General features: G+C 44.5%; 1 long non-coding RNA gene and 2 pseudogenes across 2 annotated transcripts; all 3 read right to left on the bottom strand.

Moving 5' to 3' along the window:
• Window positions 1-35,732: 35,732 nt before the first annotated feature.
• LOC109739990 (zinc finger protein 4-like) lies at window positions 35,733-36,547 on the bottom strand (annotated as a pseudogene).
• Window positions 36,548-36,622: 75 nt separating this feature from the next.
• LOC109739991 (F-box/kelch-repeat protein At5g42350-like) lies at window positions 36,623-46,486 on the bottom strand (annotated as a pseudogene).
• Window positions 46,487-56,927: 10,441 nt separating this feature from the next.
• On the bottom strand, window positions 56,928-60,422 carry LOC109761328 (uncharacterized). Of its 2 annotated transcripts, XR_005764963.3 has the most exons (4): window positions 60,084-60,422; window positions 58,801-59,301; window positions 57,798-58,012; window positions 56,931-57,403 (listed from the first exon to the last, which is right to left on the bottom strand). It is a non-coding gene; the product is annotated as an uncharacterized lncRNA (long non-coding RNA). The 2 variants fall into 2 exon arrangements; XR_002232493.4 differs by having other exon boundaries at window positions 56,928-57,403; window positions 57,798-59,301.
• Between the last annotated feature and the right edge of the window lie 11,667 nt (window positions 60,423-72,089).

The raw sequence follows: 72,089 nt of genomic DNA, 5'->3' as shown, positions 1-72,089 counted from the left end.
AATTGATTTCGGAATATGTCGATGCCACTTCATTAATAAGTTTTCAGTTTTGAACAAAGTGAAAATCTATAGTGATGGATCAAAAGGGAACAAAATTGGTGATGAAATTAAATGATTGCTAGTTATATATTGTTATACGAGGTCCATATGGTCAAACATACAACTTCCGAAGTTTGAAAAGGAAGAAATGCTGGTAGAATTTATAAATGATGCTATTTAAGTAAGTTTTCTTTTTAGCAAATAAAAAATCTACGGTAATGGCTCAAACGTTTATGTAAAGGTGCTAAACATGAATAATTTATGTGGATAAGCTGTTCGACTTCCATAAGATGGTGGAGACTACCCTCGAAGAATGTAATGATGGAAATATTGTTATAATATGTTGAATGTCCTTTTTAAATGAGTTATGAGTTTCAATGGAGGAGAAAATGTAAATTAATAAATCAAAAGGTTATGAAAAACTACTAAAAGTTATGTGACTCCTATATATATATATATATATATATATATATATATATATATATATATATATATATATATATATATATATATATATATATATATATATATATATATATAAGTTGTTGCAGTATTTTCGAATGGCGGCATAGGCAACTTCGAAACAAAAATCGAAGCAAGGCTTCTATCACTTGTCGGTAATGCTCTTTAAACATGTTTTCAGTTTCGTAAAAATAAAAAATCTACCATGATGGAATAAAACGGTTAAAAATTGTACCAAATTGTCTAATTTCTATAAGTAAGTTGCTATCTGAGGTGCATATAGATGCTCGGACTACCCTCGAAGGATGAAATGGTGGAAATGATTTCGGAATATGTCGATGACGCTTCATTAATAAGTTTTCAGTTTTCAACGAAATGAAAATCTATAGTGATGAATCAAAAGGGAATAAAATTGGTGATCAAATAATATGATTACTAGTTATAAATTGTTACACGAGATCAATATGGTCGAACATACAACTTCCGAAGCTTGAAAAGAAGAAATGTTGGTGGAATTTCTAAATGATGCTATTTAAGTAAGTTTCTTTTTAGCGAAAAATCTACGGTAACGGGTCAAAAGTTTAAGTAAAGGTGCTAAACATGAATAATTTATGTGGATAAGCTGTTTGACTTCCATACGAAGAATGGAATGATGGAAAGGCTGTTATAATGTGTCGAATGTCCTATTTAAATGAGTTCTGAATTTCAAAGGAGGAGAAAATGTAAAGTAATAAATCAAAAGGTTATGAAAAACTATCAAAAATTAAGTAACTCCTACATATATAAGTTGTTGTAGGATTTTCAAATGACGGCATAGACAACTTCGAAACAAGAAACGAAGCGTGGCTTCTATCACTTGTCGTTAATGCTATTTAAACATGTTTTAAGTTTCGCAAAAATAGAAAATCTATCATGATGGATCAAAATCGTTAAAACTATACCAAAGTGTCTAATTTCTATAGGTAAATTTCTATCTGAGGTTCATATAGATACACAGACTACCCTCGAAGCATGAAATGGTAGAAATGATTTCAATATTTGTCGATGACTCTTCATTAATAAGTTTTCAGTTTTCAATGAAATGAAAATCTATAGTGATGGATCAAAAGGGAACAAAATTGGTGATGAATTTATATGATTACTAGTTATAAGTTGATATACGAGATCAATATGGTCGAACATACAACTTCCGAAGGTTGAAATGAAGAAATGCTGGTGGAATTTCTAAATGATGCTATTTAAGTATGTTTTTTTTGCGAAAAAAATCTACGGTAACGGATGAAAAGTTTAAGTAAAGGTGCAAAACATGAATAATTTATGTGGATAAGCTGTTCGACTTCCATACGACGGTCGAGACTATTCTCGGAGAATGGAATGATCGAAAGGCTGTTAGAATGTGTTGAATGTCCTCTTTAAATGAGTTTTGAGTTTCAAAGGAGGAGAAAATATAAAGTAATAAATCAAAAGGTTATGAAAAACTAGTAAAAATTATGTGACTCCTACATATATAAGTTGTTGTAGGATTTTCAAATGGCGGCATAGACAACTTCGTAATAAGAAACGAAGCAAGGCTTCTATCACTTGTCGGTAATTCTATTGAAACAAGTTTTCAATTTCACAAAAATAGAAAATTTACCTTGATGGATCAAAATGGCTAAAAATGTACCAAATTATCAAATTTCTATAGGTAAGTTGCTATCTGAGGTGCATATAGATGCACGGACTATCCTCGAAGCATGAAATAGTGGAAATGATTTCGGAATATGTTGATGACGCTTCATTAATAAGTTTTTAATTTTGAACAAATTAAAAATCTATAGTGATGGATCAAAAGGGAACAAAATTGGTGATGAAATTAAATGATTGCTAGTTACATATTGTTATACAAGGTCTATATTGTCAAACATACAACTTCCGAAGCTTGAAAGGAAGAAATGCTGGTGGAATTTTTAAATTGTATTATTTAAATAAGTTTTCTTTTTAGCGAATAAAAAATCTACGATAATGGATCAAAAGTTTATGTAAAGGTGCTAAACTTGAATAATTTATGTGGATAAGCTGTTCGACTTCCATACGATGGTCGAGACTACTCTCGAAGAATGGAATGATGGAAAGGCTATTATAATGTGTCGAATGTGCTATTTAAATGAGTTCAGAGTTTCAATGGAGGAGAAAATGTCAAGTAATAAATCAAAAGGTTATGAAAAAACTACTAAAAGTTATGTGACTCCTATATATATATATATATATATATATATATATATATATATATATATATATATATATATAAAAGTTGCGGTAGGATTTTCAAATGGCGGCATAGGCAACTTTGAAACAAGAAACTAAGCAAGGCTTCTATCACTTGTCGGTATTGCTATTTAAACATGTTTTCAGTTTCGCAAAAATAGAAAATGTACTATGATGGATCAAAACGGTTAAAAATTGTCCCAAATTGCCTAATATCTATAGGTAAGTTGCTATCTGAGGTGCATATAGATGCACGGACTACCCTCGAAGCATGAAATGGTGGAAATGATTTCGGAATATGTCAATGACGCTTCATTAATAAGTTTTCAGTTTTCAACGAAATCATAATCTATAGTGATGGATCAAAAGGGAACAAAATTGGTGATGAAATAATATGATTACTAGTTATAAGTTGTTATACGAGATCAATATGGTCGAACATACAACTTCCGAAGCTTGAAGGGAAGAAATGCTGGTGGAATTCCTAAATGATGCTATTTACGTAAGTTTCTTTTTCACGAAAAAAGTCTACAGTAATGGATCAAAAGTTTAAGTAAAGGTGCTAAACATGAATAATTTATGTGGATAAGTTGTTCGACTTCCATACGGCGGCCGAGACTACTCTCGAAGAATGGAATGATGGAAAGGCTGTTATAATGTGTCGAATGTCCTGTTTGAATGAGTTCTGAGGTTCAAAGAAGGAGAAAATGTAAAGTAATAAACAAAAGGTTATGAATAACTACAAAAAAATTATGTGACTCCTACATATATAAGTTGTTTTACGATTTTCAAATGGCGGCATAGACAACTTCGAAACAGGAAACGAAGCAAGGCTTCTATCACTTATCAGTAATGCTATTTAAACAAGTTTTTAGCTTCAAAAAAAAGAAAATCTACCATGATGGATCAAAACGGTTAAAATGTACCAAATTGTCTAATTTCTATAGGTAAGTTGTTATCTGAGGTGCATATAGATGCACGGACTACCCTCGAAGCATGAAATGCTGGAAATGATTTCGAAATATGTCGATGACGCTTCATTAATAAGTTTTCAGTTTTCAACGAAATGAAAATCTATAGTGATGGATCAAAATGGAACAAAACTGGTGATGAAATTATATGATTAATAGTTATAAGTTGTAATACAAGATCAATATGGTCGAACATACAATTTCTGAAGCTTGAAAGGAAGAAATGCTGGTGGAATTTCTAAATGATGCTATTTAAGTAAGTTTCTTTTTAGCGAAAAAATCTACGACAACGGATCAAAAGTTTAAGTAAAGGTGCTAAACATGAATAATTTATTTGGATAAGCTGTTCGACTTCCATACGGCGGTCAAGACTACTCTCGAAGAATGGAGTGATGGAAAGGCTGTTATAATGTGTCGAATGTCCTTTTTAAATGAGTTCTGAGTTTCAAAGAAGGAGAAAATGTAAAGTAATAAATCAAAAGTTTATGAAAAACTACAATTTTTTTTGTGACTCCTACATATATAAGTTGTTGTAGGATATTCAAATGGTGGCATAGACAACTTCGAAACAAGAAACGAAGCAAGGCTTCTATCACTTATCGGTAATGATATTTAAACATGTTTTCAGTTTCACAAAAATAGAAAATCTACCATGATGGATCAAAATGGTTAAAAGTGTACCAAATTGTCTAATTTCTATAGGTAAGTTGCTATCTGAGGTGCATATAGATGCACTGACTACCCTCGAAGCATGAAATGGTGGAAATGATTTTGGAATATGTCGATGACTCTTCATTAATAAGTTTTCAGTTTTCAGTGAAATCAAAATCTATAGTGATGGATCAAAAGGGAACAAAATTGGTGACGAAATAATATGATTACTAGTTTTAAGTTGTTATACGAGATCAATATTGTCGAACATACAACTTCGGAAGCTTGAAAGGAAGAAATGCTGGTGGAATTTCTAAATGATGCTATTTAAGTAAGTTTCTTTTTAATAAAAAAATCTACGGTAACCGATCAAAAGTTGAAGTAAAGGTGCTAAATATGAATAATTTATGTGGATAAGCTGTTCGACTTCCATACGGCGGTCGAGACTACTCTCAAAGAATGGAATGATGGTAAGGCTGTTATAATGTGTCGAATGTCCTGTTTAAACGAGTTCTGAGTTTCAAAGGAGGAGAAAATATAAAGTAATAAATCAAAAGGTTATGAAAAACTACCAAAAATTATGTGACTCCTACATATATAAGTTGTTGTAGGATTTTCAAATCGCGGCATAGACAACTTCGAAACAAGAAACAAAGCATGGCTTCTATCACTTGTCAGTAATGTTGTTTAAACAAGTTTTCAATTTCGCAGAAATAGAAAATCTACCATGATGGATCAAAACGGTTAAAATGGACCAAATTATCAGATTTCTATAGGTAAGTTGCTATCTGAGGTGCATATAGATGCACAGACCACACTTGAAGCATGAAATGGTGGAAACAATTTCAGAATATGTCGATGATGCTTCATTAATAAGTTTTATGTTTTGAACAAAGTGAAAATATATTATGACGGATCAAAAGGGAACAAAATTGGTGATTAAATTGAATGATTACTAGTTATAAGTTGTTATACGAGATCAATATGGTCGAACATACAACTTCCGAAGCTTGAATGGAAGAAATGCTGGTGGAATTTGTAAATGATGCTATTTACGTAAGTTTTCTTTTTAGCGAACAAAAAAAATCTACGTTAACGGATCAAAAGTTTATGTAAATGTGCTAAACATGAATAATTTATTTGGATAAGCTGTTCTATGACTTCCATACGATGGTCGAGACTACTCTCGAATTGAATGATTGAAAGGCTGTTATAATGTGTCGAATGTCCTATTTAAATGAATTCTAAGTTTTGAAGTAGGAGAAAATGTAAAGTAATAAATCAAAAGGTTATGAAAAACTACTAAAAATTATGTGACTCCTACATATATAAGTTGTTGTAGGATTTTCAAATGGCGGCATAGACAACTTCGAAACAAGAAACGAAGCAAGGCTTCTATCACTTATCGTTAATGCTATTTAAACATGTTTTTAGTTTCGCAAAAATAGAAAATCTACCATGATGGATCAAAACGGTGAAAACTGTAAGTTGCTATCTGAGGTGCATATAGATGCACAGACTACCTCGAAGGATGAAATGGTGGAAATGATTCGGTATATGTCGATGACGCTTCATTAATAAGTTTTCAGTTTTCAACGAAATGAAAGTCTATAGTGATGGATGATACGTCTCCAACGTATCTATAATTTTTGATTGTTCCATGCTATTATATTATCTGTTTTGGATGTTTAATGGGCTTTAATATACCTTTTTATATTATTTTTGGGACTAACCTATTAACTGGAGGCACAGTCCAAATTGCTGTTTTTTGTGCCTATTTCAGTGTTTCACAGAAAAGCAATATCAAACGGAATCCAAACGGAATGAAACCTTCGCGAGGATCGTTTTTGGAACAAACTCAATCCAGAAGACTTGGAGTGGAAGTCTGGGACTCCGCGAGGCAGTCACGAGGTAGGGAGGCGCACCCAGGGGGGTAGGCGCGCCCCCACCCTCGTGGGCCCCATGGAGCTCCACCGACCTATTTCTTCTGCCTATATATTGATAACGCACAAGTAAAGGGGATCGCAACAGTTTTCGGGGTAGAGTATTCAACCCAAATTTATTGATTCGACACAAGGGGAGCCAAAGAATATTCTCAAGTATTAGCAGCTGAGTTGTCAATTCAACCACACCTGGATAACTTAATATCTGTAGCAAAGTATTTAGTAACAAAGTAGTATGGAAGTAACTATAACGGTGGGAAAAGTAACGGTAGCAGTTTTGTAGTAATTGTAACAGTGGCAACGGCAAAGTAACTAAGCAAAGAGCAATATGTGAAAAGCTCGAAGGCATTGGATCAGTGATGGATAATTATGTCGGATGCGATTATTCATGCAACAGTTATAACATAGGGTGACACAAAACTATCTCCAGTTCATCAATGTAATGTAGGCATGTATTCCGAATATAGTCATACGTGCTTATGGAAAAGAACTTGCATGACATCTTTTGTCCTACCCTCCCGTGGCAGCGGGGTCCTATTGGAAACTAAGGGATATTAAGGTCTCCTTTTAATAGAGTACCAGACCAAAGCATTAACACATAGTGAATACATGAACTCCTCAAACTACGGTCATCGCCGGGAGTGGTCCCGATTATTGTCACTTCGGGGTTGCCGGATCATAACACATAGTAAGTGACTAATGACTTGCAAGATAGGATCAATAACTCACATATATTCATGAAAACATAATAGGTACAGATCTGAATTCATGGCACTCGGGCCCTAGTGACAAGCATTAAGCATAGCAAAGTCATAGCAACGTCAATCTCAGAACATAATGGATACTTGATACGTCTCCAACGTATCTACTTTTCCAAACACTTTTGCCCTTGTTTTGGACTCTAACTTGCATGATTTGAATGGAACAACCCGGACTGACGCTATTTTTAGCAGAATTGCCATGATGTTATCTTTGTGCAGAAAACAAAAGTTCTCGGAATGACCTGGAAATCCACGGAGATTATTTTTGGAAAATAAGAAAAATACTGGCGAAAGAATCAAGGCCAGGGGGCCCACACCCTGTCCAGGAGGGTGGGGGGTGTGCCCCCTGTCTCCTGGGCCCCCTGGAGCTCCACCGACCTCAACTCCAATGCTATATATTCCGTTTCGTGGAGAAAAAAATCAGAGAGAAAGTTTCATCGCGTTTTACGATACGGAGCCGCCGCCAAGCCCTAATCTCTCTCGGGAGGGCTGATCTGGAGTCCGTTCGGGGCTCCGGAGAGGGGGATTCGTCGCCGTCGTCATCATCAACCATCCTCCATCACCAATTTCATGATGCTCACCGCCGTGCGTGAGTAATTCCATCGTAGGCTTGCTGGACGTGATGGGTTGGATTAGATTTATCATGTAATTGAGTTAGTTTTGTTAGGGTTTGATCCCTAGTATCCACTATGTTCTGAGATTGATGTTGCTATGACTTTGCTATGCTTAATGCTTGTCACTAGGGCCCGAGTGCCATGAATTCAGATCTGAACCTATTATGTTTTCATGAATATATGTGAGTTCTTGATCCTATCTTGCAAGTCTATAGTCACCTATTATGTGTTATGATCCGACAACCCCGAAGTGACAATAATCGGGATACTTCTCGGTGATGACCGTAGTTTGAGGAGTTCATGTATTCACTAAGTGCTAATGCTTTGTTCCGGTTCTCTATTAAAAGGAGGCCTTAATATCCCTTAGTTTCCATCAGGATCCCGCTGCCACGGGAGGGTAGGAAAAAATATGTCATGCAAGTTCTTTTCCATAAGCACGTATGACTATATTCGGAATACATGCCTATATTACATTGATGAACTGGAGCTAGTTCTGTGTCACCCTAGGTTATAACTATTGCATGAGGAATCGCATCCGGCATAATTATCCATCACTGATCCAATGCCTACGAGCTTTTCACATATTGTTACTTGCTTATTTACTTTTCCGTTGCTACTGTTACAATCACTACAAAACCCAAAAATATTCCTTTTGCTACCGTTACCATTACTATCATACTACATTGCTACTAAATACTTTGCTGCAGATACTAAGTTATCCAGGTGTGGTTGAATTGACAACTCAACTGCTAGTACTTGAGAATATTCTTTGGCTCCCCTTGTGTCGAATCAATAAATTTGGGTTGAATACTCTACCCTCGAAAGCTGTTGCGATCCCCTACACTTGTGGGTCATCAAGACTAATTTTTGGCGCCGTTGCCGGGGAGCATAGCTCTATTCTTTGAGTCACTTGGGATTTACATCTGCTGGTCACTATGAAGAACTTGAAAGATAACAAAACTAAAATTTATCCCTCAACTACGAGGGGAGGTAAGGAACTGCCATCTAGCTCTGCACTAGATTCTCCTTCTGTTTTGAGTAAGCTTGCGACACCTAAACCTGCTACTGCTATGAATTCTGATATGTCACATGTTATTGATGATGCCAATTCTGCTATGCATGATACTTATGATGAAACTACTTCTATGCCAGAAACTACTGTGCCACTAGGTGAATTTCTTGATGAACAACTTGCTAGGGCTAGAGAGAATGAAATTATTAATGATGATATTATTGAAGATAGTGATGTTGAAGGTTCTCCCCCTAATTATGAATTGCCTGTTGTTCCTGAGGGTTATGTTATGGATGAAGAAACTGCTAGAGATCTTCTTGCTTGCAATGATGGATCTGATCTTAAGAAATTACTAGCTAAACTTAAACAGAAAACTCCGAATGCTAGAATGAAACATGACCCTGCTTTTGCTACTTCACCTCTCTTTGTTACTGATAAGGATTATGAATTCTCTATTGATCCTGAGATAATTACCTTGGTTGAATCTGATCCTTTTTATGGCTACGAATCTGAAACTGCTGTGGCACATCTTACCAAGTTAAATGATATAGCCACCCTATTTACTAATGATGAGAAATCCCGCTACTATTATATCCTTAAGATATTCCCATTCTCATTAAAGGGTGATGCTAAAACTTGGTTTAATTCTCTTGATCCTGGTTGTGTGCGTAGTCCCCAGGATATGATTTATTACTTCTCTGCTAAATATTTCCCTGCTCATAAGAAACAAGCTGCCTTAAGGGAAATATATAATTTTGTGCAAATCGAAGAAGAGAGTCTCCCACAAGCTTGGGGGAGGCTTCTCCGATTACTTAATGCTTTGCCTAATCATCCTCTTAAGAAAAATGAAATACTTGATATCTTTTATAATGGACTAACCGATGCTTCCAAGGACCGCTTGGATAGTTGTGCTGGTTGTGCTTTCAGGGAAAGAACAGTCGACCAAGCTGAATTGTTATTGAATAATATGTTGACTAATGAAAATAATTGGACTCTTCCTGAGCTAATTCCTGAGACAACTCCTGAGCCAATTCCTAAACCTACTCCGAAGAAGAGAGGTGTTCTATTTCTCAGTCCTGAAGAAATGCAAGAGGCAAAGAAATCTATGAAAGAAAAAGGTATTAAAGCTGAAGATGTTAAGAATTTACCTCCTATTGAAGAAATACATGGTCTTAATATACCGCCTGTTGAAGAAACACATTGTCTTGATAACCCGACACAGGTAGTAAAGGTAAATTCTCTCTATAGATATGATAAAGTTGAAATCCCGTCTGTTAGATTTCCTAGCCAATGTTTAGATGAATTTGATGATTTTATGGCTAGGCAAGAAAGTTTTAATGCTTATGTTGGTAGAGAATTAAAGAGTAATGCTTACATGATTGGACACTTGAGTGATTATATGTCTAGAGTTAAAGGTGAACTTAAACTCATTAGTAAACATGCTTCTATGGTTGCCACTCAAGCTGAACAAATACTTAAAGCTCAAAATGATTTGCTTGATTAATTAAATAATAAACATGATTATGCTGTTAGAGTGGCTACTAGAACTGGTAGAATGACTCAGGAACCTTTGTATCCTGAAGGCCACCCTAAGAGAATCGAGCAAGATTCTCAGAGAAACAATTTGGATGCACCTAGTCCTTCTAAAAAGAAGAAAAAGAAAAATGATAGGACTTTGCATGCTTCTAGTGAACCCATTGTAGACACACCTGAGAATCCTAATAATATTTCTATTTCTGATGCTGAAACACAATCAGGTGATGAACGTGAACCTAGTGATAATGTTAATGATGATGTTCATGTTGATGCTCAACCTAGCAATAGTAATGATGTAGAGATTGAACCTGCTATTGATCTTGATAACCCACAATCAAAGAATCAACGTTATGATAAGAGAGACTTTGTTGCTAGGAAGCATGGTAAAGAAAGAGAACCATGGGTTCAGAAACCCATGCCTTTTCCTCCTAAACCATCCAAAACAAAGGATGATGAGGATTTTGAGCGCTTTGCTGAAATGATTAGACCTATCTTCTTACGTATGCGCTTAACTGATATGCCTAAAGTAAATCCTTATGCTAAGTATATGAAGGATATCATTACAAATAAAAGAAAGATACCGGAAGCTGAAATTTCCACCATGCTTGCTAATTACACTTTTAAGGGTGGAATACCAAAGAAACTTGGAGATCCAGGAGTACCAACTATACCATGCTCCATTAAAAGAAATTATGTTAAAACTGCTTTATGTGATCTTGGAGCCGGTGTTAGTGTTATGCCTCTCTCTTTATATCGTAGACTCGAATTGAATAAGTTGACACCTACTGAAATATCTTTGCAAATGGCCGATAAATCAACTGCTATACTGTCGGTATTTGTGAGGATGTGCCTGTTGTGGTTGCAAATGTCACTATCTTAACTGACTTTGTTATTCTTGATATTCCCGAGGATGATAGTATGTCGATTATCCTTGGTAGACCTTTTTTGAATACTGCAGGGGCTGTTATTGATTGCAACAAAGGCAATGTCACTTTTCATGTTAATAATGAGCATACGGTACACTTTCCGAGGAAACAACCTCAAGTTCATAGCATCAATTCTATTGGAAAAAGTCCAACTATTATTATTGGAAGTTTTGAATTTCTTCTTCCTACTGTCAAGAAAAAGTATGATATTCTTATTATTGGGGATGTTCATATCCCCGTTGAGGTAACCTAGTGTTATTCGAAATTTCTCCGGTTCCGTGCTATTCGGAATGAGTTTGTTAACAAGACTTGATCAACCTTGTTAGTGGATTCATTTTGATGATCACGAGATGGATGAAACTAGAAGGCACAACCTTCTGTACCCTCTTTCTACTTTTTGTTATTTAGAATAAATAAAGCAAAAATAGTATTATCTGTCTGTTTTCTGAATTATCCATGCAATACAAAATATCCCGAAAATAAAAGTGCTCCAAATGCCCTGCCAATTTAGTATGATTTTTTCTGGAATATTTGGGGATTTTAGGCACTGAGAACACAGCAGGGGGGCAAGCACCTGGCCACGAGGGTCCAGGGCGCGCCCACCCTTACAGGGCGCGCCCCCCTGTCTCGTGGGCCCATGGTGGCCCCCTCCACTTATTCCTGCACCCACACACTCCATCATCCTCCCAAAAAAATCCCCATCCAGCTCAAGCACGAGTTCTAGCTCATTTTACTGCGATTTTCGATCTCCTTGCTCAAAGCTCCATTCAAAAAACTGCTTTGGGAGATTGTTGCTTGGTATGTGACTCCTCCATTGGTCCAATTAGTTTTTGTTCTAGTGCTTTATTCATTGCAAATTCTTGCTGCATAGGTGACCCTGTTCTTGAGCTTGCATGTCAAATTTATGAGGTCCCAAGTAATTCCAATGCATGATATAGGCTCTAGGCACTTGTAGGAGTAGTTGCTATCAGTTTTATTGAGTTTAATTCACTTTTATTTTGAAGTTACTAAAAATTTCAGAAATTTTTAGAAAATGATGAGGAGGTTATTGAGGGGTTCTTCTAGTCAAAACTCTAAGGATAAACAAGCTAAGGAGAAAGAAAAGGCCAAGTATAATCTTCCTCACGTAGCGGAAGTAAGGCCTTGTGAGTGGCCATGTGATAATTTCTTGAGAGCAGCCGAAATTTATGAAGATTTTTATTTATTAGTTGAAACTGCGAGACTCACCGACTTCCTCCACGACCGGATTGAACAGTATCTCTTACTCACCAATACTTTCGTGCAAAAAATTTACTATCATCCTAACACTACAAAAAAAAGACACATCCGTGACATTTTGGGCCGAACGATTTTTTTTTCTGTCATACATATGACACTTCTATGACGATAATTGTGACAAAACCCGGTATCATCATAGATGTGGTGGGCTCCTACTTCTATGACAAAAAATCATGACAGAAAATGGGCTTTTCGTCCTGGGCGGGCCGAAGCCGCAGCTGCATGACATTCTTTGGGCCGTCCATGACGGAAAAAACCGTGGTAGAAGCGAGGGCGAGGAAAATTTCGGGGAGTTCCCGGTTACGGTGGGAGGTCGGGGGCCGAGCGATGCGCGTTTCTCTCGTACACATACGCGCGTGTGTACGAGGCGTTGGCTCTAACTGAACCCGAGCGAGGCGTTGGGCTCTAACTGAACCCGAGCGATTGCACTACAGGCTACGCGTTACTGAACTCGAGCGATCGATTGATGGCTGTTAACTGAACCCGATCGAGCGATTCCTTCGCTACTGCTGCTAACTGAAGCCGATCGATGCTGCCTCTGGGATGAACAGTGAGCGTTGCGCGTGCGGGGGGGGGGGGGGGTTGGATGAACAGTGAGCGGTGGCGTTGCCTCTGGATGAACAGGACCCCGTGGTGTGGAGGGCTGGATGAACAGTAGACGGTGGAGGGGTGCCCGTGGAGGGGTGGTTGAACAGGACCCCGTGGTGTGGAGGGCTGGATGAATAGTAGACGGTGGAGGGGTGCCCGTGGAGGGGTGGTTGAACAGGACCCCGTGGTGTGGAGGGCTGGATGAACAGTAGACGGTGGAGGGGTGCCCGTGGAGGGGTGGTTGAACAGTAGCCGGTGGAATAGCGCGCGGTGGAGGCTGGAGGAGGTCGACGGTAGCCCATGGAGGCTGGAGGAGGTCGACGGTGGAGATGAACAGTATCCCATGGAGTCCCGTTTTGCGGTACGCCACACCCCTCCCGATGAACAGGACCCCCGTTTCGACCGTAGGAGGTCCGTTTCGTCCACGCCACACCCCTCCCGATCATCAGGACCCCCGTTTCGACCGTAGGAGGTCCGTTTCGTCCGTTTTGCGGTATGCCACACCCCTCCCGATCAACAGGACCCCCGTTTCGACCTTAGGAGGTCCGTTTCGTCCGTTTTGCGGTACGCCAGACCCCTCCCGATGAACAGGATCCCGTTTCGAACGTGGCCGGTCGAACACAAGGCCGTTTCCTCCGTTCTGCGGTACGCCGGGCCTCGTTTCCATCGCCTGTTCCGTCCAAGCCCTCCTGATGAACACGACCACGCATTCCGTTCCGACCCAGCCGGTTGGCTCCCACGCGTTCCGTTGCCTCCCGATGAACACGACGCATTCCGTTGCCTCCCCATGAACACGACGCATTCCGTTGCCTCCCCATGAACATGACGACGACGCTGTTTCTCCGTTCCGACCCAGCCATGTCAACGAGCCCTCGCCGTACGTATGCGCAAGTAGGCGTTCGAGACCCCGCCCGTATGTACACATACGTGGCCGTATTTTCTTTCTTGCACCCTAGCCGCTGTACGTACGTGTACATGCTACGTGCGCGCCTCTACTACGACACGTGCGCGCCTCTACATCCACCAGTATATATGTACGTACACGTTCGCGACCAGAATGACAACGCTACGTACGCTTCGACCAGGTGGGTCCCGACTGTCAGGAACTTCCTTGCGTGCGAAGATGTAGCTGGTGGGTCCCAGCAGTCAGGGGGCGAATCGTTTTGTTTTTTTTGCCCGGACGCACTTCCTTGCATGCGAAGGTGTAGCTGGTGGGTCCCAGCAGTCAGGGGGAAACGTTTTTTTTGCGAAATACGGTGGCCCGTCTGGTGGGTCCCCGCTGTCAGGTGGAGGAATAATTATTTTGCGCGTAATAAGGAGGCACTTCCTTGCTGCGGCCGTGGACCCAGCTGTCAGCATCTCCACGCACAGTACTCTTCCGATGGAAGTCGGTCATTGACCACATTGACCACGCCGCGCCGAGAGCACCACGGCGGTGGACGACGGCGAGGCCTAGGAAGGGGACGACACGGAGGAAGGGAAGACTCGGCAGTTGTTTCCCACGCGGAGGGGAGGACGACTCTACGAGGGTTTACTGGTTCGTCTGCCGTCGCCGGAGAATAACAGCAGGTGTGGGTGAGTAGAGGGATGGCTAGGCCAGCGATGGGAGTACGGTGGGGCGGTGAGGCCTGCGCGGCAGCACAGCCGGCCGCGGGGAGGAGGGAGCAGGCAGTCCCGCCGGCGCTTGTTTGAGCGGTTGGAGCAGGAAGAGCAGAGATTGAAGAAGCACGACGGCCGTTGGATGGACATCCAACAGTCAGTGCTTGTGCGTCAACCTTTTTTTAGGAAAGCCTCAAATCTGTGGAAACAGCATACAGCCCATCTGCCATTATTTCTAATAATTTACAGCCCATTTGCTAATTCTTAAGGTTTTTTTGGAGCCCATATTCTTTTTGTTAGCATTACAGCCCATATTGTGGCCACGGTTAAAAAATTATACGAAATTTTGCATATTTCGGTGCGGTCCGAACTGTTTTTATTCCCGAAATTTCGACTCACATTCAAACTGATTTTAAAAATAAATGTATATCAATATAAAATTCAACAAATTCTCCACATATAAAAATTAATGTAATTTAAAATCTTGAAATGAAAAAAAGATATTTGAAACTAATTGTCGGTTTGATGTGTTTAAAAAATGTACAGCCCATTTCTCATTACTAATGGGCCATTTTCTCGGCCAGCCGAATGAATGCTCTCCTCGTCTTGAAAGATTTGCAGCCCAACAGGCCTGACAAAGCGACTTACTTGGCAAATCACAGAAAAACTGGGCTGTGGCCGTGGACCCAGCTGTCAGCCTCTCCACGTACAGTACTCTTCCGATGGAAGTCGTTCCTTGACCACGTTGACCATGCCGCGCGGAGAGCACCACGGCGGTGGACGACGGCGAGGCCTAGGAAGGGGATGACGCGGAGCCGGGGAAGACGCGGCAGTGGAAGCCCGCGCGGAGAGGAGTACGAGGGTTCACTGGTTCGGCTGCGGTGTGAGGCTGCCGTCGCCGCAGTGCCTGGCCAGCGATGGGAATAGTAGGGGGTGGTGAGGCCTCTGTGGCAGCACAGCCGGCCACGGGAGGCAGGAGCATGCGGCACGACCGGCACTGCTTTGGGCAGCTGGAGCAAGAAGACCAGAGGTTGAAGAAGCACTACGGCCGTTGGATGGACATCGTACAGTCACTGGAGCTAAAATCGTTCATATTGACTAAGTTGACAAAGCCCTTCGCCCCCGTCAAATTAGTAGGCCCACAAGTCAGCCTCCCACCAAGGTGGGTCCCAGCTAGCCGGGGGAGTATTCATTTTTTTGTGCGTAATAAGGAGGCACTTCCGATGGGTCCGAGCTGACAACGGGGGGAACGTTTTTTTTGCAAAATACGGTGGCCCGTCCGGTGGGTCCTAGCAGTCAGGGGAAACGATTTTTTTCGCAAAATACTGGTGGCCCGTCCGGTGGTCCCCGCTGTCAGGTGGAGGAATAATTATTTTCCGCGTAATAAGGAGGCACTTCCTTGCGGCTGCGGTGGACCCAGCTGTCAGCCTCTCCACGTACAGTACTCTTCCGATGGAAGTCGGTCATTGACCACATTGACCACGCCGCGCCGAGAGCACCATGGCGGTGGACGACGGCGAGGCCTAGGAAGGGGACGACGCGGAGCCAGGGAAGACGCGGCAGTGGAAGCCCGCGCGGAGAGGAGTATGAGGGTTCACCGGTTCGGCTGCAGTGTGAGGCTGCCGTCGCCGCAGAATAACAGGGGGTGTGGGTGAGTAGAGGGATGCCCTGGCCAGCGGTGGGAGTAGTAGGGGGCGCTGAGGCCTGCGCGGCAGCACAGCCGGCCACGGGAGGCGGGAGTAGGCGGTCCCGCCGGCGCTGCTTTGGGGGCTGGAGCAAGAAGATCAGAGATTGAAGAAACACGATGGCCGTTGGATTGACATCCAACGGTTATGTCTGCTAGAATCATTTGTTGACGTATATAATAACTAAAAAAATCTTGCATACACGTCAACTAAACAGGCCCACAAGTCAGACCACTCCCTTTTTTTAATAATTTATATATAGCTCATGGCAACTTCTTATGCAATTTATTGCAGTCGTTTTTTTGGTTGGCCAGGGCCAATTTCGCATATTTTTGTGGGTTCCAAACTATTTTTAATACCGAAATGTCGAGCCAGATTTAAAGTACTTTGAAGATATATTTAAATTAGGTTAATGCCCAGTGAAATAGGAATCTGAAAATGTGAAAAAATCAGAAATTATAAAGTAATTGCCAATTTGTCATCTGTTTTATATTTACAACCCATTTCATATTACTTTCAAGATTTGTAGGCGTCTTGAAAGAGTTGCAGCCCATCAGGGCGTAGAAAAATAAGTAGGCCTGGATTGGGTATTCTTCAGAAAAAATAAACTGGGCTCATTTTCACAAAGAAAAAATAGCTGGGCTGGTCACATAGTGAACATAAAATATAAGCCTGGGCTAGACGGGCCACAGCTCAGTTCAAACCCTGCTCCGTCTCAAGAATACCAAATAAAAAAAAATACTGCTCGAGTAGCTACGTCCCAGGTGTGAGCCGATCTTGTGCTGTTCTCTTGTCTATTGACTATATACGCTTACAATGTCGTGGGTCCCAGATGTCAGGAAAACACTAGGAGGAAGCATTTTATTTTTCCATACGCTGACGTGGTGGGCCCCTACTGTCATCCTCTCCACGTACTTCTGCCGATTCCTGTTGTTTGTTGACCATGTTGACAACGCGAGAGGGCGGCGCCGTAGCGAGCGCACCAAAGCGCGCGGAGGACGTCGGCGTAAACGATTTAGGAGACGGTGGGGCGGCGATGCGTGCACTGAGGCGCAGCCAGCCGTGGGAGGCGGAAGCAGGCGGCCCCGCCGGCGCTGGTTTGGTTTTGGCGGCTGGAGGAAGACAGGACTGAAGAAACACGATAGACTGTAAAAGCAGCAGGAGTACTTAACAACCTTAACTGAAACCAGCAGGGGCACTTAACAACGAAAGCTGAAAGCAGTATGAGTACTTATACATGTTCAACCGTACAAAGCACGCCTCGAACAATGCTACTTTGCCTACAGTTAACCAAGGGTGAGGCCGCCAAGCCCCAGGACAAGGCCCAGGCGCCAGCCCGCGCATCCACAACCTTCTGAAAGCGGCTTCATCTCGCAACGTGGTCAATAAACAGGATATTCGCTTTAGAGCCATGGAAAAGTATGAACATAATCTTCTGTCCTATTCTCCAAGATGGACGGGCCTTCATTATTTGAGACCACCCATGAATAAGTATCTTTTCACCTCCAAGGGGAATTGAGTAGGTCGACATAAACATCATGTTGTGACCAAGCGCAAGTCTGACCCGACCATGCTCAGGCATCTGTATAGGAACAATAGAACTCGGCAGTTCCTGTTTCAAGAAGATCACAGCTGTAAAACTGTGTATAAGCAATAGTTTATGAACAACATATATAACAGAAAACAGCTCGTACCATAAGTTTCTCGACACAGTTGGACCTATTCAACGAGTGCAGCAGTGGCACACATATCCCACGTGGCCTTCCACCATTGAAACGCCCCACAAGGACCTCAAGACGATCAATAAAGTGTAGGAACTTGTGGATGTCGATCCAGTCAACTTCATTGCCATTAGTAATAGCCGAGTTATTACAGAGTAACAAACGAGCAGACTGCTTAACTCTGAAAAAACCTACACGTGCCACCAATTATAATAAAATATTAGTTAGAAGTAGCATCTTCGTGAGAGATTCATTGCTACTTCTAAAGTTAAATTGTGATTAGTTAGACAGAATAGGTGGATTAAGAAGTAATCGAGGCAACAAGCAAGAACCAGATACAAAACTAACATGGATGAACAATTGGAACGACGTCGGGGTGGAAGATCGCAGTGAAGATGAGACCAGGTTCTGCTATTTCCATCAACATTCGTGCGCCAACTTTCAGTCCATACCACTTGAGAAAGTTTATCCAAGTTCGGCCATAAAAAAAAGCAGCGATCTTCTTGGTTCATGAACCCAACTCGGAACTTATATCCATGGCTTGTCTTCACTGTGACCATTAAACTAGTGTATTCAGTTATGGCAAGGCCGAGCATCTTGAGTACATGTGTTCTGGAAAAGCAAATAATACACTGCAGGAAAAATAATATGAGAACACAGCATGTTCAAAAAACCCCCACCCTCCCGGATAGAAAAGAGGATTCTAGGAACATACTGTGCGCGTTTCAAAATGCTGTGTTAGGATGAGAAGGAACAAGTGTGGCGTCTCGCCGAGGGCGCAGAAACCTGTAGGGTACTCGCACTTTGGGCACTGCAAATGAAACACACTAGATTCAGTAGGAAGAAAAATGCATCAACGGCGGCGGCTGCCATCCTAGGATTACCTGCGACCAAGGGACTTGGATTTATCGGGGATGGATGAAGAATTCGTACCTGGTTCTCCATGAGAAAACCCTATGCAATCGCCGAGAGGGGGTTTTCTTTGAACAAGCAGACGAGGGAGAAGGGGATTCAGGCCCAGTGAAATATTGCCGCTTCGTCCGTCCAGCTTACTGCTAAAGCTGGAAAGGGGGGTTGTGATTTGACGGCTCATTGGGCATTACTGCGGTGCTACGACCGGGGTGTGTCTACCGTGAAGTTGTGCACTCTAATTTGTGCATATGGCATGTGGACCCCGTTGCCGGTTACCCCACATATCAGCGAAAGGAAGTAGAAAGACAGGAGTAACTAGTTACACATAAATATATTTTTTGACAGAGAGATACTCCCTCTGTAAAGAAATATACAAATCTTTTATATCACAGGCTCACCTTGCCGAGAAATATACTCCCTCTGCAACGCATGGGCATTATGGGGGTTCAGCTTTTTTTATGGGGGTTCAGCTGAGAATATAATACTCAGATAGGCTCACGGTTCTGGACTTTGGGCCGCATGCCGACCCTGCATGTTTGGGGGCCCATGTGTTCTACCTCAGCGCTTTTTCATATTGCAAGCGATCGGTACGGCGCTGGTTTTAGATGCTGTCACAAGGCGAATACACAAAATTGAATAAAGCACGACAGCTGTTGGAATGAAATCGAACGACAGTTCCTAACCAGCAATCAAAGTTGCAATTCTATCAACGATATACCATGTGATAAATAATACTGTCGTACTACTTATACACACAGGACACTTGTTTCACCATGCCAGATTATTAGATCAAAATCTCTCGGAGGATAGATCAGTTCGGCAGTTGCGTGCTGCTACTGAAGAATTTCAAAGTTGATTTGGACCAGCTCTCCTTGCCGAGAAAGTTCGATTTTGACATCATCCCCTACCGCAAGATATGATTTAGATTTGAACCTTGACCATCCTTTAGCATCAATCATCATGTGACCATCATTTGTACTTACGGTATATTGAGCAGGTTCATTCACACCAAGGCTGCGCATGGTAAGAGAAACTTGGCCGCGGTCGCCCGGATTGTTGAACGACTCCCTCGTTGCTCTAGGAATTCTCTGTTTGCAAACAGGAAGACATACCCAAACAGTTAGATCAACGCAGTGAATCATGTGAAACAACATGGAAAGAAAAAAGAACGAAGCACTTGGGCGACCAATGCTTACCAAGAAGGTGGACATGTCGGTTTTTGTAAGGACTTTGGTATATGAAGTGTGAACTGCAGCCCAGTCTGTTGCCGGTGCAACTGCACGGGCTGGAGCAGATGCAAGTGCAAGTGTTGGTGCAGGTGCCGAAGCCGCTGCTGCTACTGCCGGAGATGGTGCTCCTTGTAGAGCTGGTGCCGGTGTCGGAGCAGGTGCCGGTGTCCATGCCTGATCCTCCGGTAGATCAGACCGATCCGCTGACGCGGTCGGTGCCCAATCCTCAGCTAGATCAGACTAAGCTGCTGCCGCTGTCAGTGCTAGAGCAACTGCCGGTGCTTGATCTGTGCGAGACAGCGGCGATCGTGTCTGGTCTGCTATGATCAGCTTTCTAACTTGACTAGGATCCATGACCGTGATCCAGTTTTTTTCTTCATTTCTTTTAAACACGAGAAGGACTAATTGTGGCATTTTTGTTAAACCAAACTGCAGTTCATCATAGGGATTCAGCTTGTACTCAGACAACAGACTGATCCAATTTTTTCCAGTAATATAAGTGATGGACAGTGCCTTCGTTACTGACACGACATAAGAAGTGAAACCTGCAAAAATAGCCATCATAGAGCAAACCAAACGGTTTATTCTGTGATGAATGCCACATGGCAAAACCTGCATCGTAAAATTGCAAGAAAAGAAAGAAAACATGACATTAAATCAATAAGATTTACTTGATGTGACACGAGTGAATACTTACCAGGAAATCACTATGTTGAAGTACTAAACAGAAGATTGATCGTCCAACTACGCGTGGCATGCAGGGGCCCGCCTACTCCCACAAGCAGGACAGTCCAAAGGTCGTGACAAATCGTATGGACCGAACATCCATGGGACTGGAAATCCTGGTGGGTGCGATAAACCCTGCAATGCATACGGATATTGGAGTGTAACCATAATTGATAAACGGTCCTCACAAAAATATGATCTGGATACTTCAAAATATATAGACTGAATTGAGTGGACAGACATTAACATAGACCGTTCACACACCAAAAGCGGCAGTACTAATAAACAATACAGGGTTCACAAACACAAATCAAGTACTGAACAATAGTACTTACTACAGACAAGCAAAGTTGCACTAACTAAACTCTGCAGACTATTTTTTGCCACCGACCTACGGGATGAACCCCGCATAACTGACTAGGCCATGGACTTCGTGTGAGATGTCTACATGCACCATCACCATCTTGTCAACCTTGGAGAACCTAACAGAGTGGTCTTTCCACTCATAAAAATGATGATGAAGACAGGCCGCATCAGATTTGTTGGGAAGCTTTACAAGAACCACACCCTTCGTAATTGAAGGCACAACCAGGAAATTGTTGTGGTCAAGTACAACCTCGAGAACACGCCTGACAACAATGCTACAGGAAAACACTAGTTCAGGACACGTGGCGACAAGGACACAACAGCTGGATAGTTCAGCAATAGAACTCATCATCAGGTCTTCCATTTCTCATGGCATGACTTTGAGAACTTCATCTCCACTGCGGACCTGGTTCTAATTCAAACAGAAACCATATTTTATTACTACCTCCGTTCAGAAATATAAGACGATTTTCGATACTATACTCCATATATGACTACATATACGCACAGAAATGAGTGAACAAAGACACTAGAACATGTCTTCAAAGGCATGAGAACAGAGGGATTACATGCAATATCCATAACACAAGTTACTGAGGCAAATATACCCTCTTAAAAGGTAGCATTGATGTTCATAAAGTACTCCCTCCGTCCCAAAATTCTTGTCTTAGATTTGTCTAGATACGGATGTATCAAGTCACATTTTAGTATTAGATACATCCGTATCTAGACAAATCTAAGACAAAAAATTTGGGACAGAGGGAGTAGTTGAAAGTAATCTATAAGAAATCAGTGTCAACCTCTCGCATGTTTTGGTCAAAAGAGGAATTTAGAACCGTCATTTGGCACACTAAAATCACATGCAAGATCACCCAGAAAGTTGTACTACCAGTACTAGTATTGCGTGTTAGATAAAAAACACGATCAAGATCGAGAAAAGATCGTCAACAAGAGACACTACCTGGACTTGCTTAATGAGGGATCCCGGAGAGGGGGGCTTGGACAGGGCGATGGCTTTGAGCTTGTCTGCGGTAGTCTCGGCGGGGTGCTTGCGCTTCTCGTACCATGAGCCTCGACGGTTTTGGCCAGAGCCATAAACATCACGTCGGCCGGTGCTCCGGCGTCCATCCAAGAGAGGAAGCTGAGAGAGAAGAGTGAAAGGAGGAATGAGATGAGGGAGAAGCGAAGTGAGTGGGGGTTTTCTTCAAGAGAGGAAGCTGAGAGAGAAGAGTGAAATGATGGTTGCTTCGTCCGTCCAACTTACTGCTGGAAAGGAGGGGGTTTTGTGATTTGACGGCTCATTGGGCATTACTGCGGCGGTTCGATCGGGGTAGTCTACCGTCACTCTACTACGGAGTAATTTAGTGCAGGGCTGGTGGACCCAGGTGCTGGCTATCCCACACCTCGGCGAAAGTGAGTAATTTAGTGCATGGCTGGAGGAGGATCCGCACGGTAGAGTGTGTCCACTATTTTTTTGAAGAAAAAAATGATTACAACAAGCGTTTCCACTCTTACGACGGAGGAGTGCGAAACACGGCAGCCACTTGAACATACACAGTGCTCCTACTACTAGGCATGTGCAGTGGTTCATACGTCAGTACTACACAATCTTGTTGCTAGTGTAGTAAGATATGACGATAACAAATGATGTTGTGCGCATGTCAACTACTCCTATATGTAACATAGTACCGCTTTTTCGACTGTCCGGTCGAGAATGAAAGGTGAGATCAATGGTAACAGAACTAGGTCCACTGCGCACGGAGAGTACGGTGCTACAGTACTCCACGAAACATGAACCATATGAAGCACGAATAGTGTTAGGCAGGGTGTATGAAGGGTGCACGGGATGGGAGCAAAAGTTCCCTTCTCGACCCACTTTTGGGTGTTTGGCAGAGTGCATGAAGGGTGCATGAGTCCACACTAGTAGGTTGACAAAAATACACGAAGAGGAAACAACTATATTGAGATGAGAATGCAACCAAACACACCCACACGCTTTGTGCTACAGTGACTGATCTGCACCGTCTGAGTTTGATCCAACGGTCATGTTGCGCCGAGACATGGACATGCCCATGCAGAGCGCGCCTAAACACCACCGAATTCCCTCTGCTTCTCAAGGCGCACGACGTTGGTGATGCAGGGTGCAACTGCCCACAGAGCTCGCTCCCGGTCGACGCGAGCCAGCTCGTCAAAGACGGCGTCCAATGGCACGAATGGATTCCGGTGATGGAGCCCTGAAAGGATTCGCCCGGCAACGACGACGACAGCCCGCAACCCCTCCTTGTCCAGCTCAGCCCCCACCATCGCGCGGAGACGGCTCAGCTCCTTGGAGATATAGGTGAAGAAGGAGACCAGGTCAGGAAGCCGCAACTCGTTGAAGTCGACCGGGTGGTCGAACGGGTTTAGCCCGACGGCCGGCATCGTCGCGCTGGCACGACGGTAGGCATCGCGCAGCCGCAACACGTGCGTGGCAACTTAGTTCACCAAGTGGCTGAGGCGATCCTGGACCTCGTCACGATCGGCCTGCTCGCGCTCCAGCCGGCTCCCCTGATGGCCTATCGTATCTCCTGCTTTCTGCAGCAACGCCGCCGATGCCTCGAGCATCTTTGTGGTGGACGCCTGCCGCTTTTGAAGCTCCGTGAACTCCCGCACATAACGGAGGAGCATGGCACTCCTCTCCTCCTTGAGCTCACGGAGCTCCACGTCCTTGGCCCTGAGCTCCGCATCCTTGGCATAGAGCTCCTGTGTCAGGCACCTCACCTCGGACTCCGTGATCTGCTACGCCGCCATGGCACCAGGTAGAAGCAATGGGGAGAGGAAGCAAAGGGGGAGAAACGGCTGAAAGGCAATGCAATCTAAGGGAAGGCGGAGGGAGCGGGGAATCTTTTGGTTTTCACCACGATAAAACACCTGTCGACGACTTCTCACATCAGGGAGCAGTGGGTTTTTACAGGCGGAGTCATCGTGACTAATTGCTGCCGCGCCTGCTCCCGTCAATCAAAAAATTAAAAATCCTGCTGCACCCAAACATCAGAGCAACGCCGCGGTGGATATTTAAAAATTTACCTGCCGGCAAGTAGATAAAAAAAGGGGTGAAAAAACAAATGTGGCGGCGGCCTAGCTAATCGGTCGAACTAGCCCAAGTAGCTAGCCACCGTGCTTCACTGATGTACTCGGCGGGAAAGGTGGTCTTTCGTGATTTGACGACTCATTTACTTGCTTCGGCGCTACGGCCGAGGAGGACCCAGAAAACGCGCGGTAGGGCGTCCCACGTCAGGAAGAATATATGCGTGCACCACCCGGGAGGACCCCGAAACCGCGCGGTAGGGTGTGCCACGTCTCGGCACGGAGGAAAAATGTGCGTGTAAAAATATACTGTATCAGACGTAGTACCTATGGTTCGACCTCGGGACCCAGCCAGTCGGTCGAAAACACCCCACTAGCCACACAACTTCATCATGCAAACGTGGCACGGAGGATAGATGTGGTTAGCTCCGTCTCGACCAGCCACAACGTCTCTTGTTCTAGGCGATTCTTCTATTTTCCAAGCTTTTTTTAGTTGTAATAACACCACGGCAAGCTAGCGCCGCTCTTCGTGTGTGCCGTGCAAAGGTTAGACGATGGAGAGAAGAGAGATTGAGATCGCAGACCTGGGACCCACCAGTAAGTGAGACAACGGTCATGCACGTGTTGACGAGGCACTCCCTCTACTCTACTCAACGCAAGTACTGTATAAAATCAAGTTATGGGACAAAGCCAACAACCGTTCGTTTTTTCAGGCTATCAACTTACGCTTTGTAGTCCAGGTTGCCAGTTCGAATCTCGTCTTTCAGATTTGTTAGTTTTAGGTCCAAATTTGATTAATGACAAGTGGGACCCCCGTGTGTTGTTCTGATATTTCAGTGTAGGATGGTTTTTTTGAACAAACACTTTGCGCGGTTAGACAAGTAACGGCACGAGTTACACGTATTTTGCAAGTTTACGAACAAAAATGATAGCGACATAGAATATCACATCCACCTCGCAGCTTAGATACTATGGTGATACGAGTTTTTACACCGTTGGAAGTGAGATCCAATGGCTTGGGAGTAGTCTTTGTAATTATGCGCAATTTCCAAACTCCCCAAAGGTTTTTTTTGCAAATAAAACATGCAGGCCTCGTGTGTGCCGCTGCATCTTCGATCCAACGGCTCCCCGGTGCTCATATTAGGTGCTCCCCGTAGCTTAATTACCCGCTATGGTGATATGAGCATCTAGGTCGTATGATCAGTGATCCGATGGCACATGCATAGCACTTGTACTTTCTGCGCATTTCCCAAACTCTATTAGCCGTATATTGCAAAAACATTCAAACCTCCTACTGTGGGCCGTTAGATCTCAGTGAACTCGTATCACTATAGAATCTACGGTGCGGGAGCACCTCATACTCTTCCGTGCGAGAAAACATAAGGTGCTATCGCAGCTTGGATGCTACGGTGATACGAGCTTGGAGGTCGTTTGATCTGAGATCCAATGGCATCTGAGCAGTCTTTGTGCTTGTAAGCAGTGGCCGAACTCTTTTGGGGCTTTTTTGCAAAAAACCATTCGAACCACCGAGGAGGTGTTGGGTCACAAATCCAACACCTCTGAAGAGCTTGTATCACCAAAGCATCTAAGGTGTGGTAGCACATGATATTCTTACATACAGGAGAATATGATGTCCTCCTTCATCTTAGATGCTACGGTGATACGAGCTTCGAGGTCGTTGGATATGGGATCAAAGGGCATCTAAGTAGTTTTTGTACAAATTGTGTGCAATTCTCAAACTCATCAAGGTTTCCTGCAAAAGTATTAAGACACATCATGTGAGCTGCTATATCTCAGATCTACAAGCTCCAAGCAACTCGTATCGGCATATAGCATCTAAGGTATGGGGGCACATGATATTCTCCCGGGGAGGAGGGGTGGGGGGTGTACAACCAATCGGTGGTTGGGAGGGTGGGGACAAATATAATCTAAACAACCCTAAACAGAGCTCCACAATTTTATCTAAGGTTGAGGGGTTGACCTCCGACGATCATAGCTCCGCCTAAACACAACATTTGCATGTACTGTAGTACTAGACTTAATATTCATGTTTCAGTTTCATGTTCATTTTAAATATTGAACTGAGGACCATGGATGTCTTACATTTTACTCCCTTCGTTCCTAAATATTAGTCTTTTTAGAGGCTTCAAATGGACTGGCACATACGGATGTATATAGACATATTTTAGAGTCTAGATTCACTCATTTTGCTCCGTATGTAGTCACTTGTTGAACTCTCTAAAAGACTAATATTTAGGAATAGAAGGAGTATTTTAGAATTCGTGTCATACATGCATGGTTTGGAAAAATAGATGCACTATACTTATTGGATTGTTGTTGTGTTCGTGCGTGTGTGTCTCTGTGTGTGTGTGTGTGTGGCCATATGCTTGATAGATACAAATTTTTCTCACCTCCATATTGTTCATCTTTTAAATTTGAATTTGCATTGGAAAACTTACTAGGGATACCATGAAATGTGAAATCCACGTTGAGATCACTATATCACAAACTCACTCTAATTCAACAACTCGTCATAAATCAATTACCACGTTGAGATTAGTATTTGCAAGGAAAATACGGGTATTGTAATACACATAGATTTGTTCGGCAATTTAAAAGGTTCCTTTCGTATTCTCGAATGGTAGGACCCAACGGCGTACCAGCCAGACCTTGGCTCGTGTTGATCCTAAAAACAACCGGGCTCGTGTCCTTCGGTGGCGTGCGTGGTACGCACATTAGGCAACCCCAACCAGTCGAGCCTCAGCGTTTCAAGTCGAAATATCTGGCGGCCAGAATTCCAGCCCTAGGAAATTCCCCTCATGTCCCCGGTCCATAATGACTACCGATGAACAACGGAGGGATGCTTTAGTAACTAGACAACGTTACCTACCGTGCCGAGCACGGTTCAATTCCCTCGGTCGCCGCTCGTCAAGGTCACCCGTCAACTGCATTGCCTAGTACTACTACTACTACACCAGGATGAGCACAAAATTGAGCCCGTTTGTTCGTGCCTAGTACTTGAGTTAATATATCAGGCAATGCACTGGTACGGAGGGATTATCCTTTTACTCTGCATATATAACTTGTCTGAAGTCTAACTAAGCAAAATGTTTGACCAAATCCTTTCTTAAGAAATACAACAGGACAGATGTACGGCTTGAAAATTTATTGCATGATGCAGGTTATGATATTGTTTCAAATCCTGGATCTTAAATTTCAGAAAATCCAAAAGTGAGCATAAATTCTTGAAACTAAGCATGGTCACGTGATATGGCACAAATATTACTTCGTAAGTTTTTTCTTCAATTTAAGACAAGCTGCTTATGACAAGTTGCACAAATGAAGAGCCAAGGTATTTTGGAACAAAGACCTATCACGTTAAGGCGAACGCTTTCACTATTGAAACCGTGGGCGTTTACGTGCCGCCACGAGTCCCCGCTTCTCATCGGCAGGTGCCGTCCGAGCAAGCATGTGAGTCGACGGGAGGCGTGCGAGCAGACCGCTGCGCCGGCTGTCAGGGAGGCGTGCGAGCAGACCGCTGTGCAGGCTCACCGGGAGGCGAGCCCTTTGACCAGGCTCCGCCGCCCACCGTCGTCCCAACTGCTCCCACTTTTAATGTCGCCGGCGCCGCAGTTTAAAATCAACCCCGCACTACCCGGTATCGCTACAATCCTCTCTCTTCCTCTCCGATTCTCCTGTCGTCTACCTCCAACTAGCCTGACCTAAACGTACGCCATGCCGCATCACGATGGTCTGCCCTTAGTGTTCCAGTTTCCTGAGGAAGACACCCAGCCGGAGTCTCAAGAACATAAGGCGCTTTGGGACGAGCTTGAACTGGCCTTGCGGGAAGACGCTGCACCTGTCCCCGCTCCTGTTTCGGCTCCCGTCGCCCCGACTGCGCCAGTGCCCATCCCCGTGGCATTGATGGGCTGGGAGCCACACATTGTCACCGAGCTTGATCCCACGGGGTTCCACGAGGTCCCTGCCGACTTTCACGCGCCCGTGCACCTGCCAGCGCATGCGCCTGCGCGTGCACTGACGCGCACGCCCGTGCCGGTGCCCGTGCACCTGCCAGCGCATGCGCCTGCGTGTGCACTAACGTGCGCGCCCGTGCTGGTGCCCGTGCACACGAATGTCTCCGCCGCGCCGTTGACAGCGCCTGTCCCCGCGCGGGTGCTAGTGCCCCCCTCAGCGGCATGGATGGCCGCCATCGACCGCTTCCTTGCATCAACGCCCGTCGCCTCCTCCCGCCAGTTGACTCGCTCCAAAGTCCAGAACATTTTGGCCTTCCTTGAAGCTAGGCCAACGTCCAGGAGTACGCCAACAACGGCGCAAGACGCCGCCGTCGCCGTCGGTCAGTGGCCCGACGACACACAGAGCACGGCAGAGGAGCCGCTTCCCACCGCGAGACGCCGCCGCCGCCGCCGCCGCCGCGTAATCTAAATTTGCCATAAAAAACGTTCAGATTGCTATGCTTAAAATCCGAACGTTGATCATTTCCGTTTATTTTATATCGATCGTCGTATAATTTAAAGTCGGAGTTAGACTGAACGAAATGTATGGTTTGATCGATTGAATGTTCTACTAGAGCCGTATCAAATTAAATATAAAACTTCATCAAGCCACATGTATTCCTTATCATCCAACGACCTAGACTGCTTCAATGTCGAGTGCTCAACACGTTTAGCGTGCAGTTAATTTCATGCCAAAAATAGTGCTAATCACATGACAACACGCAAATAATATCCTAGTAGTTAATATCCGCATGCACTTAATATACTTCCAAATTAACGTGCATTGCACGTACACACTGACTAGTGCTGCTAGTACGTGAAACTGGTGCCGTGACTTGTGAACGCGTCCAGATATGGTCAACGGCAACATCGCCCCGCGAGTTCTTCCTGTTTGCTCGTGCGTCTAAACGCAGAAGGGGAGGAGAGAGAGAGCACACATGGAACCCACCAGTAAGTGAAGGCGAATAGTACTAAAAATAATATTACATGTTATCCATTAATTAGGCTGTGGTAATATAAAAACATTATGTGAACAAAGGGGGTACAACAAACATTGCTATTCTACGTATGTTGCCTATTGACGTGTGGCTTGAAGGCCCGGTCGCATGTTCGATCCTCGTCCTTTATTTTTTAATTTGTATATGGGTCCAAATTTGTTTCATAACATGTGGGCCCCTCGGTGTGTAGTTTGTAGCACTTCAATTTGTGGGTCAAAATTTGTTCCATTCCAAGTGGACTATTGGTGTGTAGTTTTGTAGCTTATTTATAATAATTAAAGAGAACAACATAGTTTTTTCAATAATACCATGGTGCGACGTTGAAGGCAAGAAAGGACGTGCGAGAGAGCGATGACCGAGCCAGAGGGAAATCAACTAGGGGAGTTGCTTGGGTTGCAACAATGTTTGGAGTAGTTGTGGGCCTAATGCTATGAAAATATAATCTAAACCGACTGGAATAAATGCCTACACAAATTAATCCAAGGTTGGAGGGCCCCTCGCAATGTAAATAGCTCCGGCTTTGCGAGGGATGGAGAGGTAGTAGCTTCAACGCGTGGAAGATACGGTGTGAGAAAGCGAGGTCAATCGACAGACATATAGATAGAGAGACAAAGTGAGTGTGGTCCGACATTCATTGAACAAATATATATGCTTTGGAGAGATATTGTCCGAGATTGAGCTTTTTGGCAAGGGTGAGGGCTGTAAGATAGAGCTTGAGAGATGATCCAGTCACAGACGTGTAGATATATTTTGTGCGTGGGAGGAAGCAAGGTCAACCGATCACATAGGGTCGCCGTGCGATCGAAAGAGTGAGACGGGTTGGAGAGAGTGACCTAGATAGACGACGTGCGTGAGAGAGTATACAATGTGAATAGGTCGAATTGGGCTCAAACATGGTGATATATCGTTTTTGTCCGAGAAAGAGCAAGGTCAATCGAGACATACGGAGAGGGAGAGAGAGATTGAGTGAGCGTGGCCCACCATGAGGTCGAAAGAGTGGCGGCGGCTTGGATGGACTGACCTAGATAGACAATCTGTGTGAGAGAGTATAGAGTGTGTCGATCGAGTCTCGGACAGGGAGATATATCATTTGTGTGTGAAAGAAAACGAGGTTAAACGAGACTCAGATAAAGAGAGCGAGATTGAGCGAGTGTGGCCCGCCGTGCGGAAGAAAGAGTGAGACAGTCTCGAGGGAGTGACCTAGATATACAACGTGCGTGCGTGCGCACGAGAGGTTGGGGGGGGGGCTAGATAGGCAATGCATTGATTTAGCGCGAGAGGGTGAGAGGGAGAGGGGGGGGGGGGAGAGAGAGCTCGGCATGGGGTGCAATGGCGGGTGTGTGAGGTAAATACATTTGGTAACAGAGTGGAAAAAGGGGTTGTGTAGTTGAGAGACTTAGATATCGAAACATGGAGAGAAAGAATGAACGTGTGTTGGAAACCGATAGCTTCCTAAGGTGGTTAGGAGAGGAAGATTGACCGATACAGGAAGTATGTAGCGTTTGTGCGGGGGGGGGGGGGGGCTAAAAACAACATTTGAATGTACATAGTACGAGACTTAATATCGATGTTTCAATTCGGTGTACACTGTAAGATTTTAACCGAGGACCAGGCATACGGGTAATTATTTCGAATTCGTGCCATACTAAGTTTCGAAAAGTTGACATTGACTCAGTTTGTTGTGCTGTTTTGTAGGTCATATGTTTGAATCCATCCAAAAGTTTTCTCACTACCATGGTGTTCATCATATACATATGAATTTGTATTAAAAATGTAGCGTGGATACAATGAAATGCGAAATCCACGTTAGAATTGGAGATCGCTACGTGACACACACTCTAATTCAAATAACTAACTACGTGACACACACTCTAATTCAAATAACTAATTATGTGACACACACTCTAATCCACGTTAGCGTGGGTACCGTTTCGATTTTTTTTCAAATAACTCCTCATTAATTAATTTATAGTACTCCCTCTGTTCACTTTTATAAGACCTTGAAGACATTTCAGACAATGTGCAAAACAGTTCATTTTAAGTTCTCTGAAACGACTTACAAAAGTGAACGGATGGACTATCTCGTTTCGAATGACTAATTATTGCAAGGAAAACACGGGCATGGTAATACATACAGATTCGTTTGCAAATGAAAGAAGATTCGTTTGCATTCTCAAATGTAGGCGCACCAGGTAGACCAGGGTCGTGTCGGGGTGGACGCTGCTTCGGTGCCTTAAAGGCAACTGCCTTTGGGTCACTGACATGTGGGCCAGCCACCTGTTGGGCCCACATGTCATGGACACAAAGGCAGGTGCCTTAAGGCACCGAAGCATAGTCCTGTCAGGGTGGTCGCGTGTGTCGGACGGACGCGTAGCACCCAGCCACCCACCCCCCTCCCCCCCAAAAAAGGACGACGGCAATATAAGTTCACGCTTCCACGTTTCGGATTGAAATATCTGGCGGCCCCAATTCCAGCCCTGGAAAATCTCTCTTCTCCACCGTCCCCTTCCGCGCCCAGATTGCTCAAATCCCTAATTCGCCGCCAACCCTCGAATCGCCCCTCATCTCGTCTCTTTCCCCACCGTTCCCCACCTCTGTGTCGGACGACAACGACGAAGACGACGGTCGCGCTTCACCACCGCACCGGAGCTACCTCATCTACGGCCTCGTCCACCGCACCGGGTGGTCCACCGACAACGTCGGCCGCCGCAACCGACGTGCCTCACAGACACCGAGTTCCACCCCATCAGGTGCGCTTCACCGACGTCGTCTCCCAGCTCACCGAGGCTACTTCACCGAGCACATCGTCGCACCTCCGCCCCCGAGGCCGTTGGGGCTTCACCAACGGTCTTGTCCACCGCATCATAGCGCTCCGCTACTACTCAAGATCTGCATCCGTGCGCGGCCAGCCGACGCCAGCGCATCACCCTCAACGGCTCTGAAGTGACCCGCACTCTAGCTAGGCGAGCATGCCCAAATGCTGGCCCGAACTAGGTATCCACACATCACTCCCTTGTGCACTGTTCCGACGATGTTTGGATATCCTTTCACTGCTCTCTTAGCTTACACGCCTATGCAACTCCGACTTTAACTCTTATTTCTTCTGGAGATATCATCTGAAACAAGCAAATCCATTTTTTGGCGAAGCATGACGGTGCTACGGGATCTGGTACACATCCTGCACACCCATATAACCTTGTAATTATCTGTCCTCTGGTACAACATCAAGGTCGATTCCTCTTATTTGATCAACCATTCGCCGTGTCAAAAATGCAGAGGGGGATGCAAGGAGCACAAGGCCTGCACATCCAAGCAAGTGGTAACATGGACTTGTACATGGAACATCCCAAGCGCAAGCAGAGCAGCAGTGAGCCTGTACAACGAGCTAGCGTAAGTCCCTGCATTTCATTTAATTCGTACTGGCATTCGTGTATGATTTGTGTGCAGTGTCTGATCCACGAATTCAAGTTACCAGGGGCGAACATTTAACTTAAAAAATACGAAGGCACTTGCACTCCGGAAATCAACATAACTTGAGAAATGTGAAGCTACATGCACTTTGAAAACCAGCTAATGATCCAAAGTAGTTCAGATTATAAACACTAAATGATGCAAGCACCAAAAAACACAAAATGCAACATGGTGTACAAGGACTACAAACATGGTCTGTACCTGCTTGAATTATTCGTTCTCTGGCTGAGAATATTGAAGTGTAATTGCACGTATAACTATTGCGCAAACTGCATATCAATATATCTATCCTGCACAAGTATGCAATAGTTTCAAACAACAGATTAGAAAAGTATTTATGCTATATATGTTTTCATGATACGGGGACTTTCTGGTAGATGGCCTCGACGTTTCCTCAAGCTATGAAAATGCACTATAATTTACTTGTCATCAATGCCTGCAAATCTCTGTCTCTCTCAACATAGTAGATCATCATTAGACACTAAATCCTTCAATGAGCTTGCAAAATGCTTGCATTAGATCATCCCTCATTAGACACTATATGTTCATCACCAGGAGCATGTAAAAATGTTTGCATCAAATCCTTCATTAGCAGTCTGTTCATTAGACACTTCAGGCTCAAGAACAACATGAGCTTGTATGTTTGCACCGGAAACTTGATTAGATACATCAGATTCAGTCAGTTCAGTATTGATTGGGGGAGTTATAAAATAAGTAGAAATTGGTTTCATTTTCTCATAGATCCCCTACATACAAGCAGTTTTACAACACCATCAGGTTTAACTATTGGCCAGAAATTGAAGAGTTGAATTAGATATAATCAGGGATGTGATGTACCTGCTCGTTGCGCATGCTACTCTTGCAAGCTGCGACTGTCCGTTTGCGCAAGCTCGATGCCATGCCCGTGCTGCCGTCGCTGCCTCCCACGCAGGCTACACCCAGGGTTGGATCTTCATCTTCTTGTCCTTCCGTTCGCTTGAAGCCCGGCGACCGCCCTCCAACGAGGGCGCGAGGAAGTGCTGTGTCGGTCTGTCCAGCGGCGGCTAGGTTAAGAGCAAACCAGACTGGAGGCTGGAGCGAATGAATTGGGATTTTTCCTGCTGTCGATCGATATGGGAGGCGCTCGTTTGGGCCGCGATCCTGCTATAGGGCCTGCCTTGCACTTATGTTATTGGCCCATCCAAATTGAAACATTTTTCTTCATTTTTTACATTGCCTGCTCGTGCGTTGGGACGAACAAAACTAGCATGGGCCAACCTGGACGACTCAAACTAGGTGCACACTTTCCAGCCACCTGAGGCGGCCGCCCATACCAGCCCCTATGGTGGCGTCGCCCCTTTTTGCGTGTATGATTGGATAGTGAAAAATATTCCAGTGGCGCTTTTGATTTACCCACAGAATGGTTGAATTGCTTGTTTCTATGAAGTGAGTTCGCCAATAATGTGAAGGATGCCAGTCTTTTCATCCTATTGTAGATTGCTTAGATCTCGATATGCCAAAAGTAATCGCATGAAATATACAGTAAAAGTCAGTGTGATGTGTTTGGCTACAACTAGTCTGACTACACGTCCTCATATAACATATCAAGGACGCACCATCTTACCAGATTAACCATTCGACTTACCCATGCAGTGTGGGAAGAAGGAAGTATTGGGACTGCGTATCCAAGCAATTGATGCCATGGACTCCTTCGTACAACCTTGTAAGCAAAAAAGAAGTTGCAGTGTGCCTGTACAAAGAACTAGCATAAGTTCAGTTACCTGCTTCTCGGAATTTTAGTTAGCCACTTATTGCAAAATTGTTCAATTACGTTGCTTGGCTTAATTTAGTTTGCTACTGATTACATAATGGCACAGCCTGTTAATCATATTGTAGACTGCGCCTATCTATGTGTTTGATACTTACTGTTAAGAATTACCTGTTTGCCTTAACTTAAATATCTACTTGTTTGTTTAACTGCTTTGCTGCTGCAACAGCAGGTTACAATGATGTTAATAACTACTTTTCAGCATCCAATTGAAACTCTTTAATTCCTTGTTTGTTTAACTGGTTTGCTGTTATAACTCCCAGTTGAGATGTTTTGCTAACTTCAACTTTTCTGAATCCAATCGGAACTTTAATGGCAAAATAGGTTAGCCCAAGATCAAAGAGCGAGGTCCCCATGGACGTTGCATCATCCCACAGCAGTGGCACCGGCCCAATCGTGCATTATGAATTGCCAACTGCTGATGCTCTAGAGGCTAAACTAGTGGTAGAAAGATATTCTACTTCTGCACTTAGATATGAAGTTGACATGTTGAGGAAGCAAACAGCACAATCACAAGCAGTACTCAAGACAACCATTAAATATTTGGTGGATTTCAAAACGAAGCAAGCTGAGACTGGCCAGATTGTTAAGGTCCTGAAGGAAAAAAGGAAATTAAATTCCTACTTGGTAAATCATAGGTGAAATGTTCTTTCCATAGTTGAATAACCTTTGTGTTGTCTGTTCATGTAATCAATCAAACCATTTGTTTTAGAGATAACGTAATAATTGTTTTTTTGTTTTTTGGTTTGTAATTTTATTTGAGCACAAGTCTGTATTAATTGATAAGACTCGGAGACATTTCATTTGGATTGCTGTGCCAGACCTACAAATATGCCAATCGGGCTGAATGTGCATTCAACAATAGTAGTAGTATAGATGGACCATAAGTGGCACGCATCGGAAAGGGCCAAGATGCTGGCTAAAAAAGGAGGTAATAGCACCGCAGGTCCTTGAACTTGTCTTGCATGTGATACTTTGGTCCTAAAACTAGCAAAAGCTAACTATTTAGTCCTCGAACTTATCCTAAAGGTGCAAATTTGGTCCTGGATGAATCAGATGCAGCCATGTGGAGCCAGCTCGGCCGAGCCGGTCAGCGCCGTGCATTTTGCATTTAGCCCCTGCCTTCTGTTGATTTCAACCCGCAGTATACCTCGTGGCTGTCAAAGGATATCACCTGAAGTGTCAGGTCAGGCTCCTCGTCGGCTTGCCGCTGTTGCCCAAGCCCCAGGTTGTGGCCGGAGTGGAGGAGAGGGAGCACGCTGGTGGTGGCCTGAAGCTGTCGGGGCACCCGAAGCTGACCTCCTCGTCGCCACCCATGAGGAACGGCATCGGGCCCAGCAACGCCCGCGCGCGCGCCGGCGCAGCAAGGGAGGCGTCTTCCTTGCTGCCGCTCCGTCTGTGCCGCCGCAGGGTGCACCGGCGCGTGCGCCTTGATGCCGATGGGGTACAGCACGAGCGAGCCATAGAGCTGGAGGGAGGCCACATCGGCGTAGCCGTAGGGGTAGGCCTCGAGTTGGTGCACCGCACGCCGGCCAGCGTGCGCTCCTGCCGGTGCGTGTTCTGGTGCCCGCCCAGCGCCTGCGAGCTGAAGAACTTCCCCTGGAAGTAGTTGCACGTGAACACCCGCCGCCGGTCCTGTCGGTGGTGCTCGATTTTGCAGTTGTGGTGTCGGCGGCGGTGACGGTGAGCGACAGGTGGAGGGCAAGCTTGGGGCGGGAGGAGGTGTTGGATGCCTCGTTGTTAGACGCTGCCTGGCTGCTGATGTCGGACAGTTGATCCTCACGCACCTCTTGGACGCTGCTGCTCTTCGTCTCTGAAGTCTGAACAATCTCTCTCTCTTCAAATCATATTGAACAAACTCAGCATGAACAATCACAGCAGGCAATGCAATGCAATGGAATGGAATGGCTTTACCGAGCTGCACATCAATCAGCAGCTCATGGCAACAAACAAATCATCAGTGTAAGTGGAAAAGAAAAACAGAGTACACATCGGCGATCTTCAAAGAAGCAGCACGGCCAAGGATTTCAGCCGGCAGGACATGGCGTCGGCCATGGCGGCCGCGTTCTCCCGGCGATGCAGCTCCAGCTCTGCTCGCTGCCCGAGACCCGGCAAGCCGTCGCAAAGTCAAGGATCTTGCCGAAGATTCTGAACATCTCTACAAGTTGATCCTGTCCTGGCCGGTGGCAAACACTGTTGGAATCCATGGGTGCGTCCGGGTGCGCGGACGCCTCGGTCCACTGGAGTAGTGGTGTCGAGCCGAGGTTCATCTCGAACACCTTCCGCACCACCTTGTCCCTTCTATTCGCCGGGTCACACCACGAGACGCAGAGCATGAACATGGACGCGCAGCAGACCAGCACCGGCGTGTAGTCTCGGAGCCATGGCGGCGGCCGGGACGTCTGGACGACGGACCATGAGCCGGCGTCGAGATGGTAGGCGACGAGCGTGTCGGACTCGCAGTAGACGTAGAACGTGTCACTGCAGACGTCGCCGGAGCATGCCAGGCCGACGTCGGTGGGGAACCAGGCGATCTCGACCCATTTGTCGGTCATCGGATTGTATATCTCGCCGGCCACGAGGGGCTCGTCCCATGGCCCTCGGCCACCCACAGCGATAAGAGCTTGCCTTGCCTGAGCTGGATGTTTCTCTTGCTTGGCAACCTTGCCGTGACCGTGAGCTGGGCCAGTGGAATCGGTGTCCTCATTCAGTACATCCCTGAGACGGAGCCACCAGAGTGAGAGCCCATGCGGGTCCTCGTACACGGCGGAGGTGCCACCCAGCCGGAACTTGCCGCCGGTGTTGGCGCGCCGGATATGCTTCTCGACGCGGGCGTGCACAAAGCTGCGACTGGTGGACATCTCAAACACCCCCAGCACCGGTCGTGACCGGGCCGGTCGCGCCGATGAGGGGGCTGGACACAATGACTACCTTCTACGTCTTGGTCTTGACAGAGCCGGCGCTCGACCCCTCGGAGCGGCCGTCGACAACGTAGAGCTCGTCCCCGACGCCCACGACGGAGAACAAGAACCTACCTTTGAGCGGGGCCGCCCCGACCCGGCGCCACCGGTGCGCGTCGAGCGCGTGCACGGCCGTGGCGGCGGACGCACCCCAGCCATCGTTCGCCTCGATCCCCGAACAGGAACAGCCAGGGCGTCGTGGCCGCGCGCGGCCCCTCTGGGTGCAGGCAAGGAGCCAGGCCAGCGGTTTATTTGACAAAACATTAGGGGGGTATCTGCAAAATGGCTAGCGATGACTGGAACGGTCCGGCTGGCTCCACTTGGCTGCTCCTGATTGGCCCAGGACTAAACATGCACATCTGAGACAAGTTCGAGGACTACATAGTTAGCTTTTACAAGTTTAAGGACCAAAGTATCACATGCAAGACAAGTTCATGGACCTGCCGTGCTATTACCTCCTAAAAAAGGATGCTGTTGTAGCCAAAATAAAGTACAGCGGCCTGGCTTATGTATGTTAGTTGATATTATTGATCCATATACTCTATAAGTGTTTATATGTCTATTAGTTCTATACATTCTTGGTTGATTGACTCGGTATTTGAATCTTGATACATCGCTTGTGTACATATCTAAATGGGAGTACACATTATGCTGCGTGTGACATTTGAGTTGGACATGAAGTGTTCCAAATATTCGAATTCACCTTAAACTGGATTCTAGTTTCTGAATTTGAGTATCGGCATTTGTAAACCATATTCATATATGACAGTGGAATACATCTTTGTCGTCCTTTTGAAGATATATAAAAACACATAGAATGATTTATAAAGATTCATATAGGAATACAAAATGGATTCGAATTTAGTTGCCAGGGTAAACGTGGATGCTTATTGTCCCAAAATTCCAAAGAAGCAGCAAAATGTCCACTCCCACGTCGGCTGCCCGAAGCCAAGTGTTTGGGAGATGGAAATTACTGTCTACCCATTACACGGACAATCCATCGGCCCGATTTCCACTGCTCTAAATAGGGGTAGGTTAGTAACTTCAATTAGACGTGACACGACCGCCTCTGAGCCCATTCCGACACGGTGGGAGTCAAACATGGGCGGCAAAACTCATTTGATTCAAGCTCGTCCGAAAGACCTCTGTTTCTCCCTCCATTCCCCATTCATACACGGTGGGTGGCAAAACAAACTCGACTCGGCCGAAATCGATGTAGGCAAATATTTTCAATAGGGGCAGGTTTGTAACTTCACTCAGACGTGACACAACCGCCCTACCTGTCAGCCCTGTTCATACACCATCAATAGGGGCAGGTTTGTAACTTCACTCAGACGTGACACAACCGCCCTACCTGCCAGCCCCGTTCATACACCGTGGGCGCCAACCATGGGCGCCAACACCCTCTCCTCGCCCGAAATCGCTCTGGGCAAATATTGGCGAGATGCGAGATTACCGTCCTATCCCCAACCGACGAGACGTCCAAATTTTAAACGGGGGCTAAGTTCGTAACTTTCCCATATTTCAGACAGGAGCGTCCCAAAAACATGGTTCCCCGTACCTCCCCTCCATTTTCCCATTCATACACCGTCCACGCTAGAACACCCCATCCCCACACCAGCCTCCATCCGCCACCCCATCCATCGCCGCCGTCCTCCACCACATCCATCGCCACCGTCCTCCACCATGCCGGAGCGCCTACCAAGACCGCGTCGTCCACTGCTAGAGATGGACGTTTCTCATCCACGGCGACAGAACAATAGCCTTGCATCGCGTCCTCTCGCTTCATTGGCGCCGTCGTCCTCTTTGCCGGGGCCGCTCACACGACCTTCTCTTCCACCGCAACGGGACTTATCCCCCGATGCACCCGTCTACCGTCGCAGATCTGCTTCAACGCCACCGACAGCCATCGCACCCCCGATGCCTACACGGCGCCGCAAGAGAGGTGGTACTTCATATCTCCTCAATTTTTTGATCTCAACCAAAAAATAGATCTTAACTTGGTTACTCTACTTTCTTTTCAGCTCTTAGAATTTAGTTCTTAGTTCGAAGCAAACAATGGATGCTAAATATCATTTCTCCGGTTTGCAGCTTCAAATCTGCCATGGCACAGCCATAATACGGCTTAATTGATCATGCTTAGGGTTTAATTGATCATGTTGGTTCTGTGGTGGTTTCTTTAATAGAAATCGGAGGGGAAACCCTCTTTTGCTAAAAAAATATGCTTAGAGTTTCCCCCTTTTATGATCACTATACGATCAGAATACGTGCTTCGTGTCATAATAACACTGCTCCACCCATCAAGCTAAACAAGCTTAGTTGTTCAAATACGAATATGATATTATTAAAACAGAGTTGTTTAATTGGTCAGCTAAATGTTCCTAAATTAGTTTTGAAAATGCATGTTCGCCGCTCGGGTGTGTATCTCTACAGGGTGCCCACGGTGGGCCGGCCCACCCTAGGATTTTGGGTCGTCCCAGGCCCCGATTCCCCTCTGTTCTGCTGCGCGCTTCCGATCTCTACTCGCCCCCAGCCTCCTGCCTCGCCGGCGACTTGCCGTCCCCGGATGACATGACTCTAGGAGGAGACGCTGGACTAACAGGAGGCCAGGAGCCGCTCGCCCAACAGCGTCACCGCTGCCCGGGCGCGGCGCCGTGCCTACCTTCCCAGTCCGTTCAGGGCTCAGGCGTGCAGCACCCACCAAGCCAACCCGATTTATCCTGAGATACGTCCTCAACACTCAGCAGCCACTCCTCATCACCCATTTTCTAATTGATTCATTACTCATTAGGCAGGACTATCATTAGGGTTTGTTGTGTGCTCAGTGCTACCTACACTTAATGGTTCAGATGTATTTCGGTAATCTTTAGTACCTCTAAAGTTCACAGGGTTTTCAAAATCCCGGCCCTCGGAACAAAAACTAGTCATTTTGGATTGTTGGTCGTAGTGACATTGACCCAGATTACTACTGCAAGCCAGGTTTGTTGACAATTTTACTTGTCTTTCTTACTCATTCGATATAATATCCAATTATTCACGTCGATTAGTTGCAAACAATAAGTGCTAGACAAACTTCTTCATTCAGATTTTGGACGGTCTCTTACTGCAGTTACAATTCTGCATACTTGTCCTAGTAAGCTCACAAGTAAATGATTGATTCACTACATCTATGCTTGCCTTGTCATATTTGTTGTCAATATTCTTTTAGGGTGGACCACCCTGTTTCTAAATACTGGAACCGTAGACATGAGTGAATAGTATTTCTCTATGTGATCTCTGTGGGTAAAGAACACTGCATTGTATAGAAAGAAAGTGTCATTTCCAGCTTTTACATAGGTTTCGATCTTTTACATGGAATACAATCTGCCTGCTTGCTTTGTGTCGCACTACCAACACTCCACCCTTGAAGCTAAACATTACGCCACTCATAATTGCTTAGTTTATTTGTTCAAATACGAATTTCATATGATTCTAATGTTCCTACTTCAGTTTTGAAATGTGTGCCTGCCTGTTATAGAGACATAAGGGGTTTGTATTTCTGTGTGTGGTCTGGTCAGCACGGTTGGGGAGGTGAACTTTGCATATGCAGGGGTTTATAGGGAGACACTCTTCGAGTTGAATCCGCAATGCATTCCATAGATAATCTGACTACTTTTTATGTTTTCATGAATCTCAGATTCTGAACAACATCATAATGATTATGAGCTTGCGCGCATGAAAAGAATAAAGCAGAACAATGCCATGGCTGTCAAACTTGGCATTAAGGGACTGAAATCAAGTCGGGATGCAATGCAATGCAAACGCTCTCCACCTACAGATTCATGCTCAGAATATGATCCTAACAGTGATTCTGAGCTAGAGGGAGACCTAAGTCAATGTAGCTCCCTAGTGGAGGAGTCAGAGGAAGATGCCCTATCTTAGTCACCCATCAAGGTACTTGCTCTAACCTTCCAAGGTTACATTGCTCGCACATATCTTGCAACTAATGCTTTGCATTGCTTCTACTTTGTTGAACTGCCATTAGCTTAGTTTACACATCGTGTATGTGAATACGCCCTGCCTATCCATTTTCAGTACATATTCCATCTGTCATCATACCATATTTATCCATTCAAATGCTGTTCTTGTGTATCAGACGTTCAAAAGGAAGAGGGCGATTGCTGATCGTGGAGGAGCACAAGAAAAGTATTTGGAAAAGGTAGTGGCACCTGATAAATCAAATAGCCCATTAGGTGTAGTTGCAATATCACCTGACCCACAAAATACCCCAACTCTAGCAGACTCTAGCCCTACTACACTGGTCATTTCTGATGCCCCAACTCAGCAGACCCCAACTGCAGCAAACAGTATGATTATGCCAGTTGACATAGCACCAGCTGTACGGCGCAAAACCCCCATTCCAGCAAAGAGTACACCAAATCCAGTTGCCAAATCCCTTTTTGAACCAGAGAGAGCCCCAATTGCAGCAAATAGGACCCCTGTTCCATTTCTTCCCAGTTTAGAAGGCGAAGCTTATGTTGTTGTCAGGAACTTTGTGCGCATCTTTCCTTCATGGAAAGATTATACCACAGACACAGAACAATTTCCAGTCTTCCTTCGCAACTTACGCGTAAGTAATGTACTAATGTTATTCATGGTCATTACTGCATATGTTTCTGCTGACAGAAGACACAAGATTTCATTCTTTTAAATAGGCGAGGAGCAAACTGGATTGTGATGACGAGCAAGGGTTGGTTGCGCTCTTCAAGCACTCGTTGATGAAGTATCGTTCCTACCTGAGGCAAGCGCACTTCGATGGCAAGCCTCTGAACGAAATTTCTGTAAAGTCTCTGGTGGTACATTTATCCGACAGTGACTGAAATAATCTTGTTACACATTGGTCTCGGCTGCAGCGTAAGGTACTGTCTATGATATCACATCACAATTTGAACTACATTTCTGCATTTGCCTTAATGTCTCACTTGTACGAAAACTGTTAGCAGAAGAACATTCGTTCTCAAGGGACCACAGAATCTCGCAACTATACTGCACACTGCATTGCTCTTGTGAGTACCTCTTGCCCTGTATGACCATACTTACTTTCATAGCTGCTTGATTATGTAGCATCACTGCACATGTTAGCCTCGTAATCGTCCATTTGGTGGACATTATAAGATCCGTATGGACTCTTACATAAATTTAGAATCAACCCAATGCTTTTGAAGAGGTTTAGCTCTGCAGTCCTCTTGTAAGGACTGAACGTGGTCTATCACTGTACTTACATTAACAGCTACTCCCTCCGTCCCATAATATAAGAACGTTTTGTACAGTACACCAGTGTTCAAAACACTCTTGTATTATGGGAAGAGGGATTGGTTCATTTTGTAGCATTCTGCATCTTATCTCCCTCGCCCACCATTTACTAAAAAAGATCAGATCTATATTTAATCTTACCAACAAGTAGAATACACAGACAATGCCAGTGCAGAAATGTAGCCCATTGCTCTTGTCAGTACATTTTGTCCTGTAACGCTTGTACTTCCAGGGATTGGTAGTTGATTATGTAGCATCAATCTGCATCTTATCTTCATTATCCTCTATCCCTTCCAGTATTATCATATCTATAATTACTCTCTACAAAATGTAGAGTACATGCAATGCTTATGAAGAAGATTCTGTGCTGAAATTCTTGAGTTATCCTTCCCTTGACATGGAGAAGGGCATTATAAAGCTGGTGTTAACTGTTAATGTAAGTCAGTCCTTCTAAAGCCTTTATCCTCAACTGCTGTTTAATTTGCTCATACTCCCTATCGTTTACTGCTGTTTAGTTTGCTGTTTCTACCAAAATGTATGTTCGTAAGAACCGTAAGTTCTAAGTTTTACTTGTAAAACCAAATTCCTTATTCATACAATGCACATTACTTAATACTCCCTATATGTATGCTTGTTTTTGTGGATCTATAATCCAGTGTGTGGTGAAGCAGCCCACGTTTGCACCTTGTCATCTCCTGTTTTATCTTACTGATGTGGCTGATGATATGAACAACATGCCATGCACATTATCCAAAATAGATACAATGATTTTCTTTGCCCTTCATCTATGCTTGTTATGTTGACATGGTAATCCAGTAGTGTGGTGAAGCTCCCCGCATTATGAACAATGCCAAATTATGCTATTGATATTTTGAACTTACTCTTTATTTTCTAATTTGAAATTGGATAGAATTGACAGAACAGTTATCATCTTTGTTTATACACGTGCAAAACCTGTCATCTCTCTGCTTTGTTTCATGGTGATATGCCTGATGGCATGCACAAGTCTGCTGAAGGCTGTGAGACAAACCCAACATATATTGCAGCAAAGAAGGCAAAACTTCTTGAAGATAGCGAGACAACCCCAAAGTCTTGTCTTGATGCAGTGTTCAAGTTACTTGAGACTAACAGCCAGACAAGCTCACAGAATTCGTTGTCTGAATCAGTTCGACTTCTTCAGTCCCAAGCTCTAGCAGAAAGGCATTCTGCAACTCAACTTCGACTTGAAGTCCTATCTCTAAGAAAGATTGCGGAGAACACCAATGAGAACCTCATCGCTAAACAGCTACACCTGGAAGCTATGACCGACATGCTAGGCCGGTCTCACAGCCTTGCTCAGCAGCTTGCGCAGCAGTTCCCCCGCAAGGCTAACCTTTCTTGAACTGTCTTGGAAGTGGTCTCGGTTCAGTATTATTTTGTTACGCTGCAATGGTGCCCAGTTTTTGTAATCTGCTTCTTCGTTGCGCTTTATGATCACTGGTGGCGAACTTCGATGCCCAGTGGATGTAATATACCTTAGATCCTTTATTGTATAGTGTAGGTTTATTCTTAGTTACTATGCCGTAATTTCTTTATTGTATAGAGTAGGTTTGTTCTTAATTCCTACTAGTTACTGCCATCATTCGCTATCTGAAAAAAAAATAGATGTAGTCGACCGGACCGAAACATTCGACTCTAACGGGCCAGGTTTTTAGCGGGCCACAATTGGGCCGGCCTGCGTCTTTCTTGGGCCCGAATGATTGTGGACTTCACACATTGCGCCAGGCCCAAACTTACACCGGCCTATATTTTAGTTGGGCCTTTTGTTGACCCAGCGCTTAGTTTGGCCCAGGTAGTGTTGGGCCATTAACAGGCTGAATATTGTACTGGCTTGTTACGGCCGAGATGAAACCACGGGCCTTTAGTAGGCCAAAATGCATGTTGGGCCTCAATTTTCACTAGTCGTCGACGGGCCTTCAGCAGGCCGAAATGTAGACCGGGCCGTTTTCGGCCCAGTTAGCTGACGGGTCGTTACCAGGCCGAAACATATCTCGGGCCTTAGTTGGCCACTGATATCATGGGCCTTTAAGAGGTCGAAAGCTTAGCACAGGCATCAAGGGGCCGAATTACGCGACATGCCTTTAACAGGCCCAAAGTCACATTGGGCTTAACTGTTGCCACCTTTAGCATGGGCCATTAGTGGGCCCGATGTCCCGTCGGACCATATATGGCCCATGGGCAGCACGGGCCATTCCCAGGCCGAAAGTCACACCGGGCTGAAATGGGCCCATGTCTACATCAGGCCTCTAACAGGCCGAAAGTCACTGGGCTGTAGTTGGGCCCAAATATTCGGCGAACAATTAACGGGCCAGATCTGGCTCCGGGCCAGAAATGGGCCCAAATATTGGGCGAACAATTAATGGGCCAGATCTGGCTTCGGGCCGTAAATGGGCCTTTATTAAGCAGGCCGTTATTGGGCTGGCCCACTAGTACCTGATTAAGTTCTACGGACCTTTGACTGGGCCGGCCTTTTTAACCTATATGGGCCTCTATTGGGCCCAGCCACGTGTCGACGTATCATAGGCATGTCTCCTCCAATGGACGGGCGACATCTGGCCCACTAACGAGCTGACAGGTATTCCCTTCGGCCAATCAGAATTTTACACGTGGAAATTTCCCATTGGTCAGGGCTGTTAACGGGTTATCGGATCCAAAATCTGACCCGGTAGCTTAACGGCGTTCCGTTACGGTGGATGCCACGTGTCGGTCACCCTTAACGAAAGCACTTCTGTGACGCGTGATTTATCGTCATGGAAGTGGACACTTCTGTGATGATAATTTTGGCAATGTCATGGAACACTTCTACGACAGCACATGTATGACTATCTTGATTCTGTCATAAATTTGTCATGGATGTACATGCATGACAGAAAACGCGACCTACTGTGACAAACACGTATCATCACGGAAGTGTATTTTTTTTGTAGTGTAAGAATTGACCTCCTTCAGTATCTTTTCATTTATATGATGAGGCTAAGGAAATGTCATTACGTGATTTTTGCGCGGTTTGTAGAATACCATTTGAGGGTAGCTTAGATGAACCACATCGTACAGAAGTGGATGGCTTTGTTAATACCATTACTGTAGGGGATCCGAAGAAGGGTTCCGATGCGAGAATCACTAGCATACATTTTCTAGTTTTACACTACTTTGCCATATTTGCTAGTCGATGCTTAATTGGTCATGGAAATAGTGGAAACTTCAGTGTTCCTGATATCATTATTCTTTTCCATGACTTGTTTGGTGATAACAGTTTTAGTATGGGTGCCGTTATTGCTAAAAGGCTGAGCCTGGACCGTACAAAGGGCCCCATTTTTGGAGGTATCTATGTTGCACGCCTTGCTAGACATTTTGAGATACCTATTAGCCATTATGAGAAAGATGAAACATTGCTGCCCTCTACCTTTTTAGATTACAGAAGCATGGTAGCACATGAGTTTATTGTTAACAACGAGGACAAGATGCTTCTGTATAACCTGAGATTTAGTAAGAAACACAATGAGATTATTATCCTGCCTACGCCTTCTTTGTTTGATTTAACTACAGGTCATTACCTCATCTTACCGTCGGCCATGTATGCACATCGAGGCCAGACATCCGCTCCAGAGCCTGAGCCGGAACCTCCACTGGACCCTTATTGTCCATCCTGTTATCAGTGGGATCCGGAGGAGATCGCTAGTCAGTGGCAATACGATGACACTCCTCATTACACCGGGGAGAGTAGCCGCGATCCATGGGCAAAGACCAACTTAGGCCAAAAGCCTAAGCTTGGGGGAGTATGTATTTCTCACTGACTTTACATTCATGTTCACACACTATTCTAGTTGTCGGTGCTCATACTCTTTCATTGTATTATCCATGCTAGTTTAATTTCTTGTTCTAGTTTTCTTCTTGTGTGTTTGATAAACTATGGAAAAACCAAAAAAATTAGTTAGTTTAATTTCAATGCTTGTAGAATTAAAATGAAAAACCAAAAAGATTTCTTGTTCTTCTTTTACTTGTTGGGAGCTTTCCCGTGTAAATAGTTTTATTTCTTTTTCGTTTCTTTTGGGGGTCGAGAGTAGAAGACCATACTGAAAATGTTTAGTGGCTCTTATATGCATGATTGTTGATTTAACTTAGAGCCCATATTACTTTGTCTTCTCTCTTGAATTGAATGCTTGCAGATTCCAGCTTAGTCCAATGCACGCGCACTATTATTATTATACACACCGTTCGGTCGTGCAAGTGAAAGGCAATAATGACGATATATGATGGACTGATTGAGATGAGAAAAGCTGGTATGAACTCGACCTCTTTTGTTTTTGTAAATATGATGAGTTAATCGTTCCTGATTCAGCTCATTATGAATAAACATGTTTGCAATAACATTTAGAGATTATAGTTGCTTATGCCATGCTTAATTAGCTATGAGTTATAATGGTTTACCTTGCATGCCAACATGCTATTAAAATAGTTGTGATGTGGTATGATGGGATGGTATCCTCCTTTGAATAAATTGAGTGACTCGACTTGGCACATGTTCACGCATGTAGTTGAAAACAAATCAACATAGCCTTCATGATATTTATGTTCATGGTAGATTATATCCTACTCATGCTTGCACTCGGTGTAAATTAATTTTAATGCATGTTCATGACTGTTGTCGCTCTCTCAGTTGGTCGCTTCCCAGTCTTCTGCTAGCCTTCACCTTTACTAAGCGGGAATACTGCTTGTGCATCCAAATTCCATAAACCCCAAAGTTGTTCCATATGAGTCCACCATACCTTCCTATATGCGGTATTTACCTGCCGTTCCAAGTAAATTTGTATGTGCCAAACTCCAAACCTTCAAATGAAATTCTTTTTTGTATGCTCGAGCAGCTCATGTATCAACTAGGGCTGTCTGTATCTTCCATGCTAGGTAGGTTATTCTCAAGAGGAGTGGACTCCGCTCCTCATTCACGAGAAAATAGCTGGTAACTGGGATGCCCAGTCCCATGCTTTAAGCAAATCAAATCAAAATAATTGCAACCAAACTCCCCTAGGACTCTTGTTAGTTGGAGGCACTCATTGTTTCTAGCAAGCCATGGATTGATGCTTGTTGGTGGAGGGGGAGTATAAACTTTACCATTCTGTTTGGGAACCGCCTATAATGTATGTAGCATGGAAGATATCGCCATCTCTTGGTTGTTGCGTTGACAGTGAAAGTATACCGCTCAAAATATTATTCATCTCTATTTTAAAACTGAGCTCTGGCACCTCTACAAATCCCTGCTTCCCTCAGCGAAGGGCCTACCTATATACTTTTATGTTGAGTCATCACCTTCTTATTAAAAGGCACCCGCTGGAGAGCACCGCTGTCATTTGCATGCATTACTATTAGTGTATATTGGGTATGACTTGACTGGATCTCTTTTACCATGAATTACAATGTTTAGTCAGTCCTCGATCTTTAAAGGTGCTCTGCATTTATGTTTTGCGGTCTCACAAAGGGCTAGCGAGATACCATCTGGTTATATCATATTATGATTGTTTTGAGAAAGTGTTGTCATCCGAGTTTTATTATTATTGCTCGCTAGTTGATTATGCCATTGATATGAGTAAACATGAGACCTAAGTGTTATTGTGAATATGGTTAGTTCATAATCTTTGTTGAAAACTTGAATGCTGGCTTGATATATTTACAACAACAAGAGCAAACAGAGTTTGTAAAAGTTTTTCTTTATCACTTTCAGTTTGTCAACTGAATTGCTTGAGGACAAGCAAAGGTTTAAGCTTGGGGGAGTTGATACGTCTCCAACGTATCTACTTTTCCAAACACTTTTGCCCTTGTTTTGGACTCTAACTTGCATGATTTGAATGGAACTAACCCGGACTGACGCTGTTTTCAGCAGAATTGCCATGATGTTATCTTTGTGCAGAAAACAAAAGTTCTCGGAATGACCTGGAAATCCACGGAGATTATTTTTGGAAAATAAGAAAAATACTGGCGAAAGAATCAAGGCCAGGGGGCCCACACCCTGTCCAGGAGGGTGGGGGGCGCGCTCTTCCCCCCTGGGCGCGCCCCTGTCTCCTGGGCCCCCTTGAGCTCTACCGACCTCAACTCCAATGCTATATATTCTGTTTCGCAGAGAAAAAAATCAGAGAGAAAGTTTCATCACGTTTTACGATACGGAGCCGCCGCCAAGCCCTAATCTCTCTCGGGAGGGCTGATCTGGAGTTCGTTTGGGGCTCTGGAGAGGGGGATTCGTCGCCGTCGTCATCATCAACCATCCTCCATCACCAATTTCATGATGCTCACCGCTGTGCGTGAGTAATTCCATCGTAGGCTTGCTGGACGGTGATGGGTTGGATGAGATTTATCATGTATTGAGTTAGTTTTGTTAGGGTTTGATCCCTAGTATCCACTATGTTCTGTGATTGATGTTGCTATGACTTTGCTATGCTTAATGCTTGTCACTAGGGCCCGAGTGCCATGATTTCAGATCTGAACCTATTATGTTTTCATGAATATATGTGAGTTCTTGATCCTATCTTGCAAGTCTATAGTCACCTATTATGTGTTATGATCCGACAACCCCGAAGTGACAATAGTCGGGATACTTCTCGGTGATGACCGTAGTTTGAGGAGTTCATGTATTCACTAAGTGCTAATGCTTTGTTCCGGTTCTCTATTAAAAGGAGGCCTTAATATCCCTTAGTTTCCATTAGGACCCCGCTGCCACGGGAGGGTAGGACAAAAGATGTCATGCAAGTTCTTTTCCATAAGCACGTATGACTATATTCGGAATACATGCCTACATTACATTGATGAACTGGAGCTAGTTCTGTGTCACCCTAGGTTATAACTATTGCATGAGGAATCGCATCCGGCATAATTATCCATCACTGATCCAATGCCTACGAGCTTTTCACATATTGTTACTTGCTTATTTACTTTTCCGTTACTACTGTTACAATCACTACAAAACCCAAAAATATTACTTTTGCTACCGTTACCATTACTATCATACTACTTTGCTACTAAATACTTTGCTGCAGATACTAAGTTATCCAGGTGTGGTTGAATTGACAACTCAACTGCTAATACTTGAGAATATTCTTTGGCTCCCCTTGTGTCGAATCAATAAATTTGGGTTGAATACTCTACCCTCGAAAGCTGTTGCGATCCCCTACACTAGTGGGTTATCAATACTAGGGATCAAACCCTAACAAAACTAACTCGATTACATGATAAATCTCATCCAACCCATCACCGTCCAGCAAGCCTATGATGGAATTACTCACGCACAACGGTGAGCATCATGAAATTGGTGATGGAGGAAGGTTGATGATGACGATGGCGACGGATTCCCCTCTCTGGAGCCCCGAACTGACTCCAGATCAGCCCTCCCAAGAGAGTTTAATTAGGGCTTGGCGGCGGCTCTGTATCGTAAAACGCGATGAATCCTTCTCTCTGATTTTTTTCTCCCCGAACGTGAATATATGGAGTTGGAGTTGAGGTCGGTGGAGCTCCAGGGGGCCCACGAGGCAGGAGGGCGCGCCTAGGGGGGGTAGGCGCGCCCCCACCCTCGTGGACAGGGTGTGGGCCCCCTGGCCTTGATTCTTTCGCCAGTATTTTTTATTAATTCCAAAAATATTCTCCGTGAAGTTTTAGGTCATTCCGAGAACTTTTATTTCTACACAAAAATAACACCATGGCACTTCTGCTGAAAACAACGTGAGTCCGGGTTAGTTCCATTCAAATCATGCCAATTAGAGTCCAAAACAAGGGCAAAAGTGTTTGGATAAGTAGATACGATGGAGACGTATCAACTCCCCCAAGCTTAAACCTTTGCTTGTCCTCAAGCAATTCAGTTGACAAACTGAAAGTGACAAAGAAAAACTTTTACAAACTCTGTTTGCTCTTGTTGTTGTAAATATGTAGCCAACATTCAAGTTTTCAGCAAAGATTATGAACTAACCATATTCACAATAACATTTAGGTCTCATGTTTACTCATATCAATGCCATAATCAACTAGCGAGCAATAATAATAAATCTCGGATGACAACACTTTCTCAAAACAGTCATAATATGATATAATAGGATGGTATCTCGCTAGCCCTTTCTGAGACCGCAAAACATAAATGCAAAGCACCTTTGAAGATCAAGGACTGACTAGACATTGTAATTCATGGTAAAAGAAATCCAGTCAAGTCATACCCAATATAAACTAATAGTAATGCATGCAAATGACAGCGGTGCTCTCCAGCGGGTGCTTTTTAATAAGAGGGTGATGACTCAGCGTAAAAGTAAATAGATAGGCCCTTCGTAGAGGGAAGCAGGGATTTGTAGAGGTGCCAGAGCTCGATTTTTGAAATAGAGATAAATAATATTTTGAGCGGCATACTTTCATTGTGAACATAACAACCGAGAGATCTCGATATCTTCCATGCTACGCACATTATAGGCGGTTCCCAAGCAGAATGGCAAAGTTTATACTCCCCCACCACCAACAAGCATCAATCCATGGCTTGCTAGAAACAATGAGTGCCTCCAACTAGCAACAGCCCCGGGGGAGTTTTGTTTGCAATTATTTTGATTTGGTTTGAGCATGGGACTGGGCATCCCGATGACCAGCCATTTTCTCGTGAGTGAGGAGCGGAGTCTGATACGTCTCCGTCGTATCTATAATTTTTGATTGTTCCATGCCAATATTATACAAACTTTCATATACTTCTGGCAAATTTTTATATTATTTTTGGGACTAACATATTGATCCTGTGCCCAGTGCCAGTTCCTGTTTGTTGCATGTTTTATGTTTCGCAGAAACCCCATATCAAACGGAATCCAAACAGGATAAAAACGGATGGCGAATATTTTTGGAATATTTGGAAAATTCTGGAAGAAGAATCAACGTGAGACGGTGCCCGAGGTGGCCACGAGGCAGGGGGCGCGCCTGCCCCCTCGTGGGCCACCCATAAGGCGGTTGCTGCTCTACTTTGGCCGCAAGAAAGCTAATTTTCGGAGAAAAATCTGGGCGAAGGTTTCAATCCAATCGGAGTTACGGATCTCCATATATATACGAAACTGTGAAAGGGAAGAATACGGGAACGCAGAAACAGAGAGAGACAGAGAGACAGATCCAATCTCGGAGGTGCTCTCGCCCCTCCCACGTGATAACCCGCAAGTATATGGGATAGTTGTAGCCTCTTTCGATAAGTAAGAGTGTCGAACCCAACGAGGAGCTAAAGGTAGAAAAAATATCCTCTCAAGTCCTATCTACCACCGATACGACTCTACGCACGCTTGACGTTCGCTTTACCTAGAACAAGTATGAAACTAGAAGTACTTTGTAGGTGTTGTTGGATAGGTTTGCAAGAAAGTAAAGAACGCGTAAATAGAAAATAGGGGCTGTTTAGATAAAAATACAATAAAGTAAAATATAGCGAGTGTGGAAAAGTGGTGCTAGGAGTTGTGGAATTGTCCCTAAGCAATTGACTACGTTACTAGACCGATAATCACTATTGCAATTCTATTTGAGGGAGAGGCATAAGCTAACATACTTTCTCTTGGATCATATGCACTTATGATTGGAACTCTAGCAAGCATCCGCAACTACTAAAGATTCATTAAGGTAAAACCCAACCATAGCATTAAAGTATCAAGTCCCCTTTATCCCATACGCAAACAACCTACTTACTCGGGTCTGTGCTTCTGTCACTCACGCCACCCACCATAAGCAAATCATGAACATATTGCAAATCCTACAACGGGGATCCCTCACGCTTGCACGACACGGAGAGCACCATAGGACAGCACCAATAATAAAACATGCAACTCAAATCAATCATAGCAATTCATCAATCACCGATAGGACAACGAAAATCTACTCAGACATCATAGGATGGCAACACATCATTGGATAATAATATGAAGCATAAAGCACCATGTTCAAGTAGAGGGTACAGCGGGTTGCGGGAGAGTGGACCGCTGTAGATAGAGGGGGGAAGGTGATGGAGATGTTGGTGAAGATGACGGAGGTGTTGGTGTAGATCGCGGTGATGATGATGGCCCCCGGCGGCGTTCCGGCGCCACCGGAAGCAAGGGGGAGAGAGCCCCCCTTCTTCTTCTTCTTCTTCCTTGACCTTCTCCCTAGATGGGAGAAGGGTTTCTCCTCTCGTCCTTGGCTCCCATGGCATAATTCACCATGAACATAAATATTGTGGAGGCTATGTTGATTTTGTTTCAACTACATGCGTGAACATGTGCCAAGTCAAGCCACTTGAATCGTTCAAAGGAGGATACCACCCTACTATACCACATGACAACCATTTTAATAGCATGTTGGCACGCAATGTAAACCATTATAAACTCCAAGCTAATTAAGCATGGCATATGCAACTATAATCTCTAATTGTCATTGCAAACATGTTCATTCATAATAGGCTGAATCAGGAACGATGAACTAATCATATTTACAAAAACAAGAGAGGTCGAGTTCATATCAGCTTATCTCATCTCAATCAGTCCATCATATATCGTCATTATTGCCTTTCACTTGCACGACCGAACGGTGTGGATAATAATAATAGTGCACGTGCATTGGACTAAGCTGGAATCTACAAGCATTTAATACAAAGGTGAAGACAAGGTAATATGGGCTCTTGGTTAAATCAACAATAATGCATATGAGAGCCACTCAACATTTTCATCATGGTCTTCTCCTATCGACCCCCAAAGAAAAGAAATAAAACTATTTACACGGGAAAGCTCCCAACAAGCAAAAGAAGAACACGAAATCTTTTTGGGTTTTCTTTTAATTATTACTACAGGCGTGAAATGTAAACTAGCTAAAAGCTACAACTAATTTTTTGATTTTTCTTAAGGTTTTTCAAACGCACAAGAATAAAGCAGGAAAAACAAATAAACTAGCATGTATAGTACAATGAAAAAGTATGAGCACCGACAACTAGAATGAGTGTGTGAACATGAATGTAATGTCGGTGGGAACTACGTACTCCCCCATGCTTAGGCTTTTGGCCTAAGTTGGTCTAAGCCCACAGATTGCTTGGCGGATATCCGAAGTTGTAACTGGGGTCATACTGAGATGCAGCCGCTACTGCATCACGAGATGCAGCTTGGAGGCGAGCTGCCTCCGTCGTCCTCTCGTACTCGGTCGCCTCTTCCCTGGTTATAATATATCTCCTTTTTGCCTGCAAGTCAAAGAAACCAGGAGCAGGGAGAGCAACATGGACAGTGGGACGCATGTCAAAGATTAGTTGGTACTGGAGGAACTGTTCTTTCCTCTCAACAAACTAATGGCGAACCATAGCATTATAATCTAAATAAGCAGGAGGCAATTCCATATCATTTTCATGTATGGGTATCTCAAGATAATTAGCCACATGGGTTGCATAAATCCCCCAAACAAATCTCCACTTATACTGTTATTGTGCAACCTACGCGGAACAATAGCTCCCAAGTTATAATGTTTATCTCCCAATACAACACTCTTGAGAACACTGAGATCAGGAACGCACATGTGACATGCCTCATCCTTACCGTTAATACATCTACCTATAAAGAGAGCAAAATAATGTATAGCAGGAAAATGAATGCTCCCTATGGTAGCTTGCGTGATTTCCCTAGACTCCCCCACAGTTATACTAGCAAGAAAGTCTTTATATTCAGATTTGTGAGGTTCACTAGCATTACCCCACTGCGGGAGTTTACAAGCAGTATTAAAATCCTCTAAATCCATGGTATAAGATTTATCATAAAGATCCAACAGGACCATGTGAGAATTGCGTCATGATGTAAATTTAAATCTTCTCACAAAGGAATCAGTAAGGTGATAGTACTGGGGGCACTTATCTGACACGAAGCCCTCCAAATCAGCATTACGTACATATGCGTCAAATTCCTCCTTAATTCCTGCTTGGACCATAAAATTTTCTGACGGCCATTCACAAGGCCGCACTTGAGCTTCTCTTGGTGGTTCATAGTCCGGCTCACGTATCGCGGGCCTGGGTCCTTGCTTCCTTGATGAACCACCTTGGTATATTTTCCTAAACATATTTCTTTCTCTAAATAATTTCTGAAATTTTTAGTAACTCAAAATAAAAGTGAACCAAACTCAACAAAATTGATAGCAACTACTCCCACAAGTGCCTAGAGACTATATCATGCATTAGAACTACTTGGGACCAAATAAATTTGACATGCAAGCTCAAGAACAGGGTCACCTAAGCAGCAAAAATTTGCAATGAATAAAGCACTAGAACAAAAACTAATTGGACCATTGGAGGAGTCACATACCGAAGAACAATCCCCCAAAACAGTTTTGTGAGTGGAGCTTTGAGCAAGGAGATCGAAAATGGCAGCAAGATGAGCTAGAACTCGTGCTTGAGCTGGTTGGTGATTTTTTCTGGAGGAAGGAGTGTGTGGGTGCTGGAATAAGTCAAGGGGGGCCACCAGGGGCCCACGAGGCAGGGGGCGCGCCCGGGGGGGGTGGGCGCGCCTTGGACCCTCGTGGCCAGGTGCTGGCTCCCCCTGATGTGTTCTCAGTGCCAAATATTCTTAAATATTCTAGAAAAAAAATCATATTTCAATTTCAAGGCATTTGGAGAACTTTTATTTTCGGGGTTTTTTTTGCACGGATAATTCAGAAAACAGACAGAAAATACTATTTTTACTTTATTTAATCTAAATAACAGAAAGTAAAAGGAGGGTACAGAGAGTTGTGCTTTCTAACTTCATCCATCTCATGCTCATCAAAAGGAATCCACTAACAAGGTTGATCAAGTCTTGTTAACAAACTCATTCCGAATTGCATGAAACCGGAGAATTTTCGAATAGCACTAGGTTACCTCAACGGGGATATGCACATCCCCAACAATAAGAATATCATATTTCTTTTTGACAGTAGGAAATCGATGGATTTTTCCAGTAGAATTGATACTGTGGACTTGAGGTTGTTTCCTCGGAAAGCGTACTATATGCTCATTACCATTAACATGAAAAGTGACATTGCCTTTGTTGCAATCAATAACAGCCCCTGCAGTATTCAAAAAGGGTCTACCAAGGATAATCGACATACTGTCGTCCTCGGGAATATCAAGAATAACAAAGTCCGTTAAAATAGTAACGTTTGCAACCACAACAGGCACATCCTCACAAATACCGACATGTACAACGGTTGATTTATCGGCCATTTGCAAAGATATTTCAGTAGGTGTCAACTTATTCAAATCAAGTCTACGATATAAAGAGAGAGGCATAACACTAACACCAGCTACATATAAATATGGAAGCTTATATGGATGACATAGTGGTCAAAACCAAGGACAAGGCAACCCTTGTGCAAGACTTGGAAGAGACGTTTGCCAACCTACGCAAGATCAACCTCAAGCAGAACCCTGAGAAGTGTGTCTTTGGCGTTCCGTCTGGAAAACTTATCGGGTTCTTTGTGTCGCAGCGTGGGATCGAGGCAAACCCGGACAAGATCAAGGCTATTGAGTAGATTGAGGCACCCAAGCGGATCAAGGATGTGCGCCGGCTCACTGGCTGCGTTGCCGCCATGAGCAGATTCATCTCTAAATCCGTTGAGCATGCCCTTCCCTTTTTCAAAATCTTGAAGAAGGTAGGCCCAATGGAGTGGACCCCAGAGGCCGAGACAGCGTTGTAGGATCTGAAGAAATCACTACAAGGATCCGGGTCTATTGCAACAAAATTGGTCGTCACAATACATGTCGATTTGTGGCGATAAGTACCTATTGCCACGAAACAACATTTGTTGGCAGTTGTTGCGACTGGACGCATGGTAATAGGTTATTGCCACAAAAGAACAATCGTGGCAATAAAGTCTGCTATTGCAACAACCATGTGGGAAATTGCCACATATTTTCCCGTGGCAACACTCACCTGATGCCACAATTTGCTTTGTGGAGATAGCTTTAATGCAACGTGTAACAAATCATGGCGACTGGTAGCTCGTGGCGATAGACATTTGTGGCAACAACCTATGCCAACGACGCTCGTTTTGTGGTGCATGCTCTTCCGTGGCAATAGTCAATTGTGGCAATAAACTATGACAACAATACTTGATTTCGTGGTATTAGGCATTTTGCCACAAACCACTACACTTGTGGCATTAACTTATCGCAACAAATATTCCAATCGTCGTAACAGGAAATTACAACATACTAGTTTTAGTGGTGATAAATAGGTAACACAACAGGTGAGATGTTTGTTGCGAGAAACTATTGCGACAATTTAAACTTTTCGTGGTGCTAACATGTGGCAACCGAAAGTGGGTTGTGGTAATAGCCTATTGCAACCATAAAAAAATACAGGCATTCAATTACAATATTCCAAACCATACGTATAATATATAGATTCATAAAATTCATAATTCTCATAGCAAATATCCATCAAATGATACCCAAATGTAATTTAGCCATCCTAATTAAGGCCAAGACTAATTGTCCGTGATCTAGAGTCCAGTCGAGCTAGATCTTTGGATCCTGCAATCAAGAAATCAAAAAAATAGTTCTAGTTAATGAGTCCAACATAACATACACCATACAATTATTCCAGCCCTTGTTAAAAATAACTATCACCAGACTATTTGTGTCAACAAGCATGTAACTGAGGGATCAGAACAGTTTTACAAGTGTAAATGTCTAAAGCATAAGCACAAGTACATGTACTAAAAGCATCCGCTGTTGATTTAAGTTGTGACTCAATCTGTAGTTTCAGTTAAGTGCATGTCCCTAGCTAGCACATATTCGTTTTTTCAAAGTTGTGACTCGATGCAGCAACAACACATTGTGAAAGAGAAGAAGCAGCTAGCTAATTATGAAGGCCATACATATAAAATGCAGGTGAACATTAAGAGAAAGCAAGGTCGTGACTTACCATTGCTTTAAACATTTGAGAATTCCTTGTTCAGCTTGTATGAGCGCACTTGAAGAAATAACAATTAGAGCGCACTTGAAGAAATAACAATTAGAGCGCACTTGAAAAAATAATAGTTAGCCTTGCACCTGGAGTCTTATTAGGACTAGATCTCTGAAAAAGGTATTTTGCAAGTTTGGACTACTATCTTATTTGTCAATCCTCTTTGTTGGCACCTGCAAATAGAGTTTGCTCTTCAATCTGGATTCAGTACCTTTAAGAACCAGTTGGACAGTGGCAGAAATACTAATCAAGTTAATCATAAGGCATGTAAGCAGGATCTGATGAATATGGCATGAAACACCAGCAATGTGAAGCTGGAACTAGGAAGAACAAAAAACAGAGTAAAAATGTTTAAGAAAGGGAAAATGGGCAGTTTTGTCACATCAGGATCAGTATATTTCCTTGGAAATATCATCATAACCCTGCAAAGAACCCGGGCCATCTCCAGAAAATTGAGGCCCCTGGACTGTGGCTAAGAACAAATGAACTACATGCCACATAATCAAATTAAACCAACATCTAAGTAGCCAAAATGACTGAAATTATAAGGGGAAGCAAGCATATTAGGAATGACATATATACCTAAAACTTAAAGTTCTGACATTGACAGAAGTAGCCAGTTTCATTCAAATCTAACTCTGCATATATACTCCAAATCTAACTAGGAGTAGCTGTTTGGGGCAAGTTGCATTGGAAATTAAACTAAAATAATGCATCTGTTCTAATGTAGTGGTCTAGTACAGCATTGACTGTACAAGTTATTTTCCATGCTTGTCTCAATTAGCATGTTAGTGCCTCCTAGTACTGACCAATTCAAGAAAAGAGCCTCTAATTAGGAACGATTCCAGTCATGAGATGGGCAACAAATAAACATGACAGAAGGAACTCCCAATCATACAAAAGAGGAACATGGAAATTAGAAATAGCCATGTGGTGATGTCAATATGAACAAAATACTCACATTGACTATGGGAATGCGTCAGGCAAGGGAAACGTACATGCCTGCTTGTTCTGGCGACGGATGATAGCAGAGGCACAACAATGATGCTACAGTGCTCCATGGACGAGATCATGGGCCTCGCCGCCCTAGGACACACAGAGGAACCAAGGATGCCGCTCGTATCGGTGCGGCCGTCAGCCATGACCACGTCGTCCATCTAGGGCTTTCCCCTCTTGTATTTCGATCAGGTGTACTGACTGGTTTTTTGTGGCTCCCTAAAGAAGTGGCTGAATCGCACAAGTCCAGCTGGTTGAACCAGACATGTAGTAGGCACTTACCCCTTCGCCAAAGGGGCCCACGACCTAGGTCCCTCTTCTTCATGTTCTCTCTTCTCCAACAAAAACAAGCAGTTCGGGCACTCTCAGATCCATGGCGATGAAGAACACATATACAGGATTTGAAGCCCCCTAATTTTTGGGGGCCCTGTGCAGTCGCGCACCTCGCACATCCTCGTCAACGGCCCTGCAAAGAACAGTGTGCATCAGACAAGAACCACCAGAGATAAAGCATCAAGACAAACCGAATACGAGATAAAGCATCAAACAAGAACCCTAATTTTTGGGGGCCCTGTGCAGTCGCCCTGGAATTAAATGTGGAACCTATTTTGCGCATAGTGTAACCAGGATGGATACGTGCTAAAAGGTGATGAAGTCTTACATTTACCTAAATAAAAAAGGTAACCCTGATGGGTAGTTGTAAAAAGTGATGCTATCACCCATTGGATTATATATCAAACAAGCATATGAGATTGAGATACGAGAAATATAATAATTGAAGTGAAATAAACAGACAAGTTTCTGTTGTATTTTCATAGTGAAGTTGGGATATACTACACTAAAATGATCATACATGTACTAGAACCCTTACCATGAAAAGCACTATGTATTACACCTACATTCCCTATCAGTAAAGTACATGTCCGTGTTGCTCTTCACAATTTCTACTACCCAATTTGACAATCAGTAGACCTATTTAGCTGAATTAAAAAATCGCACAGGTATTCGGGTATGTATGTATACGTGCCAGTTTGAGAGTATTCGAGTATGTATGGATATGTTACGGGTATTCGGGTATATGCATCTCCACCATGGGCAGGAACACGTACGTACTACTATTATTACCAGGAGAATCAATTAGCAGCGGGCATGTACCCTCGATGTCGTCCTTGCATCTTGCTCCCCTTGGCACTAGTACACAAACAAGCAAGCAGCCTGTTGGATGGATTATTGTGGAAGGTAGCTTACATATGGATCGATTCCTCGTGGATGCTAGCAGATGACGAGGACCGGTGGCTCCTAGCGCGGGAGGCGCGCATGGTCCATGCGCTAGTTCTGCGCAAGCCGCTTCAATTCTTCATGGCCGTCCGGAGGGAGGGATGGCTGCCGACGACCCCGGCTAGATCTGCCCAGGATTGCGGCGGCTGCGCGCTCCTCATGGCCGCCTCCTCGAGCCTGGTTGGGAGGAGGGAACGATCCTGGGGCCCAGGGTTGCGTTGGCGACCTACAGAGAAAGGGGCGAGCAGTGGCGGCATGAGGCGACTTGCGGCGGTGACTTGCGGCGTGGTATGCGGTGGCTTCGATGGGTAGGCGTGCGTGTGAAGGATAAGGAGAGAGAGGAGATAAAAGGATAGGGCACCCGCAGGGCCGCAGCCGTTCGATCTAAGCAAATCCAACGGTTCCGATGTGTGATCCATGAGAGGGCCATCTTGACCAATCAAAACACGGTGTATTTTTAGTGGTATATTTTTGCACTCGGTAAAATTTTAATATTTTTTCTTTTTTTCTTCCCTTCTATTTTTCTTGCTTTTTTAATAAGGCCTATTAAAGGATATAAATAGGATTTTCTTTAACACCAAAATTTTGCCAACATTTTTATGCACTTGTGATTTAAATTTGAATTCTATGCAATAAATGACTATAAATGCATCAAATGTATGAAAGAACCCATGAAACTTGGGAATTGTCACTCAAATATGGTCTACTTTCTGTGCAAATTTAAGTGGTGCCATTTCAAACCTATTTCCGTACTTGCTTCACAAAAAAATACCCATTTTTTACACTATAAAACTAGAATTTTTTTTAAAACAAAAGTTTAGAAACTCTATTTGTCAACATTGTTTTTTGTTTTGATGTTTGTCAATATTTTTTGTAATGGCAAGATGCACCCATGTGCTCAATTTGGGCACATTATCATAAACTATGCAAGAATATGGCCATCACCTTGGAAAGTCATGAATGTTCATACATGATACCTTGTTTTGTGAAGATTCTTTTCTTCAAAATGATCATATTGCAAGTTTAGTATTTTTTCTCGCAACTAGTAGACATAAAAGGACTCGATGCGAAAGGATTGCATTTACTGAATTTGTATTCTTTTCTTTAATTTTTTCCACAATGGGGTCATCAAAGCGGGGAGGGGGGGGGGGGTAAATCTGATCGTATCGTATCCTCTAGAAATAGGAAACTACCAAGTCATGCCTACGTATACAAGAGATCGTGTCGAGGCTTCATCAAAGCGGGGACATTCTAGAGGATCTTGGCATGTAATCTAGCTCAAAGTAGATTGATGCAACACTATTTATAACCCATGTCAAACGATAAGGACAGGGGCTACTGGCTACTATCTGTGACATGGGAAGTGGGGTGTGCCAAGCACACTATAATTGAGTACACTAGCAAGCAAGGGATTACTATACATTGAGATTATGATCTACTAGTTAATATTAAAAAAGCATTAAGGTTGCAGACGACTCGCTGGAACCATTTTGCGTCCTTGATCTGCTATCCCGACGGCCAAATGCAGTACGCTTCTCTACCTCGCGAGAGCTAGCGTCTTTGGTATGCTATCTCGCCTGGTTCAACTCCGACCTTCCTTCACTCCAGTACAGCGCCGACCATAACTCTCTTCGGCTGACCAGTCCACGGGCAGCCAAGAAGGACGACTCGGACGCCTGACAGTCACCTTCAGACCTCCCTTCGCTTTGAATCAGGATGCTCGGTCGATGCTGGTAAGATCTCTCTCTCGCTCTTCAGTGCCTCCCCATTCTTCTACCAAACTAGATTTTTTAGGGTCCTAGAAATGTGCCCCCAAATCCCGTACAAATACCGCTCCAAGGGGGACGACTTTAGGTTTCCAGTAAAGAAATATGCGGGCTGGGCCAAGATACCAGATCTATTAGTCATTGTTTGGCCCATAAACCGCATATCGGTCCGATTTTTGGGGATCGGGCCAATATGTGGGATCTGTTAGAGTTGCTCTTAGCCCGATATACAAGGGATAACCTATGGGTTGCCCTCATAGCCGTTACTTTCGTGGTTACCTATTTAAAGGCTCCTTCTTCCCAGTAAGCTCCCTACTCTCACATCTCATATCTAACGAAACATCACATACAAGAAAATATTTATATCTCATCGTGAGAAAAAACATATATTTTTAGAAAATTTGAATTTGCATGCAAAACTAATAGCGAAATTATTGTTTGAGAGTATTCGAGTATGTATGAATTTGAATTTCTGCGTTGTTTGATTTGGATGTGTTAATTTTTTCGTGTTATTGCATATTAAAATATAAAGAGCGCCTATACATCACTAGTGGTGCAAGCAACGCTAATTGACACTCACCCGCCGCGCACCCTGGGCTGACCCAGCTAAGCGAGGTCGCTTTGCCCACCTCGCTCGCTCGGTTGTTTCCACCGGTTCACCATGTTGACCGGTCGACTGGTTGACCGTTGACCCATGGCATAGTTGACCGTACACATCTATATAAAGTTTAGAATTTGAAAAGTTTTTCAAGTTTGAAAAAAGTTTGTGGCTTCAAAAAAAGTTAATGAATTTGAAAATGTTCAAGAATTTGAAAGAAATGTTTCTCAATTCTAAAACAGATCACTAATTTTAAAAAATTCACGGACTCAAAAAAGATTCATGAATTTGAATTTTTTAATGTATTTCAGAAAAAGGTCGTCCATTCTAAAACAAATTGTGATCTCGAAAAAAGTTAGCAAAGTCAAAATAAGTTTAGTATTTGAAAAAACAACACAAATTTGAAAAAATCGTGGCATGAAAAAATATTGGCGAAAATGAAAATGTTCAGCCACTCAAAAAAAAGTTTGTAAATTTGGAAAAAAAATCACGGTTCCAAAAAAGTCACAATTTTTAAATAGTTCCCCAATTTATCAAAACACATCCACGAATTTGAATAAGTTGGTAAATTTTAAAATTGTTGCTAATTTTTTTTAAAAATACACAAATTTCAAGGAAAAAGTTACTGAAATTTAAAAATAAAAATGGAAAAATGGAAACTAAAAAGTAAAAGGAAATAGGAAAAGGAGAATAAAAACCAAATAGTAAACTGGAAGAAAAACAAACAAAAAGCTGCTGAGGATAAACCTAGCCGAAAAAGAAGAAAAACTAGGTTTTTTTAGACAAAAGAAAAACTATGCGGAAGTTTCCAGAAGCAAAACCGGGCCAAAGTCACGGAATGGCAGCCCAATTTAACTCCTCGCCGGTGAGCCGAACACCTTTCTTTTTAATGGGCCTTAGCCTAGCCGTTCATTATGTTTAAGAATAAGTTTATTTATTAACAATAAGCGTACACATGGTGTTAGTCTGTTGGTAATCAATTCTTTCCCTAGGTAGGAGGTAGTATGTTCGATTCTTTGAATGGATCATTTTTGTTTCTTCATGCATGCCCCATTGTTGGTCATTATATTTTGTTCACGGGCCTGCATGTTCTATTTTTTTATATGAAGAATATGTATATATAATATGCTCTCATGCTAATATCTACTCCCTTTGTATCACAATACTTGTTGCGCGTATAATTTTGAGAATTTTTTTTAAATTTATTCTCTATTTTCAATAGGTTAAGTGAATGAATTTATGCGTACATATCGGAAGTAATTCCAATTTGAGTAATATATGTATCTCAATTAAGGTTCAAGTAATATAGAAAAAAAGTTCAAGACCTATGTACAAGCTTATGTCAAAGACAAAGATTGTTGAAATATCTAGTCTCAATTACAAGAAAATGACTACCTCGCGCAACGGAATCTGTTTGTTTGCAATATCGCTACCATATTGCAACGCCGATGCAGTTTGTTGCAATAGGTAGCCACTTTTTTGCAACAATATGTGTAACTAATGCAACGCCACGCTGATGTTGCAATATTTTTTTGAATATTGCCACAAATAGTTATTCTGTTGAAATACCTAGTCTCTATTACAACAAAATGGCTGCCCTCGTGCAACCGAATTTTTTTGTCGCAATACCATTACCATATCGCAACGCCGACACAATTCGTTGCAATATGAGCACTCTATTGCAACAAATCTAGTATTTATCGTGACAAAACTAAGTTATGGCAATATGTGCGGCCTATTACCACAACCGGAGAATTTGTGGTAATATTGCGTTTTATTGCAACAAAACGTAGTTGTAGAAATAAATTTTGTTGCAATAGACCGGAATCCTTGTAGTGAATACCTTTCCTCTATGCCAATACTGGTTGCGCCTAAACCACAAGAGCCGTTGCTGCTGTATCTGGCGGCAACGAATCAAGTGGTCAGCGCCGCACTAGTGGCGCAGAGGGAGGTCGATGAGGAGGCAGTGGCAATGGCAAGACCGGCGGATGGCAAGTCAGAGATTCCTCCGGCAAGGCCTCGTGCCGGCAAGGCAAGGCCCCCGGCAGAGTCTGATACCGTCGGGACAGGGCCCGCGCAGCCAAGTGAAGCGGTGCAGAAGAAGAAGATGATGCAGCACCGGGTTTACATTCTCAGCTCCCTCTTGCAGGGGGCTAGGTCGAGGTACTCCGGTGTGCAAAAATTGCTCTTCGGCCTTCTCATGGCCTCGAGGAAGCTGCGTCATTACTTCCAAGCCCACGAGATCACTGTAGTCACCCGCCTCCCGTTGCAACGGATACTGCACAACCCAGACGCAACCGGAAGAATCGTGGAGTGGGCCTTGGAGTTATCAAGATTTGGGTTGAAGTTTGAAAGTACTTCAACAATCCAGAGCAGAGTCCTGGCGGAGTTCATTGCAGAGTGGACCTCAACGGCTGACGAGGAAATCTAGGAGACCACTCTCCCCGGCAGGGAAGCAAGTCACAACTGGGTCATGTACTTCGACGGGGCTTTCTCTCTGTAGCGTGCTGGTGCTGGTGTGCTGCTCGTCGCATCCACCGGAGAGCACCTCAAGTATGTGATCCAGATGCACTTTCCTAGGGAGATGTCCACTAACAACACTGCTGAGTACGAGGGGCTGCTTGCCGGTCTCAGGATCGCGGCAGACCTCGGGGTTAAGAAGCTCATCGTCTGGGGTGATTCACAGCTTGTCGTCAGACAAGTCAACAAAGATTATCAGAGCCCGTTGATGGAGGCCTACGTAGTTGAGGTGAGGAAGCTGGAGAAGCGCTTTGACGGTATACAAGCGGAGCACGTTCCCCGAGCAGAGAATGACATCGCTGATTACCTGTCGAAGCGCGCTGCGTTCAAGCTACCTGTGGAACCAGGTACCTTTGTGCTTCGGTTAACTCAACCATCCGTTGAACCATCAATGGAACAGAACAAGAGGAGGAAATCAGGCCCTGGCAAGTACTTTCCCGCCGAGCCCCCTGGGGCCGCCGGCAAGGATGTTGCCATGGATACTGAGCCTCCCGAGGAGCAACTGGCTCCGGCAGGGCGTCAAGCCCCAGCAGTAGAGACGTCCACTCCCATGGCAGAAGAAATGCCTTTGGTCCTTGCCGTCGAGCCCCAGGCTCCGGCATGGGCGCAACATACCGTCCGATTCCTCCAAACAGGGGAGCTTCCCGAGGAGCAGGAAGAAGCAGAGAAAGTAGCCCGTCGGTCTGCCCTATATCAGTTCATCGACGACGTCCTGTACAGGAAAAGACCGAACGGTGTGAAATTGAAGTGCATTCCCCGGGAAGAAGGACTGGAGCTGTTGGCAGAGATACACGGAGGCATATGTGGCTCCCACATAGGGTCGAGGGCCCTTGCTGGCAAGGCATTCCGGTAAGGTTTCTTCTGGCCCACTGCCCTCCAGGATGCAACGGCACTAGTAACCAAGTGTGAAGCGTGCCAGTTCCATTCGAAGAAGCTTCATCAGCCAGCCCAAGCCCTTCAAACAATCCCTCTCTCTTGGCATCTGGGTCTGGGGGCTCGACATACTGGGCCCTTTCCCCCGTGCTGTCGGGGGCTTTGAGTACTTGTATGTTGTAATCGACAAGTTCCCAAAGTGGCCGGAGGTGGAAGCAGTGAGGAAGGTGACAACACAGTCAGCCATCATGTTCTTCAAGGGACTAGTCTGCCGTTTTGGTGTGCCAAACAGGGTCATCACCGACAATGGCACGCAGTTCACAAGCCATACCTCGGCAGCAAGGTCTATTCCGCTTCCGTGGCACACCCACGGAGCAACGGCCAGGCGGAGAGGGAAAATGCTGAAGTACTGCGAGGCCTGAGAGCGAAGACTTTTGACAGGCTGCACAAGAGCGGAAGGCGCTGGATTGATGAGTTGCCGGCGGTTCTTTGGTCGATTAGGACGACGCCAAATTGAGCCACCGGCCAGACGCCCTTTGCCCTGGTATACGGGGCAGAAGCAGTTCTCCCCACGGAACTCATACACGGGTCGCCTCAAGTGCTCGCTTATGACGAGCTTGAGCAAGAGCAGTTGCGGCAAGATGACACAACGCTCCTTGAGGAGGATCGTCTTCGGGCGGCTGTGAGAGTGTGACGCCCCCGATTTGACCGTACACTAATCATGCATGCAAATGTGTACGATCAAGATCAGGGACTCACGGGAAGATATCACAACACAACTCTAAACATATATAAGTCATACACGCATCATAATACAAGCCAGGGGCCTCGAGGGCTCGAATACAAGCGCTCGATCACAGACGAGTCAGCGGAAGCAACAATATCTGAGTACAGACATAAGTTAAACAAGTTTGCCTTAAGAAGGCTAGCACAAAAGTAGCAACGATTGAAAAGGCAAGGCCTCCTGCCTGGGACCTCCTAACTACTCCTCGAAGCCGAACTCCACGTAGAATCATCCTCGGGGTCTCTAGCTCCTGGACTCCAGGATCTGGTTGCGACAATCAGGTATAGAAAGGGGAAAAGAGGGAGAAAAGAAACCGTGAGTACTCATCCAAAGTACTCGCAAGCAAGGAGCTACACTACATATGCATGGGTATATGTGTAAAGGGCCATATCGGTGGACTGAACTGCAGAATGCCAGAATGAGAGGGGGATAGCTAATCCTGTCGAAGACTATGCTTCTGGTAGCCTCCATCTTGCAGCATGTAGAAGAGAGTAGATTGAAGTCCTCCAAGTAGCATCGTATAGCATAATCCTACCCGGCGATCCCCTCCTCGTCGCCCTGTTAGAGAGCGATCACCGGGTTGTACCTGGCACTTGGAAGGGTGTGTTTTATTAAGTATCCAGTTCTAGTTGTCATAAGGTCAAGGTACAACTCCGGGTCGTCCTTTTACCGAGGGAAACGGCTATTCGAATAGATAAACTTCCCTGCCGGGGTGCACCACATAACCCAACACGCTCGATCCCATTTGGCCGGACACACTTTTCTGGGCCATGCCCGGCCATGGAAGATCAACACGTCGCAGCCCCACCTAGGCTCAACAGAGAGGTCAACACGCTGGTCTAAATCCTATGCGCGCAGGGGTCTGGGCCCATCGCCCATTGCACACCTACACGTTGCGTACGCGGCGGGAAGCAGACCTAGACTAGCAGGCGTTCTAGTCCAATCCGGCGCGCGCCGCTCCGTCGCTGACGTCAAGAAGAGCTTCGGCTGATACCACGATGCCGGGATACCCATAACTACTCCCGCGTAGATGGTTAGTGCGTATAGACCAAATGGCCAGACTCAGATCAAATACCCAGGACTCGTTAAGCGTGTTAAGTATCTGTGAACGCCGACCAGGGCCAGGCCCACCGCTCTCCTAGGTGGTCTCAACCTGCCCTGTCGCTCCGCCACAAAGTAACAGTCGGGGGCCGTCAGGAACCCAGGCCCACCTCTACCGGGGTGGAGCCACCTGTCCTTTCAGCCCCCTCATCAGAATCACTTGCGGGTACTCCTCGAGCCGAACCTACTTTAGTCACCACATGTGTCATGTATATAATGTATATAGTATATACCCGTGATCACCTCCCGAATTGATCACGGCCCAGTAGTATAGCATGGCAGACGGACAAGAGTGTAGGGCCACTGATGGAACACTAGCATCCTATACGGTGCTCCGTTCGGGGCGTGCTTAGGCTTGTTCGAACGAGCGTTCAATGCCGCATCCATTTACGGGACCGGTGCGGCCGTAAACGGCCGGAAGCTACGGCGGTGAGCGGCGGAGCGGACGCCGGAGTTTGGCCCTCGCGCGAACTGCGGCTAGACGGCACGACAAGACTACTGGGGAGGCTCTACGGGGTCCTGGCGAGGCCTAGAGCACGGTGGCGAGCTCGGGTGAGCACGACATCGACGAGGACGACGGTGATGAGCTCCGTTGCGGAGTGGGCTTCGGGCGGCGATGGCAACGGTGGCTACGGTGATGAATCCGTGCGGGGGAGCGAGGGGGAGACGTGGTGGCTCACTGGGAGCCGTAGGGAAGTGGCAGTGTGCTCGGGGAGGCGCGGAGCATCCGGAATCGACGGCGATAGATGGCGGCGACCCGAGGAAGGAGAAGAAGATGGCGGCGGCGTGGAGGCCTCCCAGCTTGTTCCGTTCGGCGTAGTCGACGTAGTCGACGGCGGGGAGCCGTTCGGGCACGTCGGCGGGGCAATCGGGGCACGGTGGCCGCGGGATCGAGCGTCGCGGCCGCGAGCTCTCGGGCAAGCTCGCAGCGGGAGCGATAGAGAGAGCGAGGGGGGAAACTGGGGTAGCTAGGGTTTCACGGGGGTACGGGGGCGGCCTTAGCCGTGCGGGGGCTCGGCGGATGGTCGCCGTGTGGCCATCCGCGGCCTGGACGAGCGCCCGGCGGCCACCGAGCTCGGATGAGCAGTAGGAGGAAGGAGGGGACTCCAGGTGGGCTGGGCCGCACCTGTAGCTAGTAGGCCTAAGTGCACAGTAGAACTTAGGCCCCTTTTTATTTTCTTATTTCTGTGTTCTGTTTTTCTTTTACTGTTTTATTTTAGTTCCTCTTTATTTTTTATTTTTTTTGTTTTACAAAAATTACCACTAGTGCCTAAATTTGTATTTATCAACAAACTACTGTGAGATTAATCCTTAACCCATAATAAAATAGTTTTAGCATTTTATAAATTAAATAGGCATTTGTTTAATTGTTTTAGAGCCTTTAAACATTTTATCAAAGTTTGGTTCCTCCACCACAATTACTTACGATTTATTTGACACAACCCGAACATTTTAGTTTTGATATTTGAAAATTTTACTATTTGCCTATATTTTATATTTTAACTTGAATCTTTTTGAACTAACTCGAGTTTATCAACAGTAACCGAGGTGACGTGGCACCATCAGCAGAGGTTTACTGTAGCTTGATTATCCGGGTGTCACAATTCTCCTCCACTACAAGAAATCTCGTCCCGAGATTTAAGAGGGAAGTAAAGGGGGAAGGTTCGGGTTACGAAATTCTAGGGAGTGTTCTTGGTCTTGGTTGTTCTTCTCGAAGAGGTTGATCCATTACATTGATGTCTTCATTCTGCTGTTTCAGGTCATCATGATAAAGTTGTCGTCCTTTCTTCGGGAACTCCATCGTACTTACGACAGAGTATGGGGGTATTCCGGAAGAACGGACCTCTGCAAGGTTTACTATCTGGTCAATATCATCGGGGAAGGTGGCGGAAAGTAACTCTCAAACTAAATCTTAAGAAAAGCCGAGAGCAAGTAAGGAAGTACCATGAGAAGTTTCAAACGGGTAGGCAATCGTTCGAAGCCTGAAACAAAGTGTGAAAGGGGTTCAAAGCAATCGGAATAAGTATTATGTCTCATGCCAGTATAGATCAGTAGGACGGTGGTCCGTGAATTACATACGAGGCCACGCGCGATGAATGAATTTGGGGAACAGGGGGTGCACAGGAGAGTCAGGTTTTGATCATGTGGAACTGTGGGTTATGGGCCCACCATGTGGTTAAAGTAGGAAGGGCGGTGACATCTTGCACGATCATGATAGCAAGGCAAGTCAGAGGGTAGCCTGTCAGTTATATGTCAGCAACATCGTCGGTACCAAGGGCGAGGGACGAAGAGAACCATTTTCCTGCTCGTTGAAACAAGGCGGACCATTAGGCAAGGTTCTCGTCCATCGGTGGTTACCGAAATGTCACCAACAATAGTAACAGGGTCTTACTGATAGAGTTGTACACCGAGGTGTTTACATAAGCAGGAGAATATTACTGCTTAGGTCATATAGATCACCGGAAAGGTTAAACCAAACAATGGAAAGGAAAATATGATTATCAGATTAAACAGAAGAATGGAAAGGAAAATGTGTTTAAACACATAGCTCAATGGTATATCCTTCCCAAGGACAAGCTGAGCATTATATTCATGACAGGATATAATGTAGAAAACTCTTTAGGTAGGGGAGAGAAATTTCATGACATTACCCATACAACGGTGTTTGGATAATTGAGCAAGAAAACATTTAGCATTGGGCTTCAAATGTTCTTGTCGAAAATCGGAGTACCACAGACATGCTTCGGGATAGCATTGACATGGTCTTCAAGCAAGGGTCGGACTTTGGATACTCAAAGGATCCATCAGGAACAACTTATAGAATAATTCTCACAATTTCCTCCAGGAAGAATGGTTATCCTTTCAAAAGGGATTGTAATGATAGGTCCTCCAGCCAGGGGGGTGCTAGGAATGACATCATGTTACCGGGTCATAAATAGACCAATGTTATAACTCTTGGAAATATGTTCCAACCATCATATCTGACCGAGATTCAGATCTGATTGGTGTTAGGATAACTCAGACTTAGGATGTCTTAGAAGAAAGGTGCAACACAAATTGATGGGATGACATTGTAAGATTCTCGGCAAATGAACTATGAAAGCAAGTTCCGAAACAAGAGTTCGTCATTAAATCAAGGAGAGGTGAGGAGGTGACTGATTGACTCAGCGACAATCCATTGAGACTTCCAAAAGATGGATTTGCACAACTATGTGAACAAGGAGATAACATTAGCTAGATCGAATGACTTAATGATGTATGCTCGAGGAAAACATACACAGTTAAACATTGGTTGAAATGTGCACCCGAAATATGGGCTAGGTAGCACAATCAATGTTCGAATGATGATTCATTAAGCCATATACGTAGAATGAAACTATAGACCAATAACTTCAAAGCAATAGGGTTGCTAGAAGTTTAGAATCTACACATCACAGACCATTTGTTGGTATTTCGTTTAGAAACTACACGGGGACCAAGAAAGAATGGTGATGGTGAGAAGTATCACCGTACCAAGAATTCTTAAGAGGTGCAGTAATGTTCACGACATTCTTGACATCAAAGATGGTAATACTCCACGGTAGAACATAACATAAGTTGGATAGCAGGGGAAATCAAGATACATCACAAAATATGAACAAGTTTGTGTTGGGGGGAGGTAAGAATGTTGTCGATGATAACACAATTCATCGAGGGGCAAGGATGGTATTTCTCATCCTGAATTTCGACACACAACTTGGAAGAAGTCAAATTGTTGACAATGATCACGACAAATTTGTCGAGAGGTTTTCAAGAAGATGTAATTGATCGACGATGACATCAAGTCAAAGGAATGATGAAAGCGAAAGGTTATTGGAACCACGGGTAGGACACAAACTCGAAATCAAGTTTGCAGTTCAAGGAGAAGTGATATGACGACGCAAGATTAGCTCACTGTCGAAATTTGTGCGTTGGGAAGGTCCAGGTAGCACGGTTAAAATCGGCACGATAATGACATAGCCGAGCAAGCTAGGAATGACTTGAAGGATTATTAAACTCGTAAGCAACAAAAATTACTTAGAGTTATTGAATCTGAGTGCGGAATTGATTCACATATCGGTGTCCTTGAGGGGTTCTAACAACTCAGAACCCGTTGGAAAAATTGGAATTAGTGAGAAATAATAGCTGATGAAGACTCATAAGATGCAACACAGTTCTTAGATATTCTCGAGATACCAGAGGGTAATACTCGACGGTAGATCAAAGTAGAGGTTGGACTGGGGTATTGACTTGCAAAAGACAAGTGCTTTAACTTGTCCGAGAAATGGGATCAAAGAGAAAATATGGTCGGAACC

Source organism: Aegilops tauschii, chromosome 2 (assembly GCF_002575655.3).
Source record: "Aegilops tauschii subsp. strangulata cultivar AL8/78 chromosome 2, Aet v6.0, whole genome shotgun sequence".
NCBI lineage: Eukaryota > Viridiplantae > Streptophyta > Magnoliopsida > Poales > Poaceae > Aegilops > Aegilops tauschii.
Note: the sequence above shows the minus strand (reverse complement) of the source record. Positions and strands in the feature narration are given on the sequence as shown.